Source organism: Pteronotus mesoamericanus, unplaced genomic scaffold (assembly GCF_021234165.1).
Source record: "Pteronotus mesoamericanus isolate MK-2021 breed Mesoamerican mustached bat unplaced genomic scaffold, CSHL_Meso_final contig_221, whole genome shotgun sequence".
Taxonomy (NCBI): domain Eukaryota; kingdom Metazoa; phylum Chordata; class Mammalia; order Chiroptera; family Mormoopidae; genus Pteronotus; species Pteronotus mesoamericanus.
This window is the reverse complement of record NW_026555092.1, coordinates 9,250,297-9,302,442: the sequence shown is the minus strand read 5'-3', so window position 1 is coordinate 9,302,442 and position 52,146 is coordinate 9,250,297. Positions and strand designations below refer to the sequence as shown.

The following is a 52,146-nucleotide window of genomic DNA, read 5'->3' as shown; positions in this document are numbered from 1 at the left end:
CAGGCCTGGCTCTGGACCTGGGCTGTCCACTCCAGATATGAGGGCCGCCGAGTTTGCAGCTGCAGCTTGGCCGTCAGTGCCTTCACAGAGTCCAGGCTCTCTTCTTCCTCATCCTCCTCGTCTTCTTCACCCACTGCCTGGAATTTCAGTGGCCCCAGGGACATGGTACAGGGACAGGTTTGGGGTGAGTGACAGAACAAGGCTGCAGCTCTGGGATTAGGGAAAGGCTGGCAATATTGCCCACGGAGAGGTGGCAGAAGCTGAGGGCGAAAGAAGTGTGCCAGGGAGTAGGCGACAGTGAATGTCCAAGGTGGGTTGGGGTGGCTGAGTACGTCAGGGTGAGCGAGTAGATGGGCGTGGGAGACAGAGTGTGCAAGGGCTGGGATTTTCCTGGACTGCTGACCTTGGAGCCACGTGATGCCATCCGTTTGGGACAGGAGAAGCCCTGCTCCTTTGGCCCCTCAGATGAATTTTATTGTCTTTGCTCAGAAGGAGACACCCAGTTTCCCAGAAAGGAAGTTGCTCCAGGATGAGAAAAGGCTCACCAACACCAGTATCTTGGCCCTCTTCCCAAGACCCAAGTAAGGGAGTGGAGAGGGGATTGGAAGCTGACAAGCTGCCCCTGTCCTCACTCATGGCACTGGCCCTTCAGCAAAGGAAGTGGGCAGAGCCCTGGCCCAGGAATCAGGAGACTTGGGTTCTGGCGCTGGCTGTGTGGAGCCTTGGATAAGTCACTGACTCTCTGTTGGGACAGATCTTTGATTTCAAGCTATGCTCTAAGGGACTTTAGGTTCCCTTGGGAATCTTTCAGGGACTGTGTGGAGGATAAGGGCACAGCTGTGGATGGGCTTTTAGGCTGGTCCCTCCCATGGCTTCAGCCAGAGCAGCTCCCTTTTGTAAACTTTGTGACGAAATATAACATACAAACAGAAAAAGTCACATATCATAAATACATGGCTTGATGAATTTTCCCAAACTAAACATGCTTGTAACCAGCACCCTGATCAAGCAACAGTGTACTGTACCACCACCATTCAGGCCGGTATATGCTTTGTGCTCCTGGCCCGTCACTACGTTTCAAAGGGTAATACCACCCTCATTTCTCACAGCACAGGTTAGTTTAGACTTTTTTAAAAATACTTTCTCTCCCTCTTTTTCTCCCTCTTTTCCCTTCTCTCTAAAAAACAAATAAAATCTTAAAAAAATAAAAATACTCTCTCGTGGTTCTCAAACTTTAGCATGTGTCACCAGGAAAACTTGTTTAAAAAAAGACTGCTGGGCTCTGACTAGCATGGCTCAGTTGGCCGAGTGTCGTCCTGCAAAGGGAAAGGTCTCTGCTTGATTACAGATCAGGGCACATGCCTGGGATGCGGGCCTGTTCCCCCACAACCGCCCTCCCCTTTGGGAGCCTGCATGTGAGAGAGGCAACCTATTGATGCCTCCCTTTCTCCCTCCATTCATCTCTAAAAATAAGTAAATAAAATCTTGGAAAAAAAAGAAATTATAAAAAAATTTCTTTGTAAAAAAAAGCTGCTAGGCCTCATGTGGGGTAGGGAAGGGGTGGCATAATTTGCATTTCTAATAAATTCACATCCCAGCAGTTGCTACTGGTCTGGAAGTTTATAATTTGCACTTTTATGTTTGGTTTCTTCCACATAGTATTTCCAATTTTATGTTTATATTATGGGGGTCCACCTATGAATTTTTTTAATTGATCACATTTTTGGAGAGAGAGAGGAAGGGAAAGGGAGAGAGAAACATTAATTTGTTGTTCCACTTTTTTATGCATTCATTGGTTGATTATTGTATGTGCCCTGACCTGGGATCAAACCCACAACCTTGGTGTATCAGGACAATGCTCTAACCAACTGAGCCACCCTGGCAGGGCCTGATTTTTTTTTTCTTTTTTTAATTTGAAGGGATTTGTGCTGAACACAGTGTAGGCATCAGTGTTTAAGGAATGCAAGAATAATTGGATGGATGGATTGATGAATCCTCTAGCAAACTGGTTCACTCTCATGTAAATTACCAGTTTAAGTGTGACTCTTGCCAGGCTGAAAACTCTATGATCAGAATTCAGTCCTTCTTTGGTTCCAACACTAAATGTAGAGTCCAGCTCAGTGTATGGGCAATTCATATTTGGTCAAAGGATGGAGTGATAGGGGATGGGGCCCCAGACTCTGGACTATACCAGGGGTAGCCACCAGAGAGGGAGCCCTCCTGCAGGGACTTCCAGCTGTGGTGGGGGAGGGGTGTCAGCTGCACAGCTGCTTGTATTTAAGGTGGACCAAGGGATTTCCCCCACCCAATCTCAAATGTAAAGGAGGAAGTAGACAGTTCCCAATTTTTTACACCCACACTTTCCACCTCTTCCACCAGGGTCCAGGGGAAGAGATGGTATTTTTTGTTTTTTGAGTCAACAGGGTGCCAGCACTCCAGTCTAAAAAATCAAAAATACCCTTTCTGTCAATCTGTGGCAGTTTACGGATTTGAATGAGAAGAGACAGTTCACAGAGCTAGCATGGTTTTGTCTCCGGTATTCAGAGGTATATTCTGCTGTTTTGTGAGACATTCTGGGGGTGGGGAGGTAAGAAGCAAAAAACAAACAAACAAACAAACAAACAAACAACAAACACATTTAATGCCTCCTGTGAATCAGGTACAAGGTTAAGGGCTTAAGCAAGATTATTCTCCCCGTTTCACAGATGGTGAAATTAAGGTTTCCTTAACAAGTTCTGCCTGAGGTTCTCGCTAAAAGGTGCTGGCAGTAAGAGGGGGAAATTCCTTTGCAACTGTGTGATCCCTTCGTCCAATGGGCCTCTTTAACAGCTGCCCTGACAGTTCCTGTCCCTTTCAGAGCCCGCGCGCCCTACCCCGCCGGACGGTCCCTGAGTCTGCCCTTTTGCTGGGCCGCAGGCCCACCGCTGGCGGAACAGAGTTCTCGGAGCTGATCCGCACTAAACGGGCCCAAGCTGAGCTCTTGCGGGGCCCAGAGGCGCCCCCACTGCGCGACACGCTTTGCGTCACCGGCCACCACCCGCTGCTCTCTCCAGAGCCCCAGGCGACTCCAGACCTGTGGTGGCTGCTGCTGTTGCGTAGCGTCGACTATTTCGAGAAACGGTGAGCTTGGAAGGGACGACCCAGGAGTTGCGGACCTCGCGCCTCCGCGGGGAGAGTGGAAGGGGCAAAGACAGTTGGAGCTGTTCCGTTAGATACACTTTTATAAAACTGTTTTCTCCTCTTCTGAGGGGTGGGGGTGGGGGGTATACTAAGCCTATTCTCGTCCATCCCTAGGGTCGCGGGTGACTCTGGTGCCATCACACTACGCTGTAAGGACCTGCACGAGCTACACCTGGACATAGAGGGTGCGAAAGGGACGCTGGACACAGCCCGCCCCATCGAGGTGCGCCGTGCACCCCAGGTCATTAAGCTACCCCTATCCTGTAACAAGGAGAGTAAACAAGGGCTACTGAGCAAGTGTATTCAGCAGCCAGTGTTATCCCCGGGCACAGCCGATGGCTAGGGGATGCAGAGTGCTCTGCAGTGCTTGGAGAGGCGGAAGCTGCGAAATCAAGGGGCTGGAAGGGCATGAGTGAGATGATTCCACCTTTCCCAGGTCCCCTGACTTCCTTTCCCCGGCGCTGTCCTCCCTGGAATCGGTCATCACCTCCGATCCCTTCTTCTACCGTCCCAAGGGCTTGAGATTGGGCGACGCCTGGCACCTCCACCCTCCCGAATGCTACTACAAGAGAGTAGTTCTCGGGGTGGGTGCGGTCATGGGGGCCTGGGGCTGTGGAAGGGCTGGGCTTGGGAGGAGAGCGGGGACGTGGCTCTCACTGGGTACTCTAGACCCGGCCTTCCCTCCTTCCTGCGCCGCAGACCAACGCGTGGCGGCTGAGTCAGGTGAACGAGGACTTCAGCTTGTGCCCTAGTTACCCCGGCGTGGTGATCGTGCCTCGTGCAGTGGACGAGGCCGCCCTGGCACGCAGCGCCCGCTTCCGCCAGGGAGGCCGCTTCCCTGGGCTCAGCTACCACCAAGCTCCCCGCGGAACCGTGAATCCCACCTCTCCCCGGACTCGCCGCTAGGACCAACCGCGTCCCTGCTGGGCCCTTTTCTGCACTGGCCGGGGCAATTCGCTGCCCCGCTGCTGCCTCGGCTGCAGGCTTGCAGCCCTTTCTGGCAGTGCCAGGTGCTGCCTCCAACAGGCCCCGCCCATCCTGCTCATTTCAAGGTTCCCCATTCTGGCCCCGCCCCTCTCCCGGGTTTCGGAGTCTCAATTCCCGGGCCCCGCCCCTGGCCGCTGAAGTCTAATCCCTTCGCTGTCAACCCAGGACCTGCTCACAGTCTACTCCTCGGGTACCTTCCCGATCTGCTACCAGCAACTCAGACCCGGGTCCGAGACTTGAGAGTTCTGTTCGTAAGGCCCTGGTGCCCCAGCCCGCTACTGCCAGCTCTGCCCCGCTCCAGTGTGTAGACCGGGCACGGGGGTTCTTTGAGCGAAGTTCCTGAACCAGGGCTGGTGGGTATAGCTTCCGGAGCTGAGTCCCCGTCTGCAGGCACTGCTACGTCCTAGCCAGCCTCTGATGGGGCCGCAGAAGCGGCGCTGCGCTGAGGATGAGGAACTGCTGTGAGCTGTGCAGGCGGGGGCTCGCCCTGGGACCCCGGGCTTCATCGTGGATACTCGCTCGGCCCAGACCGCCAAACAGGCCTCCTTGACCGGCGGCGGCACGGAATCCAGGGCCGCCTACCCTGGCTGGAAACAGCAGCACCGGCCCCTGGAGAGGTAACGGGGCTTCCCACCCTCCCCCAGGCTCTTCTGCAGGACTCTTCATGGATTGGGGAGGAGGAATGCAGGGGGAAGGGCCTGCTTACAGGACCCTTGAGGGCTGTTAGGCGTTTCCTGGTAGCCACCCGCCAGGTGGGCATCCCCCCTTGCACAACCCCACTCCGACTCTGCTGGAAAGGAAAAGCACCTCTTTACATTAAACTGAAACTTGTCTTCCAGGAACAACCTCACCACAGACACACACACAAGCACACTCATACACACTTCTCCTCTGCATTGGCCCCAGCCCCCTGCCCTGAGGACTGTACCTGCCCAGCTTTATCTATACCTTGGTCTCCAGATGATGGTCGTACCAAGAGGAGGTCCTGAGGGGGGTTTTGTGCTTTGAAGAGGGTGCACTGGTGCACTGCTCCCCTGTCCAGAACACAAAGCCCTGTTTATTCATTCATTCAATCAACATTGAGCACAAAGCCTGAGATGGTGGCTGGTGCAGACATGGCTGAGAGATCAGCAATAAATGGGCAGTGGGCAGTGAGAGTTCAGTATGATAAGCGGCAGCACAGAGGAGCCCCTCTCTCTTAGTATAGGTGGTCTGAAAAAAGATTCTCTGAGAATAGGATGTTTTAGCTGAGACTGGAGCAAGGAGGAGGAGTTACAGAGGGTGGGAGAACGACATTCCATGTGGACAGCACTGCAGGTGTTTAGGCGCTGGGAGCCTGATCATTGGCCCTGTTTGGGGAACTGCAAATAACATTCAGTATAGTGGGAGAGTAGCATGTGAAGTGGAGGTAGACAGAGTGGGGCTAAAGAGGTGACAGGGGCCAGAGCTGAGATCTTGAATGCCATGATTATGAGCTTAGACGTTGTCCTAAAGGCAGTGGGGAGCTACTGAAGGGTTTTAAACTGGGAATGCAAGCCCCAGCTGAATAGCTCAGTTGCTTAGGGCATCATCCTGATACACCAAGGTTGTGGGTTCAATCCCTGATCAGAGCATCCTATGAGACTCAACCAAAGAATGCATGAATAAGTAGAACACCAAACTGATGTTCCTCTCTGTATAGATCTCTCTTCTTTCCTCTCTCCCTCTGAAAATCAATAAATATAAAATAAAATAAAGATGGGATGTAAAATGCAACATAGGGAATGCAGTCAATAATACTGTGATAACTGTATTTCAAGTGTCAGATGGGTCCTAAACTTATGGGGTGATCACTTTGTAAGTTACATAAAAGTCTAATCACTACATTATACACTTGACATTAATATAATATTGTGTCAACTGTAATTAAAAATTTAAAAAAAACCCATTTTCTGGCAGGAGGTTACTGGTGATCTCCAGCAGGGCTGTTTTGGGGAAGTGGGAGCAGACACCAGAATCCCAGGAGTGTCATGTTTCTTTTGTCAGAATGGTGCTCCCCAGGGAGCACTGTTCCCCTCCTATCGCACTGGGGTACTTCAAGGCTACCGTGATACTTCCATCAGATTGGTGGTTTCCCAGGGCATTCTGTGTTTCCTCAGAGTACTGTGAGACCCCTCCTCAGGTAATGCTGTGTACCCCCCAACAGAATAGGTCTCCCCAAAGGGGAATGGGTCTCCTCCATCAGATTAGGGAACCTTCAAGGATACTGAATCATTTCCAATAGATTAGGTGGGCTTCCCAAAGGGTCCTGGGTCCCTCTTGTCAGGTGGGCTCCTCTGAAGGTGCTCCTCTTTGGTCTGGAGCACTTGTTCCCAGGCTGTGCTCACCAGAGCCTGGCCTGTGGGGGGGTGTTAACAGACTCCTACTTATGCAGGGGGGTGGCCCCTGCAGGAAAGCTTTGTGTGCTTGGGAGAGGCCTGTGGGGACCTGGAGCAGAGCATGGACCGCGGGCTTAGTCGACTCGCAGGCTGCTGCTGGCTGGGTGGGACATGTCAAGGAGGCACTGAGCACTGCCTGCCTAGCAGCCCAGGGAATGGTAAGGTAAGACCCTCCACCCTACAAGGCAGAGAACAGGGCAGGATGGGCAGGGCTCTCAATCTTTGGGCACGAAACCATATCTCAGTAAGCAAATACTGCCTAGAACTCTACCATTCTATTCCTTGCCTGGCCTTCCAAGGCAGGGAAGGACTAGCCAATGTTGACAAGCCCTGAGCCCACAGGGAAGGGGCCTGCATTCTGGTACATGGAGATGAAGGCAGGGCGCTGTCTTCCAAACTCATCCTGGACCCGTGAGCAGAACCGTGGCTGGATTCCGGGAACTGGTGGAGCAGGAGGGGATCCAGGTAAGTGGCCACGCTGCCCAGCCCTCCCCCTCCACCCAGAAACCCCGCTTCCTGGTGTCCATTGCTCTAGGCTTCCTCAGGCCGGCCACCCCTTCCAGCTGTGCTGTGCCCACTTGGACTTCTCCCACGCCTGCCCTAAGCACGAGGCACCCACCCTTCTCTTCCGGGACTGTGTGTGGCAGCTGAACCACCAATTCCCGCTGTCGCTGGAGTTTGGGGAGGGGCTGCTGTTGGCACTGTTTGAGCACTTCTGTGCCTCCCCTTGTGGCACCTTCCTCTGCAAAGTGAAAAGGAGAGGTGAGCTAAAGGGGTGTTAAGGCGGGTCAGGGGGCAGGCCCATGACAGGGTGATACCTGCTGCATTAGCACCTTACTTCCTTAGAAGATACCTTTCCCTTTCAGATGAGTTTCTCTCTTAGGAAAACTCCCTGTGTCCTCTCCTTTCCTACCTGCAAATCTCACTCATTCCCCTAACTTAACCCGGAGGTGGATGGGTCCAAGGCCAGTCCATAGCCAAGAGCAGTTGCACCCCTTGCTTAAAAACAAGGACTGAAAGGTAAAGTTGCTCCAAAAAAAAAAAAAAAAATCATTTCTGGGGCTCTTTACCACACTGCAGGGTTGATTCTAGTATAGGAATAGAGGTTGAAAGCTGAATCCAATTGTCTGGCCATTACCCACCTGCTGGATACTCAAAAGCAAACCTGAGTCTCAGTTTGCTCATTAGCAGCAAAGAGATCGTAATCCCAGCCATAATCTATTGGGGGGCGGGGGACAGGGAGAGGGTTAGTGGAGTTAAAGCACAGAAAGTGCTTAGCACAGTGCCTGGCATGTAGTGGGCACAAAAGTGGGTTCTTTTTGTTATTTGGTTGGCCTTTTGCCTATGCTCCCAATGAACCCAAAAAAGCCATCTTTCTCTCTTAAGACTCACACGTGGGGAGGACTCACTCCTCTCCAGGAAGATGATGGTTATCTTTTGTTGCCTAGCCCCCATTCCCTTTGTTCTTACTAACGCCACTCGCCACTCATGGCTCCTCCAGGTTAGAAACTGTTGTCTTGTTTACCTCCCTCCCCCCATCCTTTATGTTTAGCCTTTCTCCTAAAAGCTTCCTAGCTCTGTCCTCTCCTGTCAAATGCCCCTTCTACCAACCCCAATCCAAATTCACATTCCTTCCCATGCAACAGCCACTGTTGCATGGGAAGGAACAGCCTTTGCACTGCTCTCATTAGGTCCATTTATCAGTTTTTTAAAAAAACTCATCAGTCCTGACGTATCAACAGTCACATTGGCCTCTTTTCCACTTTCTCCATTTTGCCCCTGCAGTTCCCTCTCCTAAGTGAACACCTGGTAAACTTCTGATAGAATCAGCTCAAACAGCATGTTCCTCATTAACCTTCCCTGACACTTTCAGGGAAAGCTAAGCAGAACTCCTTAAAAACTAGGCCTTTGTTTTGTTCCACTTTATTCTAGCGCCCAGTGGAGGCTCTGACTGGCAGTAACATTTGCAGGAAAAAGGAGAGGCTGTCACTGCCCCAGGGCTCCCAAGCACATGGCTCTCTGGAAGCTCACTCACTCCTTCCACATGCCTGTGTGAAGAAAGAACTGAAACGCACTCCTTGTGGTCTGAGTTCAACCAGTCAAAAGAGCAGCAAAAACTCAGGAACCTGCTCTGTCCTCAGTCCTTGGCTATCTGGCCCTCTGTGGGCCCCAGAGCCTGCCACTGTGGCAAGGTGACCCTCCCCCAGGGAGTTGTCCTCTCTGCTTTTACCTGTCCTCCTCCTCTTCCTCAGGCCTGTTTTTTGCACTGGACCCGTCCACCTGAGCGTTCAAAGGTAGTACGGGAGGTGTCGCAAATAGTGACAGAAAAGAAGACAGAAGACTCTTAGCCAACGGTTTCAGCTTCTGAGCCCCAGTCCTAAGTGCTGGTATCTCACAGAGTGGCCGAGGTGTTCCTGAGACCTCTCCAGGCCCCCCAGCACCTTTGGACCTTGGATGAGGTGCCTGCAACCAGCCCTAGTCCACAATACTGAAGTTCCAGGTTTGAAGGGTCCGAACTGTAGGGAGGTCCAAATAATAAAGGTATCAGCTCAATGGGGTGTCACACCGAGCAGGGAAAATGGTTAAACAGACCTCACCACATAGCTGACCAGAAATCATGTATTTCCAAACTAGTTTATTATTTTTCAGAGTCCAAAAATTTCTATGAGCCCTGTTATCCCGGCCAGGATGGAGATCCAGCTTCTTAAGCCTCGAACTCGAATTCAAAGTACTGTGGGTCGAAGTAGTGGATGCGGACGTAACCATCTTCTCCACCACTGCTGTAGCTGCAAAGAGATGGCCAGGGACCAGTCAGATGTCTGCTCTGGGGGAGGCGGGCCTGTGGGGCAGGGCCTGGGAAAGGGGTAGGGGTGTGCCTGTGGGGCAGGGACCAGACCCAGGCTGAACTCAGCTCCCGTCACCCAGCCCGACCTCTTGCCATCAGGATGGAAGGCAACACTGTTGATGGGTCCAAAGTGACCCTTGACTCTTCCAAACTCTTCTTCAAAGGCCAAATGGAAGAACCTGGAGAAAAAAGGGTGGTGAGAGGGGCAGTTAACTCACCTTCCATCTCCTTCCAAAATACTTGGAGGTAGCACTTCCCAATACAAACTATGAAATGGGGAAACTGGGATATGGGGAAATGAATGTGAACATTGTTAGGGGAAGATTAGGCCGAAACGTCTGCCTGCATACAGAGATAACACTTCCTTATGATGTACTGGGCAGTGCTCTAAGAGTTTAATAAGTATTGACTGGTTTATTTAATCTGCACAATTTTTTAAAAAGACTTTATTTATTTTCAGACAGAGAGGATGGAAGGGAGAAAGAGAGGGAGAGAAACATCAATGTGTGGTTGCCTCTCACATGCCCCCAACTAGGGACCTGGCCCGCAAACCAGGCATGTGCCCTGAGTGGGAATCGAACCAGCGACCCTTTGGTTTGCAGGCAGGCGCTTAATCCACTGAGCCACACCAGCCAGGGCAAATATGCCCAATTTATATGAGATAAGTATATTATCACTACCCCTACTATATAACCAAGGATAACTAGGCACAGAGAAATATAACGATGTGAGTGAGCCCGAGAGTTCAAGCTCTTAACCGTTTGCTATATTACACACTTGTCACAGGAGGGCCACAAATCTGGCTCCTTAGTTACATGGTTTGTGTCTATTATGAAAGATACTCCATGAGGTTTTAGTGCAGAAGAGCTTCCTTCCCCTTTACCTGGCCTCGAACTTGCCAATCCTGGTGGAGGTGGTGGTTACATCCATGGCTTCCTGACCACCGCCCAGCACCACCTGAAGGGAAGAAGAAACTCTAGACAGGCCGAAAGAACAAGCAAGCCCATTTTCTGGTTTTCCCCTCACCCCATAAACTTTTAGTATCTCCCACATCAGACTGGGAGGATATTAAGGGCAGGGGACAAAGAGGTACTTTAGCCAACCCCTACCCTATCCCCTGGGGCTTCTCAATTTTTCAGCCTTGTTGACACTCTAGGAATCTCTGCTAGACACATTTCCCCCCCGAGTTCTATCTTAACTGGTAGGCAAACATGTAGATCCTGGAAGAACTGTGATGCTTGAGCAGGCAGCCTGGGTGGGATTCGCTTACATGGTCATAGTTGGGAGAGAGGGCAGCTGAGTTGACAGGACGTTCGGTGCGGAAAGTTTTCTGATGTTCAAGGGTTGTGGAGTCAAAAAGCTGGAGAGAGAGCACAGAGGGGAAATCTGTAAAAGGAACCTCCTTGGGGGAAGTCAGACGAATTGAGAGTTGTGCCGGAGTGTGGAAACAGCCCTGCCAGACCCTGTGCCCAAGCTCACCTTGGCTGTGTTGTCCTTGGATGCTGTGACAAACATGGTCATATCCCTGGATAACTGGATGTCATTGATCTGCCGGGAGTGCTCCTTAACATTCACCAACACCTCTCCAGACTTGGGAAAGAAGAAGGGTGAGACTCTAACCAGCCTCCTAAATAACATTTATTTCATTTATTCCTACCATTCTGAGGGAAGAATGTATTTTTGTCTCCATCAATTTGGACACATGGTAGGGGTATATCTGGCTCCTACATTTTGGGGAACATGCACCAGCTTTGCAGTCTGGCCTACTTGGGGGAACAGATCAGTCCCACTATTTGTGAACATCAAACATCATTTATGCCTTTGACCTTGGTTCCTGTTCCCTTCCTGCAGGCAGGCCTGGTGCCTAGTGGACCAGTCAGTGCTTGCTGAGTGATCGACTAACCTTCATGGTATTACATTCCAGCATTCCCGAGGAATGCAAGTACCCCAGTCAGAAATCTCAGACAGCCTGGACTTCTCATCCTTTCTTCCCCGCATCCATCTCATCCTCATCGGTCACCCTTAAATACCTCTTGACTGTTAGGCAGTCCCTAGCCCCATAGCTATTGCCTAGTTTATGTCCATTCTCCAAACTGTAGCCTGCAAAAGCTTTCTAAGGAGGAAATCTGATCATCAATAACCATTTAAAGATTCATTACCGCCTAAAGGAAAATCACTCCTAAACTCCTGATGCTCAAAAAAAAACCCAGGCCCTGTCCACCTTTCCCAATACTATATACCAGTGATACCAGATTTCCTGAAGAACCCACACCCTCCCTTAACTGTGCCTATGGAATCTTCCTGTTTGAAGCGCCACTTATTCTCCATGGCTTAATGTATGTGCCACCTCCTCTGTGACAGAGAACACTTTCTGCACTTGACCGAGACCCCTACGGTGGCACAACTTACAATCTGACTCGTGTGCTAGCTGTTTGCCAGACTGTCTTCTCCTGGGGCAGGGACCTGGAACTCAGTGACAGCAGGAAAATACTTAATTGTGATCATTATTAACAGATCCTGAGAACTCCGTGACAAGTTTTTCAAACACCTAATTATTAGATCCTTGTAACATTTTACAGATAAACAGGCTCAGGGAAGATAAGTAACTTGCCCAAGATCACACAGCTCCCACGCGGTAAAATCTATGTTTAAGTCCAGCCCTCGCTCTTAACCGCTGCGCAATCCTGCCTCTTGTAGGGGGCATCATTCTGGGGAGCTCAGCCCTGCCCGGCCCCTTACCTTGGCGCTATACTGATTGAGCTCTCCACTCTCATGGCCGGCGATGATGCACTCCCCTAGCGGCCCCCAAACGGCACTGGTGATCTTGGAGTCATTGCAAGGGATCTTCATGTAGGGCTCGTTGTTGTCTGTGGGGCAGCAGATATGAGGCCTGGGGCTTTGGAGACGCAACCTTTACCTCAATCCCAGTCCCAGACCCAGCCTTTACCGATCTGGCTCGGATCCCGCAGGTCAAAGAAGCTCACAAAACACTGGTAGCCCATCTGCTTGTCCGTGGAGAACATGATGATATTGCCCCCAAAGTCAAAACCACAGGTACGGACAGCTGAATTAGTCTTGAGTAGGGCCAGCTGCTTCCCTGGGGACAGAGAGAGTCTGGGCTATTCCTTGCCCACTGCCATAACAGGGAGGAGACTACACCTGCCTATCATCACGTCTTGCTGTTTCTCCTGCTCTAGGACTCCAACCCACCAACCTCCTCGTCCTTCCTGCTGTGCTTTGGCTCAAGTCTCTGAACTTCTTCCCCACTGTCTCTCCTCAGACATCCTGCTAATGTGGCACTGCTCATAGTGGAGTGCAAGACAACTGTCTCCTTCTCAGAATGTGCTCTGCTACAGCAAAGACTGTTCTAATTTCTCTGCATGTCCCCAGTGCCCAGCATAGACCTGGCACAGAATCCGGTGCCCAGTAAATATTTACTAAACTGAGCAGCTAAATAGGATCCCATCTTCAGTCTCAGTTCTTCTAATGCTCCCTCCTCCTACCTGATCTTCAGAAAACTTAACACAGACCACCACTCTCCCCTGCTCACGGACCCCCACAGCATGCGAAGTATTATAGAACAAAGCCAAGCTCCTGAGTTTGGCATTCAAGGCGTGTTCTGTTTCTAGCCTGCCTCATCTGCTTCACTATCTATTTCACTCCCTTAGAAGCAGGAGCTCCCGCCAGATCAGATGACTTAACCATGACACTTGCCATGCTTTCATTCCTGCATGTGCCTAAGTGATAATCTCTTTCTTATTCTTTAAGCCTCTGCTCTGTGACATTTACCTTGGGAAATCTTTCTGGTCTGCTCCCATCCCATTCCAGGCAATCAATTTATGTGGAAGTCTCTGGCCTTCCACAGTGCTCTATACTTCCTTTGACATGGCTTGCCTCCTTTCTAATCTGTGTTCCTTATTATTCTTTTCTGTCTCTTTTTCCCTAGACTAGGAACCATCCCAGGATTTATCTCTATTTCCTCAGAACCTAGTTGCTTAAGCAGTACACTGAAGGCCCTCACTGTTTGCTGAAAAAGCATGATCCAGGCTTACCTGTTTCACAGTCCCAGAGACGACAGCTGTTGTCAGCTGAGCCGGTGAGGACATGTTTGGTGTCCCCTGCAGAGGGTGTTAAGAAACATGACCAAGTTCACCTGAGCCCAACTGAATCACCTCTTCAAAGACTCTTGTATCTCAGAGCACTCTAATCTCATCAACCAAAAACAAACTTGTCCTAAATGTTTTCCCAACCGGTCAACAGATCGAGGAGTAGGAGATAGGTATCTAGCCCCAGAGTAGCACCCCAAATTCCCAGCTCCAAGTCAAAAATAGCCTCTCCGTTGCTGGCAGACCCTGGGAACATAAACTCAGAGCAAAGACAAGGATACAGTCAGCGTCTACACACCACACAGCTCCAGTATGGCCCATGTAGGTTCCCAGCCTCTCACCATTCACAGAGTACCAAACATTGACAATCTGGAAGAGTCAAAGACAATGTGACAGGATGGTACACACCCAGGCAGAGAAATGGCTTCATATTTTGCCTTAGAAACCCTCAGCAGCCTCTAGCCAGGTCAGATTCTGCCTTGTCCTGCTCATCTCTTGGGAAACAGCAGATTGCTGGTAAAAAGATTAACTCCTGAATTCTCCCCCTTCCTGCACGTAAGGGGAGTAAGGCAGGGGAGTAAGACAGCCTAAAAAAATGTCTCCATTTGCCACTGTCCCAGTCCTTCCCCAGACTCCTAAACCCACAGAAGAAGAAAAGGTCAAGTTGAGTATAAGTCCAGAAAAACTTTGGTGTTCTGTTCAAGTGGGACCTGTTGGTAGTAGGGAAGCCTGGGTTTCAGCCACTGTTCTGCCACTATCGCACTGTATTAGCTCAAATACAGTGCTTCTCCCCTCTAAACTTCAGTTTTCCTCTCTGTAAAAAGGCTGTGACAATAATGCCTTCTTCAAAGGATAGTTGTGAGGCTGTTCCAATAAAATTATGTCTAAGGAATTTAAAATATAAGTGACTAACATTAATTAGGTGCTCAGATGCAGGTTCTGTGTTACGCTCTTTACTTGAATGATCTCATTTAATCCTAAAGACAACCCTATGAGGGAGGTACTATTAGTACCTATATTTTATAAAACAGGAAACTTGAAGTTTAGAAAGGTTAAATGACATGCTCAAAGTCACATTGCTGGTGGATACAGGAGTAAGGATTCAAATTAGGTCTGGCTTCAGAGCCTCCGTTGTAAGCCACTAGAGTTCACTTTCTCCATATGGAAGTACTTCAAAAGGCAGTAGCGTGAGGGACTGTTTGCATTCAGTGAGTGGCAGGCTGGAGCCCAGAAGGGCCGACTGAAACAAGTCCAGGGGCACCTTCGTTAAGTCCTCTGTGTCCCTCGCTGCCCAAAGATCAGCTTTCCCCTCTAGAAATAGTCAAATGAAATAAATCTTGGTAGAATAGTTCTGATATTCCCCAGCATAGTCTCCTTCTGGCCCCCTGAGGCCCCCTAAACGGACTGACCCTCGTCCCGCCCCAATTCCACAATGGTCTCTTGCTTTTCTTCTTCCCAGCTACTTCTTTCTACGAACAACTGAGTTCTTTGCCACCATTCCCGGTAGAATGCTGTCGCCCATCTACCCCCGGGATGGTCATTCCCTTCTTCTTAGAATGGGGCGTTCCTTGGTTTTCCGCTCGCGGCAAAACTAGCTTGTCCCCCCATCAACCTGGCAGAAGGAACTCGCTCCCTCCCGGGTGCCCTCAACAGAGTCCCGCCGCCCCGCCCTCCGGGCGACGCTCACAGGGTCCTTGGCCACCGTGAAGAGGAGGTCTCCCTCGCGGTTGTATTTGATCTGCGTGATGGACCGCTCATGGCCCTGCAGCAGGATCGGCTTCTAGGGGAACAGGACGGGAGTGTCAGCGCCCAGAATCAGCCCTTGCCCCAGACCCGAACCCTCACGATAACACCTCCAACTCGGTGAAACTCACCATCCCTGCGGTGACGCCAGGAAAGAAGCAACGTGAGTAGGACCGGAAGGGGCTTAGGGCCACTTCCGGATTGCTGGTCTCCGCCCTTTCGTTCCCGGAAGTGGAAGGGAGCGGCGTTGCCATGGCGGCGTCTCTTGGTGTGTAGGCGACCCACCCCCTCCGTGCGCTTCTCACTCCCCTAAATCCCCTTATCCCAGAGTACATTTCCTACTCCGTTTCCATCACCTAACTCAGACCTCTATTACAACCCCAAACTCCGGGCTCTTGGATCCATCCCCCAGGCCTTCCGGGGTCTGTTCAACCGGCCAGTTTCATCCGAGAGCGAAGGAGGGCCGCGGGGGCGACTTGCTGGGGATGGGAAGCTGGAGGCTGGCGGGGCCTGGCAAACGGCCGTTTGGTGGCGGGGAGAGGGTCATTCACATCTTCATCCAGGGCAGGTGCTGGCGCTGGTGCTCGTGGCCGCTCTGTGGGGCGGCACCCAGCCGCTGCTCAAGCGGGCCTCCTCCCGCCTGCAGCCGGTTCACGAGCGGACCTGGGTCAGGCAGTTGCTGCAGGAGATGAAGACCCTCTTCCTGAATGTTGAGGTGCGTCTGCGAATGACCTCTCAGGGGTAGCCGCTAAGAGTTTGGTCTCTGGAGTCAAGCAGGTCTGGGTCAGAATCTGCGCCCAACCACTGACTCCCTGAAAGCTCTTGGAGAAGTCACTTGTCTTCCTTGAGCCTCAGTTTCATCATTTGTAAGATGGGAATAATAGTGGTGAACATCTCAAAGGGCAGTTGTGAAGATGGAGGTGAAGCCCATAAATAACAGCATTTGGGCCTACTACACAATTAGTGCTCAATCTATGGTTGCTATTTAATATTTTATCATGGTGATTCAACAGACCTTTGTGGAGGGAGGGCTTGGGGCTCAAATTTCCCTGGGGAGGGAGCATAAGGAAGGATATGGAGAATTACCTCCGATCCCAAGGCTGCCAGACTAGGTTTGTGGGAAAGACAAGAGAGACAAGGCCACCTCTCAGGGCTAAGGGCTCAGGGAGGTACGGATAAGGTCCTGCTCGAGTTCAGAGGAGGAAGGCTGGAGCTGGGGCCGCCGAGGGCCTCTTGGAGGGTGATTGACAGACCAGGGACTTGCAGGATGGGGAGGATGGGAACTAGCAGCGCTGAGGGAGAGGGCTTTCAGGGCGAAGACAGAGTTCAGTCAGGAACTTTCCCTCTGCCCTGGAAGGGCCCTTTTCAAAGGGCTTCATGTTCTCTGGGCCCTTATAGCTATTCCTCTGTCCAAGGAAAGACGTTTCTAGAAGCTCAAAAATGGCAGCGCTACTCAGTCAAGCAGTCACACTGACTTCAGATTTCTTCTGTTTCCAGTACCTGATGCCTTTTTTCCTCAACCAGTGTGGCTCCCTTCTCTACTACCTCATCTTGGCATCCACAGGTGGGTCTCTGGCTTAGAACTGTTGTGCTTGGTGGTGGAGGCCACTCATGAGTCGCTTTGGGGAGGGTGCTCGTAACATCTTGTTTCCACGAGTGAAGGAGAGCCCACTGTCTCTGGTTCTCCCTTTGCATGCTGTTCTCCGAGCTGTGGTGCACAGCGGGCTGGTTAATGAGTCCACTGCCAGACACTAGAGTTGGTTTGAAGTCTGGCAGTCTTGTGCTGCAGCAGAGGAAAAAGAAAGGTTCATCTATCTTAACTCCTACCTAGTATGTCCGTGTAGAAGTTTTTGAAGCCATATATTATCTAAAGTTTATGCTTTTGAAATTGCCATGAGAAGTCCCCTTGTTGTAGTTTCACCTCCCCTGGAGTCCCACCCAGGTCCCCCAGGGACTTGAAGGGAGTTCGGGGAACCCCTCAGAATCCATGGGAAGAAGGATGAGGGGACAGGCTAAACTTCAGACCTGCCGCCTTGGCTTCAGCTAGAGCCACTCTACTTTCATCTGTTTTATATTTTGGGCTCCTCATAATGCTTCATTTAAAGGAAAGTTTGAAAGCCTCTGGCACTCGCTGCTGCCCAGCAATACCAAACCCTCTGGCCAGCTGACTGCACTAAGCTGTTTACCAGGTTTCGAGCAAATTGTATCTTTAGGATCCGGTTCTCATCGCCTACTCTGCCTCTGTCCTTTAACATCCACCCATTCTAATAATCAGAACAGTGGTTACTATTAAGCATTTACTTCAGCTTCAACCAGGGACTGTATATGCGTTATCGTATTTCATCTTACAACAACCTTATTGTAAGGAGATATTATCTTGCTATCACTGTTTTACATGTAGGGAACAAGCTCAGATTGTGAGTGACTTAACCAAGATTACATAAGGAAACCGATGTCTGCCTCACTCTGGTGCCCTTGCTCTTCCATTGACCATATTGCTTCCCTCCCCCATCTACTTTTGCAGACCAGTCTTTAGCAGCCACAGCATTCAGTGGAAGGTGTGTAAGCTTAAGGAAGCATTTCTGAGTAAATAGGAGATGTGTCACTTTATTGGATGGGTAAGGCCAGCTATGGTGGGGCCTTGGAGGGCATGAGCAGCTAGACAGTTCTTTCCTCCTCTACCTGAAGCAGGTGAGACCTGGCTGTGCTGGGAAAGCATGTGCTGAGGAGCCTACATGAGCATCCCAGTCTTCCTGGCAATTGTGAGTCTTGATGTAAATAAGTAGCTTCTGATCTGTCCATTAGTGTTTTGTTTGTTTTGTTTTGGTATGTGTGTAGTAAGAACACTTAACATGAAATCTACCCTCTTAGAAAGTTTTAAGAGTGCAAAATTTAAATGTAATACGTTTTAAGTTAACCGTGTTGTTAACTCCATTAGTCTTCAAGTTTGTTTGTTGGGGTCGGTTCCTTGGAGTTTCAAAACTAAGGAGCAGATCCTGGGCTTTGGTCACCTCTACCTAAGGTCCAGCCCTGTGAGGCCTGTTTTGTACAGATACCTGGCCTCCTATCTCTGATACCTTTTTCTCTTTTTTAACTCCGTAATGCCCAAGCCTGAGCTGAAACAGACAAAATGTGCTTCAAAATGTTCTTTTGAGTTGTTCATACCCATTAGTTCAGTAAGAGCACAGCTTTGGAGTCAGGCAGACATTGGTTTAGTGTTTAGCTTGGTTTAAGTCTTCAGTTTGCCTCAATTTATGTGACTTATTTAGGCCTTTGTTTCCTTATCTATGCAAAACAGTGATAATGCTTTTCTTGCTGTGTTGTTATAAGGATTAAATGCAACATGTACACAAAGCACCTAGCATAATAAATGGTGGCTGTGGTTGGCATTATTGCAGTCATTCTGCTTCATCCTTTGGGCTTTGGGTGCCTGTCTGTCCAAGATGTCCTTGTGATCTGGGAGCTCTCTTTGAGTCCAAATATCTCATCCTTATATCAGCAAACCAGGGTGGTCTGAAGCCTGTAGTTCAGATCTTCATGCCGGAATCCTGCAGGAGCACTGAACTTGGGAGTCAGGAGACCTGCCTCCACCTGGGAAATGAGGTCATTGGACACCTTTTTTAAAAGGCCCTCTTGATGATGAAATGAAAGTGTTTTGTGCTTAGACAGGCATTTTTTGCACCTAAGTAATTCTTTTCAATCTGATCACTCAGATCTGACCCTAGCTGTGCCCATCAGTAATTCTCTGTCCATCGTCTTCACACTGATTGTCGGGAAGGTCCTTGGAGAAGACATTGGTGGAAAACGTAAGTCAGGCCGCCATAGATGTGGGAAAGCAGCTACTGGGGGAGTTCCTTCCTGGAGCCATCTCCCATGGGCGGGTGAGGAGAGGACCTTCCCCCAGCCCTGCACCAGCTCTGCTGGCATGGCTGGGCTCAGAGCCACTCGAATTCTACCCATTACCGCAGGAACATTCGCAGGCATGGTGCTCACCACAGCCGGAATTACACTCTGCATCACAAGCTCAATGAACAAGACCCAGGGACAACCGTCTACCCTTTAAGTGGGCCAACACCACCCTCCAGCTCTGCTGTCTCCAGGAAGTCCGTTGGGCCATGAGGTGCAGCCAGTGAGCAGCTGGACGTAGCACTTCCCCACTCTGAGCCTCAGCTTCCTCATCTCTTATGGGGATAATAGCTACCTCGTGGATCACAATAAGAGGACAAGAGTGAAAGGGTTTTGTAACTTTCAAGAGCTGCTCAATGGCTAGGATTTAGCACAGCAGACTTCACACTCACTCTTAGCAACCTTTCTGCCACAGCGGCTCTCTTCCTGCTGTCACATCAGGCCCCCAGCCCAGCCACTGTTACTGTGACCTGATCTTGACTATCCCAGCAGCAGGGTCGATGGACTACAGAACCCCAGCTGAATGGACAGGGTCAGCTCCAGTCTTTGGGCCAGAAATGGAAATAGCAGGCCTCCAGGACTCAGTCAGAAAGCCTTCGCTGGCTGTGGGGAAACCGAGGGGAGGAAGGTGCATCAGAATAGCAGATGCAGGGAAGATGAGCTGTCTGTTAGCCTTGCATTGCCCACCCATGAGGTGGGTAGAAATCCTCCATGGTCTGCCCCTCTCAAACAGATAGACACCTGTGAGCCCTGGCACTGCCTAACTCCAGCATTTTGCATAATGCTTGGTGAGTAGTAGCTGTAATAAATCTGTAGTAAACAGACGGAGGTTAGTAAGTATTCTTTTATTGTGACAGACATGCTCCCTAGTTTGTGGTCTCTCCCCCAAGCTCAGGTGGCTACTTCTTTCTCTGGCCAGAGAATCCCATAAGGAAATGACCTCCGTCAGTTGGGCTGCTCTGCTCAGAGGGAAGGAAGACTGGGCTGTGGGTTTAGGAGCAGAAGACTGGGGAGGGTCTGAGGGGGCTGAAGCCTACCCTGCAAGCCCAGGGGAGACACTGGTTCCTATACAGGCTGCTGGGGGCTGAGGATAAAATGTGGCTGCAGAGTGGCAGTCCCCGGTTTCTGGCTGGGACTGCTGGCCCTCAAGATGGCAGAGCAGGTGTGGAGGTTGAGAGAGCTGCCCCAGCCCCAGGCTGGTTTTCCAGGGCCTCTTCCACTATCTGTGCTGCCCTCTAGAGGAGGAGGAAGGCCGTACAGAGTGGGGCCATTAGCATCCCATGTCCCTCTGCCAGCCCTCAGCCAAGCTTTCCAACCCCAGGAAAGGAAGAGACTTTAGAATTAGGATCTGCCCAAGCTGGTGTGGCTCAGCAGATTGAGTGCAGTCCTGTGAACCAAAGGGTCGCTGGTTCAATCCCCAGTCAGGGCACATGCCTGGGTTGCGGGCCAGGTCCCCAGTGCGGGGTATGGGAGAGGCAACCATAGAGTGATGTTTTTCACCCTCTCTCTCCCCGTCCCTTCCCCTCTCTAAAAATAAATAAATGAAATTATTTTTAGAAAAAGAAATTAGAATCTGCTCTCTATTGAACAAGGTAAGAAGTGCGGCTTTGAGATGTTAGGAGATCTGCTCACAGTCACAGGGGAAGAACTGGGGGGTGGAACTGTTCCTGGGACCCAGGGCTGACAGCTTCTCTCCAGCTCAGAATACTTCCTGCCCCAACATAATGTGTCCAGCCCCAGCCCACCTGATCCAAGGGTTCCTCTGTCTGGGTGTCTTCATCATCTGCTACTTCCTGGGCCCCCTCTGTCTCCTTTCTTGGGCGGGGAGCCCCGTACACTCCCTTGACTCCTGAGGGAGGGGGCAGCATTAGCCAAGGCCCAGGCTGAGCAGCCCTCTGCACTCTTTCCCTTGGCCCCCTCTGTCAGCCTCTTCCCCTGAGTTTTGCTCCACATTCCTCGTTACCTTGGAGCATGGCAGGGTAGTTCAAAAACAGGCCTTTGGCCCCCATCCCCGTCCCTTCCAAATCCTACCCCTGCAGTCTCATTTCTTTGAGTTTCCATGTGCTTGTTTTCATATGCCACATCCCTGTAAAAAGGCAAGGAACTGGACTTCGCACATGGGAGACAGCTGAGGTCAGGGCTAGCTCTGTACCTGGGACTTCTGCCCCCATGGACCATCCCCGCAACAGCAGGGACCATCCTGAGTCCCAGTGAGAAGGTAGCTGAAAAGAGCCAGGGTCCCGAGGTCCCCTCACCTGATGGAAATGAGAAAGAGGGGACCACGCTTCTTAGCTGAGTAGCCTGCTGGGGTTTGGCATAGAAAGCAGATGGCTCAATTTGGCTTAGTTCCTTTGGAGAGGGCTGGGTTGCCTGTGCCCTAGAGCCATGGGCCTGTGGACGGGACACTGAGCTTGGGCCATGGACACTGGCTCTTCTTACTTTCTCTACTCCCAGTCCAGGTTTGCATGCCCCTGGTGCCTGTGGGAGGAGAAGCGGTCCATCTTCCCAGGCTGCCTCCTCCCTCCCTGCTCCCTCCCCCCATCAGGCTGCCTTGTCCAGGACAGAGCAGCTGGTGTGTGGCACTCAAGAAGTCCAGGGTAATCACGCCATGTCGCCCTGCCCTCCGTCCGATGCTCACTGGCTCATCTCATGGGAGAGCTCAGGCCTGCGATAAGATGCGGGTGCAGATAAGCTCCTTGGGACCCTGCTATACCAGATAGGCCACTTGTCTCTGCCAGTCTCAAACCTGGCAAGAAGGCATTGGGTTCAGGAAGTCAGCCCTGAAGGTCCTCGCAGAGCCTGGATGAGCTGACTTTCCGACCAGATTCTGGTCTGGCCCCTACCACTCACTCAATATCTGTGCCACCCTGAGCAAATTACTTCACTCCCTTGAACTTCAGTCTCTGGTCTGGAAAACGGGAATAATAATCTCTCTTTCCGTGCCCTCTCCCTCTCGGGAGCACACCTGTGCCCTTCCCTTCCACCTCGTCTTCCCCCAAGGCGTATTACCTCTGCCTTTCTCCTAAGCTCCAGGAAGGGCCCTTCTATTACCTTTGTAACTTTCTAAATAAACTTTCTCTTATAATCTAAAAAAACTCTCTTTCATGAGATTATTGAGAGGATGCAGTCAGATAAGGACAGAGCCTGAGCTGGAGGAGGAGTCGGCCAGTCACTGTCCTCCTTTCCCCCACCCTCTTTGGCCTCTCACATCACCTACCTCCTGCCTGTGGTGCCTAGGCTTTGGGTCTCGGGCGTGCCTGCAATGAAAAAGGAAAGGCTTGTCGTGGGCAGAAGGAGCACACAGAGCCAGGGTGGCTTCCTCTGCTCTACCCAGCTACCCTTTGCACCTACACATACATACCAGCAGCCCCTGGGCAGTGAGGGACTAGGCGCCAGCAGCTCCAGATAGGGGAGGGCCTTGAACTCCTCTGCCCCAACAGCCACATAGTACTGGCCGCTCACCAGAGCCTCCCTTGCTGACACTGGGAGCCCCTCCGGGGTGCAGAGCCTGGGAGAGAGGCAAGTGGAAAAGGACTGGTGGACAAGATGCTCTTCGTGTTCGGCAGACTGCGAGGGGTGGACCCAGCTATTCCAAGGCGCCCTTTGGCCACTGGCCCTCTGGGCACCGGGGCCAGTCACCTAGGTTCTGCCCTGGCCCCCAGAACCGGGCTGGAGGAGCCTCTCCCCATGGCACGGAAGGAGATCCCGTTTGGGGAAATGTGCTTTCTTTTTGCCTTTTCATCCGTAAAGATGGCCAAAACCAGTAAGGAGTCTCCCTTTGGAGACTTTTGGGGCTCCTCAGTCCCTGTACTCACTTGCACACAGCCCCACTCTGCAATTTGGCCTTCTCGGTCAGGAGCTTCAACACTGTTTCCCAGTCCTCGCTGGCAGCCTGGGTCAGCTTCAGGTCAAATGGGGGACTTAATAGGTCCCCATTCCTGAACACACTGGGACAAAGAGCAGCCTGGTAAAGGAAAGGGTCCCCAGAACTTCTACGTGTGAAAGAAAGAAGGATGGCACAGGGGCCAGAAGATGGTTCAAGAACCAGTGCATTGGCCCATTTTCACCCATCAGGCATGTTGGACTTTTTATATCCAGGGACCAGGGGTTCCTGGAACAAACCACTCACATTTTCTTGGTCTCACTGAAATGAAAATCTATGTTCCTGCTCCCAGCACCAGCACTTACTGGATATAGCAGGGGGACCCTGCAGGTAGCCTCCGTCCAAGGCCCCCATCGCCTGGGTGCTGAGTGACAGGTCGGCCCTGAAACCCAAGTCAGGTGAGAGTTGAGGCCTTTGGTTAGGGTGGGGCAGTCCAAGGCGGGTAGATACCGGGAAAGAACCAGATTGCAGCAGGAGAGGAGGCAAGGAGGAATAAGCCTACCATACCTTCACCAAATGGTGCTTCGAACTCCCTAAGTCACATTCTACCACCCCTTGCCCCATGTGTTTCACAGCTTCCTCTTTCTTTGGGGACTACAGCCTGGAGATAAAGTGAAAGGCTGGGAAAAGAGCAAGCGGGTAGTGCCTTGAAATCTTACACCCAGGAAGCATAGCAGCTATTTCAGAGTAGCTGTGGAGACTGCGCCCCACCCATGGGACTGGCAGGTTCTGCCCTTTCTAGGGCCGCTGGCTGCCCAGACCAAATTGGGGGCAATCCCAGGAAGGGTGGGAAGACTTACTGGTAGTCTGCTGCTTTTCCGACCTCGAGCCTTCCCTCCAGGGGGTAAATAGCTGAAAGGACAGGTAGTCACAGGTCATCTTGGGGAGCCTCGTAGCTGCCAGAGTTTGGGGCTGGATCCAGCTCACCAGCCATCCCTCCCCATTGGAACAGTTCCAGTCATCTCAGTCCAGAAACAGATGCTGGCGCTTGAACCTGCCTTAGTGTCCTGAGTTAGGCTGACACAAACCATAAGATTAAAGGTCGAGAGAAACTAGTTCATTAAGCATCCTACTGATCACAGAAATTTTCTCATTCATGAGGTAGGTGGTTTTATCTCATGTATGAAATTCAAAGTGAATCACCTAAAGAAATGACAAAACCCAGATTCTAAGTCTGTCTAGCACCCAACCCCTTGCTCCTTATATCACAGCAAGTAACCTCAGCGGAGAGCTGAGTAGGACCTGGAAGCCAGATCTGAGTTGGGAGCTCAGATACCCAAATGATACCCAAATTCTTCTCCCATCTTGGAAGGCACAGCTCCATCCTAGAAAGGGGAAATCACACTTTCTCTTTCCTCTCTAGACAGGGCAGAGTAGAGTGATGGATGAGTTTAGTGTTTGGTGGTGTTAGAAGATCCAGTTAGGAAGAGCCTTCAGTTAAAAGGGGCTCAGCCTGCAGAATGTTTTCCTTCCCACGGGCAGGTCCTTGCTGGGCTGAGTATAAACGCCAGTGTCAGACTTCAACTTGAACTCTGGCTCCACTATTTGTTCCTTAATTTTACTGATTTCGCCTTCTAAAGGATGGGGACAAGACCAGCCCCTTCACAAGGATGCTGCCTTCCAAGATAAAGTATAAAGTCCCTGCACACAATAAGTACTGAACATTTGCTGTTGCTGTTACCTCCCTCCCTAGGCTCTTTGACCAACCTCATCCCACTCACTGGAGCTTGCAGAATCTTTCGAAGCCAGCAGCCACATACTGTCCTCCGTTCTGCAGGTTGGCCATGTCAGTGACAGGGTGGCCATGAGAAGGCGTGTAGAGGGCACGCACAGCCAATGAGGCCTGCACAACTGACGTTACCTCACTGAGGAAGATCTCCATGGTGGGGAAGCGGCGCTGAGAGACCACCATTTGGCGACCTGGGCAGAAAGGGTCCCCATTCCGGTATACCACTACCCTCTTGGCTGCCATAGTGTGTTCTCAGCTAGAGACGCAGAGCTGTTGCCAGGCAACTAAGGCAGGCCTGGGAGCAGTGCCAATCAAAGGTGGAGGCCTGCCCTCTCAGGAATGCAGGGAGAGCCTCAGCAGGAACACCCATCTACAGTCAGGGTCTCATTCAACCTGCCCTTCGTGGGCCCCACAGGAGTATAGAGGGTGTGATCACTATATACAAAGGAAGATGCGGGGGCTCAGTGAGAGAGGCACTGGCAGAGATCACACTGAAATACAGATGGTCCAATACTGGACAGAGGGAGGCTTCTTAGAACCTCCCTGCCACCATATAGCCCAGAGGCTGAGCTCAATGGAGGATCAGCTTTGAAGGCTGTTGCCCCAAGAATGCTTAGTCTGCTCCCAGCCAGCTCTGGGGCAGATACCCCAGGCCACTAAGAAGTGACAGGAAAGAGCCGAGCCCAGCTGGTCAGGATTATAGTCGTGCAGCTCACCATTTTCGCCAACATGCTGGGCATGTTGCTCTTCCTGCTTGTCGTTCTCTATCACTTTGTGGCCATGGCCAAGAAGCAGGAATGAAAGTGGCGCTTTCTTCGCCCCAGGGCTCCAGGAAATAGTCTGAGGCAAGATGCAGGTGTGAGGGGCCTTCACACTTCACTGCATCCCTTCTACTCATCAAATGTAAGCAACTACACCTGGATCTTCCCAAACAACTTTTATTTCCTCAAAGTCCTCAACCCTATGGAAGAAGCTTCCAGAGTAGGGCCCAGTGTAGGGGCTGCTTTCTTTTATACTCCCTCCCCCCACAGATTTTTTTGTGTGTGGTCCCAAAAAACAAAACAAAAAAGAAGTGACAGGGAGGCCCCGCGTCTGTCCTTACCATAGGCACAAGACGAATGCAACTAGGCTCAGAATCCAAGAAAAACCTTTATTCTCCATTAGGTCTCCCACTTAACCAGCTAACTCCCCTGTCCTGAAATTTGGATTAAGCCACAGGCAGAGGATGAAAGCATGTCCTTCTCCCCCCTCTCCCTGTACTGGTGCCAGCTTTTTGCTCCAGCTTCTCCTGGCTCCACTGGCCACCAAGGGGGGGCAGGGCAGGGCAAGAGGTAGAGGTGGTACCAGAGATCGAGGAGGAGGACCTGTCTGTCTCCTTGCCCTTTCATAGCATCCCCCTTTGGAACCTGAGCCTCCCCAAGGACTAGCCTGGTGGTCCTGTTTTCCACAGCCTGCCCCTCCAGTGGTCCTCTCCCATGCTGTCTGACCGTGTGGAAGACGGTTTTTCAGGTGGCCTTGATCTCCATGATCCAGTCCTCTGGCTTTTCCATCCTTCAGAGCCAGGCTCCTTGGAAGCTCTGTCTCTGGAGCTCTTACTACTGGGGGTCTGGCCCTTGGGTGGTTTAGTCTTCCAGAGATCCAGGCTACCGTGTTCTGTCAGAGTTCCATCCTGGATGACACGGTCTTCTGAGCAGTGGTCCGGCTCTTGTGGCCTCACTCTCTGGCACTCAGGCTTTTTGTGGTCTGGCCCTCGGGGAGACCTATCTCCAATGTTTGGGTCCACACAGAGTGTAGGCAGCTGTGTTCTGGCCTTTCCAGAACAGTGGCCCTTAGGATTGAGGCATTTAGGGGTCTCGTCCTCCAGGAGTTTCGTCAGCTGCAGGCACGTCCCTGCAAAGGTGTGGTCCCCATGGTGTGGCTCTTTGGTGAGCCTCTTCTCTATGGCCCAGTTATCTGATGGTATGGGCAGCTGTGGTCGAGCCCTCCTGTGGCATGGGTTCCTGTACTTCTTCCCAACAGTAGTCTCATCTGTAGTTGCCAGTCTCTCTGGGGACTTGTGGGGTTGTGATTGGAGCCTCCAGCAAGAGTCGTCTGCAGGACCTGGTTCTCTAGTGGTCCTGTCTCTGTAGCACTGGTCTTCCACTGGTGGGCCTGGTTGTGACCCAGCTCCCTCACAGGCCTGTCCACTGTGGTCTGGGCTTGCCTCTGGGGATCCCAGTGTTTGTCTGAGAAGTAGGTACTGTTGGGGAAGAGAAAAGACACTGTACCAGGCAGGCCTGTGTGGGCATGGCGGGAGGCGTTTCTCTAACTGCCCCCCTTGACCCTATATGTGCACAAAGGACTCCAAGTCAGTGCTCACCTCCTTACGGCTATTGATGGCCTGCTGTAGCCAGAGCAGTTCCATGGCCAAGTGGCTGCGGCGGTACTGGAGCTCTTGGAGCTCAGTTGGGCTGCGGGGCAGTCCTGGGCCTGCAGCTTCTGTGAAGGAGGGAGGAAAGAAAGAGAAAGCCATGAGGGGCAGACACTGGGCACTGGCTTAGCAGTGAACCCTGGGACCCTCACCCTGACCACTCATGAGCTGCCCTCTACCAGACAGAAGGAAGGAGGAAAGGGATGCAGCTTATCCAGAAAAAGCCTTTCACTTTTCAGGTGGGAAAGCTGAAGCCCCAAGAGATTCAGGGGCTTGCCCTGATCTAGCAGAGATGAACCTGGGTTCTCCATCCTTGACTTATCTCTGGTCTCCTCTTGGCTGGATTTCCTGGTTTTCCTGCTTTGCTCGTCCTGAAGCCAGGGGCTGTCATCTATGCAGGGAAGACTATCTGAGTTTGCTGAGCTCTCTCCTGACTTCTTCAGCATCCTCTCCTCCTGGATGACCTCTCTCTCAGGACTCTTATGTGAGAAGCAGCTCCATAGTTCCTGTTCTGGCTTTTGTACCCTCCCTCCGGCTTTCCAGGTCCGATGGGATTTGGCCTTCTGAAAAATCAGTCAGAGAGGTATGAGAACCCCAGCGCTAAATCCTCTAAGTGTCTGAGTGCCATGATTTAGCTTACAAGTTTGTGGGGATTCAGGCTTGAGGCATGAGGAGGTAAGTCTGCTGCCTCTTCCATTGAGAAAAGCTTGTCAGCAGGAAGGATGGATTCTATCATTCCCTGGAGTCCCCTACCCAGGTCCCTTCTCCCCCTAGGATGTGTACTACCTGCGGGAGAAATTGAGGTCTGGGAATCCAGCCCTCAGTCCACTGTAGCGTGCCCAGATCATCCTCGAGCTCTTGTACAATAGCTTCATACTCAGCGCGTAGACGCTGGAACTGACGTCGGACCAGGAAACCCCGGACGCAGGCCTGGTGTGGAAAAGGAGGGGAAAGAAAACACTCATGATTGCGAAGGTGGAGGCGTCTTTAGGGATTCTCCTGGGGAGGTCATCCCAGTGGTTGCAAGAGGGGAACCAGCCCCGGGAAAAGGATAGGTGATGCTCTGCGCTGGTGCTCCGGGCTTCAAGGGAGCATGTTGGACTGGATCCCTCTCTTCGATTTAAAGCCCTTCCTACCATTTCCATGCTGCTGCTTGAGCGTGTGGTGGGAGCGGTGGGTGGTGGGGGCGTTCAGGGCCCTTGAGTCCCAACATTGTTCAGCTTGGTGGGGGGTGGGTCGGTATCTCCAGAGGTGGGCACGCGGATAGGTAACTAAACGTGGTAGCCTCATCTCGTTCGAAGGTCCCAGTCCGAGGTCCCATGGGGGTAAGCATGGGCACACTCCGCCCACCCCGCACCTGCAGTACGACCACCTTCCGCACCAACTGCTCCCGCTCCATCGGGCCCCAACTGCTCGGCCAGGCAGTCGGCGCCTACACAGTGCGTCATTAGTCCGAGCCGCGCGCGGGCGAGGGCGGGCCCCGCCCCGCCGTTTCCACGGCAATCATCTCAGATCGCCTAGGCTGGAGGCGTCCCGGCGCCTGCCCCCACCCCCGGAGCTGCAAGCGACGTTCCAGACTCCCCGAGCCTGACCTCCCAAACCGAAAGTCTGTTGCGCAGGGGTATATTCGCCGGGGTCGGGGCGCCCCAGGCGAGTAAAGACGCAGGAGAGAGAGGACACGAAGCCGCATTCTTTCTTTCTGGTTTAATTCCATCTAATGCCCCCCTCCCCATAGCACCTGGGGGGCTGTGGAATATGCAGTCGAGTTCGTAAACAGTCACAGTTTGAAGGAAATGAGAAGGGGCAGCCTGGGCTTGGGTCCAACACCTACACAGCTGCCTGTTCCTCAGGCTCCGCATTCTCGGCCAGGTGCAGCTTCTGTCTGTGGCAGTCAAGGATAGGATACATTGGACCTGCCTTTCCAGCCCTATCTTCCCATCCTGCACAGGCTGTTTCCCAGACTGCGAAAAGGGGCTGCGCAAGGGACTCTGGGGTGGTCCGTGGTCTGAGGTTACAGTTCTCACGTGCCATTCTTGCTAGTTGGCTTCTCTTTCGGTCTAAACCACACAGGTGTTTGCACCAGCACTGCTTCTGACTAGGACTAGTAATCTAAATCGGTGAAAATAATTGTTGAGTGCTGAAAGAATAGGAAGACATTAGACAAACTTTGCTATGGATTAGTGTCAGCTTAAGTACCTCCAAAGACTTTGATAAGTAGGTAAAACATATTCCCTGCAACCACCTTTCTCCTAATATTTGGGAAATTCTTCCTGCACTCCTTTTCTTGGGTGGGGGCAGTTGGTGGTTAATTCTGACTCAGTAGGACAGATGGGTGTGGAGATGTTGGTGGTATGTAAATACTCCCCGCTGGTGGTGGGGAAGAGGAAACTGGTGTCCCTGGGAGGCACATACACGCACACACACTATCAGGTCCCCTGGAAAGGATACATAGAATTACTAAGATCTTCCAGCTGCGGAGAGAGAGAAAGAGGAGTTCCTGTCAGGAGAGGCACCAAGCTGAACCCCAGATGCTCTGGGTGCTATCTTCTAGTGGGGGTTGAGGTGCCCAGGGCTTTTAACCTCATGCACCCCCAGCTTTTCACCCAGGCGCCAGGAATGGCCTTAGGAGCATGTACCTCCCCCACCCCTTCATGCCCCCGAGGAACTGAAGCGCCCATCCTTGACCCACATTGCTAAGCAGCTGGTCCAGGTTTCGGTCAGCCATGGTCTTCTTCTGCTCCTCAGGCAGTCCCTCAGTGACCCCATCCTCTTCCTCCTCTTCTTCCTCCTCCTCCCCACACACATCTAGGCTGAAGTGCAGCCGGGCCAGCTTCTCCTGCATCTCCCGCACGTGCTCCAACTGCTCGAAGGAGCATTCCTTCCCTGGATGGCACTTGACTGAGCCCTGGGAGTGACTTTGGGACCTTGGTCCCAGCCACGCCCCAGAGACCAGGTCCTCCAGCCCCGCCCATACACCCTCTAAGCCCAGCTCCCAGGACTCACCAAAGGCCTGCAGCCTGCCTGAGTGGAAATCATTGAGCAGATTCAGCAGTCCCCCCTCCATCTCATAAACATCGGTCACCTCAGTCAGGAACGAGTGCTGCAGGGGGGTGCCAGCAGAGCCACCCCCACCTCCAGCCAGCACTGGGCGGCACTTCTCCTTGCCTACCCTGGGGAGGGTGGACATGACCAAGGTCACAGGGTGGGGGCAGCCAGGTACCCCCAGGTCTTTTGTGCCATCTGTGTACTAATTCATCTTCCTATGCACTCATCAACATACATGGATGTTTGTTCTTGTGGCCCCACCCTGGGCGCCAGAACTGGTAAGGGCAACGTAGCAGGTGAGGAAGGGGTGAGGGTAAGAAGTCAAAATGTCTTTTTATGCCGATGACACAGCCAGAGCTACGCCTGGAAGGGACCTGCTTATTCCTCCTGTGACGATCACTTGTTTTCACTGGTCCACAGTGAATTTGGGGACAGTTACTCCCTTAGTGCTGTACAGCCATCTTATCTCTCCCCAAAATATCTTTCTGCCCCTCTTCTATTTAAAAACTGTATTGAATTTTCCATTGCCCTCAGGATAACACTTAAGGACCTCCCCAGCCTGGCCCCCACCCTCCACCCCATTCTCCTATTGCATTTCTTCCCCAGCCCTGAGCTTCAGCTATACCCACTGTGGCTGTCCCCAAATATGCGCGTGAGGCAGGGGGTGTCAAAGCCATAGAGAAACAGCAGTTGGAGAAAGAACACAAATGGATATGGGCACGTAATAGGGTAGGATGTAGATTCCCAATCATTAAAAAAATTAAGCCATGGATCGATGTTGAGAATATTATACTAAGTGAAATAAGTCAGTCAAAAAAAGCCGAGCCCTGGCTGGTGTAGCTCAGTGGATTGAGCACTGGCCTGCGAATCAAAGGGTTGCTGGTTGGATTCCCATGAGGGCACATGCCTGGGTTGTAGGCCGGGTCCCCGATAGGGGGCGCGGGAGAGGCAACCACACAGTGATGTTTCCCTCTCTTCCTCCTTTCCCCGCTCTCTAAAAACGAATACATAAAATCTTTTTTAAAGTGTTTTTTAAAAAAGCCGAGAACTGTATGATTTCATTCATATGTGGGATATAAAACTCATAGACATAACAGCATGGTGGCGACCAGAGGGAAGCGGGGGTGGTAACAGGTAATGGGGCCCAAATATATGTCGATGGAAGATGACTTGACTTTGGGTGGTGGGCACACAATGCAACATACAGATCACGGGTCATAGGAGTGTATACTCAAAACCTATATGATCTTATTAACCAATGTCACCCCAATAAATTTAATTTAAAAAATTAAGCAAAGAATTTGAGTTGTGCACCTGAGTATCGCCTCACCACTTCCTGCCCCATGACACTCCAGGGCCACCAAGCCACCTGTGGTTCCCTGAACCTTCCAGGCAGTATTTTTCTTCCATGCTTATGCCAGGCAAGCCCCTTAGAACATTCTCCCTGTCCAGGGTGCCCACTAGCCTTCTCTGGCTGTGACTTCCTGGCAGGCAGCTGCTCGCTCCCTGCTGTGAGGTGTGTAATCACACTGGCCTTTCCCCCACACACTGAAGGGTAGGCAGAGGGTCTGAGCATTTGTGTGCTCAGGGGCAACTCCAAGGAAAGCATCCATTACTGCTTAGTACCTCCCGGCCTTAGGGCTCAGCCCAGAGTTAGGGTCCCTCCTTCCCTGTCCTGCTTTCCTTCTGTACCCACCTCTTGAATTTGGCCCTCTGTTTGGGGGATGGCAGATGCGGGAGGCCCAAGGCCAAGGAGCCACTGTGACTGGTGGGCACAGGGACCCTGCGGAGTGTTCCTGGGGCTGCAGCCGGCTGGGTCAGGCAGGGCTTGGGACTCCTTTTCTTTTTCTTGTCCTCCATTGATTCTGGCTGGGACTCAGGCCCTGAGTGGGAGGCAGCCCCTTTGAGACGTGAGGGGCAAAGTCATCTCTTTGCCCGCCAACGCCTGAGAGCTGCAAAGGAAGGGCCCTGGGACTTTCCAAGTACCCCTCAACACCTGTCAGGATCTCTGTCCCCTCAGCTGTCTAGCATGGGCGGGGCCCGATGCCAGTGCCTACTGCTGGGGACTTGGATCTGCATTTGAAGGACCTTCCGAGGCCCACTCAGGTTCTCCCCCCACCCCGCCCTGCCCCCGCTCCATCTTCCAGCGCTGCCCGAGAGGACTGCACCGGGTATGATTCTCCTGAGGCTGCTGGAGTTTACTGCCCCTGTAGTTGAGGGGGCGGAGCTGGTTGAGGAACTGTGGAGGGAGGGAGAGTGGGTGGATGTGAGCTGGCAGGAGCTCAAAAGGATTAGGGGTGTCTTAGCCAGGCACTGTTCTATTTATCAACTGCTAAAAAACCTGGGGCATCTACATGGGAGGTGACTAAGGTGTGGGTACACCAAGCGCCAACCACCAGTGGATGGGTAACAGCGGGAGAAGCCATAGCGTGTAGGGTGGGGCTCAGAGTGGGTTTTCCCCCATTTGGACGCTGACACTCCTATGCCTCCGTCCATCCCCAACCGCAAACACCAGGCGACTCCCAGAAGTTCCCTGGGACACACTTCCAGCTGCTTCACCCTCCCCAATCAGAAAGTCCCTGCTTGGCTTCAGCTGGGGTGGGTGGCGGGCAGAAGCTGGCTGCCTTGGCCTGGACAATGGCTGGCCTGTGACTGGCACTGCCCAGCCTCCAGTCCGACCCTGCCTGCAAGCCCAGGTCTGCTGAGGCCTTCTCGAGGGAAGTCTGGGGGCCCTTTCTGGGGGTTTTCCGGAGCTGCTCCTTCCAAGCTGTCTCCACCAAGCCTGGTTCTGCACTCTAGGCCGGTGGTAGTGCTGGGGACATAAGCATTTAAATTGGCACAAGGGTGGCTGGCACTGAGGGGTGTGGTGGAGGGGAGACCTGCGGCAGCTTGGCCCAATTAGGGACTCGATAGCAGAATTGGAGCGGGAGCCTTTGCTCCCCAGGAACCGCTGGGGGCAACCTGGGATCTATTTCTCACACTCTACTCCCAAAGCTGTGTGCTAAAGGGATCGTTCAGCTCGGGAGACAGGATCCTAAACGGAGAGTCAGACCCGAGTCATTCCGCCCCTCTCCCCTCCTGTTCCACCCTCCCCACCCCGGGGCAACTGACCTGGAGGTTTGGGGTCTGGAGTGAGGCTTCGGTGCGGGTTCCTCCGCCCTTAGCACTCTCCTACTGGGGAACAGAAGGGGTGGAAGCCTAGCTGGCAGGAGGTAATTTGCATTTAAAGAGAAAGTGACCTTTAGCGCTGGGGATGGAGTGAGATGGGAGAGCATCCCCACATTTATTATGCTGTCCCTTTCATGACTTCACCTCCCTACTTGAACGAGGTGACTTCGATGGCTGTGTGATGGCAATCTCAAAACCCTTTCACTTTTCCCATCAGTTTTGGAGAAAAACTACAGTCTCACAAAATGGTGGTGGCTTTGTCAGAAAGAAGAATGGAAAGAAGGAGCAGAGAGAGAAAAAGATTAAAAGCACGTAAGTACAGAATTAGCAGCGGCAGCAGCAGGAAGAAACTTCAAGACAATCATCTATCAAGTGAGTCCAGGTCTCCTGTTAAGCACTTTATGGTCATTTAACTCTCATAACAACCCTGACAGAAGATACTGTCATCGCCTCGTTTTACCGAAAGTCAACAATAGTCTTTTAGGGCAGTACAACTCCTTCCACAACACCCAAGGCAACTTCTCGCTGGTAAGTGTTGGGGGCTGAACTCGGTCACTGATGAAGTGAAGGGACCAGACCTGGCCCCCTGCCCACCCCCAGGCCTAGGACACCCATGTGGGGAGCCTCAGGTGAGTGGAAACCTGTGTGATTACCAGGTGCTTGACTGCAACCCGCACCCCCCCCCCCAGTCCCCCCCTGGGGAAACCTGAGCAGGCGACGAAGGCTGACCCTGTGCTGCTGGTGCAGCCCTAGGTGGGAGGAGGGGGGCAGATCAATGGGGCAGCTATTTAAAGACCTGGCCTAGGCTTCCAGCTCAGGTCCTCAGGGAAGCATCTGCTGCAACAGGAGACAGGCATTTTCTCAGCCAGGCTGCCCTGCTGTCTCAAATAACTGCCTCAGGGCAAAGCGCACAGCTGCCCCTCCCGTTGGGCGGGGGTGCTTCCCTGGGCCTGGGCCTGGCGCTGAGTTAGGGAGGGATAGACACTGCTTCTGCCGGCTCCAGGCAAGCAGGACTCTTTTCCTGGTGATTTCAGCGCCCTAACTGTTCCGGAAGGAGGGACGTTAACTAAGGACTTTTTCAATAAGCAGGGACCTGAGGGAGGGGTCTGCGTAGGCAGAAAGGACAGACAGCTCAAGTCCCTCTCCTCCCCCTACCAGAGCTACTAGTGGCACCAGGGCTCCTCTAGGAAAGTGGTAGAGGATCCAGGAGCACCTCTGAGGTTAAAGATAGTCTCAGAGCTTCTTTGCTTGGAGCTCCAAGCCTTGTGGAGGCCTCCTCTGACCTCCTCCAATGGCTCTTTGGAAACAATGTGGCCAGCACAGAAAAATACCAATTGTTCAGGATCCTGACTAGAAGAGGCAGAGGTTCTGTGGAGACTCACAGCCAAGTGTGGACACATCTGCCTGTGGAGGCCTGGAGGGAAGGACACTTTTCTCTGTCATTTGTTGGCCATTCACATATGGTCCTTTGTGCCAGACCAGCCCAGGCCCCAGAAAGAACAGGGTGCTGAGTGAGGAGTCCAGGATGTCTCCCATACAGGAGCCTCAACTTTCACACCTAGGCTTGGAGTGGGTGAACAGGAGTGTGTGAGAAACCAATTCATTTAAAAAAAAATTGATTAGAGAAAGAGATAGAAATAGATTTGTTGTTCCACTTATTTATGCATTCATTGTTTGCGCCTTCTGTGTGCCCTGACCAGGGATCCAGACAACGCTATAACCAACTGAGATACCTGACTGGGGCAAGAAACTGGTTTATTCTTAAGAACTGCATGCAGAATGTGGTCTTGCCAAGGAGTGCACAAAATCAACAGAACCTGGAGGTTCCCAGTGGGCCAGTGCCAAAAGATGCTGCCACGCAGACAGCTCCAGATAAAAGTGATGTCCACTCATGTTAATTTGGACTTCACTTGGTGTATGCCTAGATTTCTGATGTCTTTGATTTTTGCCTTCCTCGGAGACCTTCCTGTCTCCTACCTAAACACCTTCAATGGGGCCCCCTGCCCTCTGGATCTAGCCCAGATTTCTTCACCTGGCACTTAGGCTCTTGGTGAATTATTTGGGCCCTGCCTCACCTCCACCACCCGCCAGTGCACCTACATTACTGGGTGGACCAGTTACTAAAGGGAGTTGTTCAACTTCCACCTGCCCTGTGGGCTATAAGCCCTTCCAGGTACCCACCTGTAGTCCGTTGCTGAAAGGGACAGGGCCTCCCTCCTCTTTACTCCCCTAGCACCACTATCCTTTCTATGTCTCAAAGTTCCTTTTCCCCTCACCAGCCTGTGAACCCTCAGAAGGCAGGGACAATTTTTGAATGAGTGAAAATCACCTCTGGTGCTCCTGTATATATATGAGCATCATGCCAACTTTGCCAAGGGCTCCACTCAGGCAGCTCCAGTGAACCCTGAGCTGGAGGGAAGGAGGGCACTTTGGAAGATGCAGGTATCAGGGAACAGCCAGAGACTTGGCAGCAGATCTGGACAAATCAATGATGCCTGGATGGATCCAGGAGCACCAAAGGACAAGTCAGGAGAGAAACAGTAAGGCAACAGACTTTTTATTTAATGTGGTTTAAAATACATCAAAATCAAATCCCTGGCTGTTGTGAATACCAAAATGACACCAACGGAAAAAAAAAAAAAAAGAAAAAAAAAAAAAGAAAAGAAAAAAAACCCCCAAAGCTGTCAGCACAGCTTCAAATAAATCTGGGAGGTAAGGTAAGGTTGGGCCCAAAGGGAAGCAGTTATAGGGACAGATGGCAGCACCCCTCCCCCAGGCAGGTGCCTGGCTGTCCCTGGGGTGACCCTCTGTACTGTGCACGGTGGAAGGGCTGGAGCAGCAGCTGGAGAATCAGCTCAGCAGGCCCCAGCCCTCCCCCAGATACCAGGGCAGCTCCACTGGCCTCTTGGTTAGCCCTCAACAAGGCCACCATGATGGGTGGAGGAGGGAAAATAACCATCTTTACAGACGTAACATTCTCTTACAGAAAAGTGCCTGAGCTCAGCCCATGGTCCAAAAACCTCATGGAAAAACAAATTAAAAAAAAAAAAAAAAGTGCTGCAACACCTCTCACAATCTGGCGCACATGAGGCTCTCAGCCGGGCATGGTGCTGAACACAAATTACTCTCAGCAGCGCCAAGGGCTCTGGGCTGTGAGTCTCACCTGCAGTGGTCCCCTGGAGGAAAAGCTAGCAGTCTAAGAAACCAGCACAGCTCTTGGTCCTAGAACTGAGGTCATGTGCATGGGACCTGCCCCAGTGAGGAAGGCACGGGCCTTCAGATAGGCTTCCTCCCCTGCACCTGGCCCAGGATCCTGGCGGCTGTGCATAGCACCCAGGCACCTGGGCTGACTTTGGAAAGCAGAGCAAGCAGAGCAGCTGTAGTGATTAAGATTTGGTCAATGGCGTTAGAGCAATGGGATTCCCACCTATAGCCGGGCCTGGATGCCCAGAGCTGAGAGCAAAGGTTCTATCTACCCTGCTCAGGGCCTATTATTTCTGACCAACTGGGGCCACGTTGCTCCCTGTAACTCCACAAAGCTCGACTTGGTTTCAGAGGCCTGCTGAGTTCCCACCCCACCACCCTGGGCTCCAACAGCCCCCTCCCCCCTAACCCCATGGGCTTTAAGAGGTAGCTGAAATAGGCAGGCAATCATGTGGGCCACTGCAGGCCTACCTGATCTTTAAAGGGGGCGGGCAGGAGCTTCTGCCTCTTCCCTGTGTTCCACAGTCCAGCAAACCCTGTATGGGGCTGCAGCTCTTGTGTATCTCCACCCGGCACAGGGCCTGGGGGAGGGAACCTTCCTGGAACAGGAAGAGGCATATTCAGGGACCATTCTAGACACAGGCATCTCAGAGGGGAGAAGACCTTAGGAAACACTTCTCTCTCCACAGGAGAGCAGTATCTTAGCCAGGGATGGTAAACAGCTCTCAGCACTTATACTGGCTGCTGAGTGAACCTTGAGAAATGAGGAAATACCAGGAATGAGCAGGAAATACTCCAAAGCAGATTAGTGGTACCTACTATGGGGGCAGAGAAGAAATAGTGTACCTTGCATTTGCCATCTCTGGTCTAAGTCAGAACATGGTTTAGGAGTACTTAACACTTTTCATGAACCTATTTTATGAGAGATTTAAGGGCTGAAAGAGTGGACTGGTTGTGGAAGATGAAAAAGGACCTGTAGGAAAATGGAGCTGGGGTGCAGTACGCCAAGCCCAGCAGAGCCCTGTTTTCTGATCCAAGACTATGCTGTTCCAGAAAACTGCTCTGTTCAGACTGGCTAACACCCTAGGCAACTTTGCGATCAGCAAACTTTCAGAATATAGAGTAACATGTAAGGGGTGGAGGGTGTGGGGTATATGATGGAGACTGACACAAATATCTGCAGCCATTTTGTGGATTTCTCGGGTTCAGTCAATTGTTGAGTCTCATTCTTATCCATCAGTTGTGAGATGAGAGCTGAGGCTCCCATACAGGAAGAGGGCTGTCAAGGACATACCTCAGCTTATTCCTTGGACAATGGACCCAGAGCAAATCTCAAGGACTGCATATTGGGGGTAGGGCAGGAAGCAGAAAAGACTCATAGAGCCACTGGGAACAGCTGGTCCCATGGGGCTCAGCAACTGCTGCATGGAAACCGCAGTGATGGGAATTGGCGGTGGCCTTCCAGGACTGAAACCCATAAGTAAGCTCATGGTAAGACCATCAGAAGTCCTTTCCTTTCTCTTGCTACAGTTTGATTTCATCAAACAGGAAACCTAAGCACCAACATGACAGAGGTGCCATGTGGGATGGGGCGGGTGGTGCGGCCCCAGAGGCCAGGAACCCAGGCACCACTGATAGAGCACCCCTCCCTCACACAATCCTCAACACACTGTCACGTGCAACAGAAGCGAAAACCAAAAACTTTCAGAAGGAATCCTTTGGGTGATCTCTTGTCAATCGTTTGTGCAGGCTAGAGAGGCACCTGTGAATGATAAGGCTACTGAGAAGCATCATTGGCCTGGTCCTGACACTAACAGAGGGCAGAGGTGGTGCCCAGGGGGCTCCCTACCAGCGCATCACCCCACAGAGAAACGTTCTCCAGGTCCCTGTCCTAGGCAGGACGTGGTCTGATCACCATCTCTGAGTGTCCCACCAAGGCTCTGCCTGGAGACCCCTCTCTAGGTTAAGAACAGCAAAGGAGCTTCCAGGGGAGCTGGGAGGGCCAGAGCTGCCCAAGGCCTGCTAACAAGAGAAACACGGTCAAGGCCTGGGCGTGTCACTTGTTATGATCCCTGAAAGGCAGGGAGGGAGGGGTCTGAGCCTCATATCAGGCAGGGAAATGTTCAAGTCACTTGTCCTGCCAGGTCACTGTGAAGGCGGCTACAGATGACAGCTCCTCTTTAAGTCTCTTCAGCTCACAGAAGAGCCACTGACTTCATCTGTACACACCCCACCTCCGACGCAAGCCTATTTTACTCTTAAGAGATATAAATGTATGAGGCCTTGCACATGTCCTACATACGTAAAACTGACCCACAAAATCCAAACTGCAAAGTGTCAGATGCTAGCGAGGTCAGAGCACCCTGGGCCTCAGCACTGAACTGCTTAGCAGTGGGAGCCTTGCCCGGGACAGGCCCGGCTGGGTTGCTGACTCCCTTCCCAGCATGCCCCCAGGGCCAGGCTCCCTAGGCGGTGGCGGAGGTGGGCTCCTGGGGCCCTGTTTGGCCAGATGCTTCTGTGCTTGGTGCTCCAGGGCAGCAAGGGGCTTCTGTGGCTCCTGGGGAGCTAGGTGCCTGGGCCCCGGACCCCTCACCACCCTGCTCCTTGGAGGCAGTGGCAGCCTCTGGCCTTTGTTCAGGGCTGCTGTCAGTGAGGGGGCCCTGGCCGCCAGCACTCAGGTCCTGTACCCTCTTGTTCAGGTCATTGCGCTCTGTCTGCAGTGCCCGGCACAGCTTCTCCAGCCGCTGGATTTTCACCTGCAGGCCCTCCAGCTCTTTGTCCCGGAGTGTTTTCTAGGGAGAAAAAGGGGGCCCTTCAGTGTCCTGCCATCAACCCTCCACCTGACACTGCCACTTGGTAGAAAATGTTCACACTTTAACAACGTTGGGAGCAGGCAGGAGTTCAAAGCTGGCTCCTTTCAAGTAAACAGCCCTGGTTTATGCTAAGATCTGGCTGCCAGTTGAGGACAATGTGGTTTAGCATAACCACATTCACTTTCCAAGAAAAGAGAGGGGCATGGTGTGGAAATGGCATGGCTTATAGACTACATATTCCTCCATTTATCCACCAGATGATCTTGCCAAAGCATTTGGCTTTTGAGCCTATCTCCTTATCTGTTCAACTTGTCTACTAACACCAACCTCAGAGATCTTGAGGGAAGGTTCAATGAAAGGGCTTACCGAAGATGTTCAGCAGGCCTGGCTGCAGTAGCTGCTTTAGCACTGAGTTATTTCCCTCTCCATCTTCAGCCACAAAACCAAACAATCAGGGCCACTGCATACAAACTACATGCATCACTGGCACCCCTTGTTTTTCCTGCTCTTTTTTTCCTTCCTTCCATTTTTTCTTTGCTTCCACCATAGGCCTATGACTGGGCTCCCCACTTCCCCTGGGGAGAGAGCTGGCTGTGCCTTGGACCTGGCCAAATGCACCCAGCTCCACCTCATGCTAGGTGCATCACTCACTGCTAGAGCTACAGAAAATAGCCCAATGCTTGGTAACTGCACACCCCACCCCCGCCTGCAGAGTGCACTCAGCCCACCTCTTCCGCCATCTCCAGTAGGGCCTTGTTGCTGCTCTCCCATCGGGACCGGTACATGGTGGTTTCTTTCTCCAGCTTCTTGATCTTCTTAGTCATCTGGGTTATGTGACAGGCAGGAAATGGTCAGGCTATCGCAGGACACAATCAGTGCCTTTTGTGCCTCCTTAAGAGCTCTCAAGTTAAACACCAACCGCCAATAACAGGAAATGACAGGACAGCCCCTTCTCTGGGAAAGCCTGGAAGGTGCACCTAACACTGGCACTTCCTTGACAGGGAGGAAAGGCTGTGATCCCTCCTTACAGCCCCACCCTTGGTCTCAATCACACTGTCACTGTAAATAGCTCCCAGTGAGGCACCCATTCTGAATGAAGCTGCCTGTGCCCCTGCAGCCACACCCAGACTGGACCAGTGTTACCTTTTCCATCTCCTGTTTGAATGTCGTGAACACCTCACTGCTTTTGGAAAGAGTGTTCTGGAACTCCTCAAACTTCTCCGTGTACAGGGCAAGCTGGGTAAGAAAGAAGCCCACAGGTAAGACCACACTTCCCTCGTGGGCACTTCTCATCAACAGACTCAGGCCCATCCTTAGCCCTCTGACCCAACAATTCTTAGATACCATTTTTTTTTTTTATGTAAGCCTAGAAAGGAGGATTTGGGGTGACATATTTTGCCTTTGTTTTCTTTCTTTCCTTTTTAGAAAGTTTTTATTCACTTTCCAAGAAAAGAGAGGGGCATGGTGTGGAAAGATATGCCAACCTATGTTTGTTTTCAAATGTTTTTTCTGGAATTAAGTATAATGTATAGAATTAAATATCATCATCTGTCTCCACCTCTTCAAAAGTAGCACAACACTTTCCACTAGGAATGAAGTCCTTCAAGCTCACATAGCCACCTGATCACCACCACACAGGTGTTGGGTGGGTCCAGGGGGAACAAAGACTCAGCAAGGTCACAGAGCAGTCAAAGCAGTCCTAGAATGAGGGTCCCATTTTGCTCCCCCAGGATGGGGCCCGGTGAGGGGGTACTGGAAACAAAGGGTCAGGATACACACTGTCTCACCTGCTGCTTCAGGTGGGTCTCCTGCTGCTTCATCAGCTCACACATCCTCTGGGACTCCACTGCCTCTTTGAGGAGCTATTTTCAAGACAGGACACCAGACCCTGTCAGAAGCCCCAAGGGAGTGGGAGTGTGGGAGTGTGTGGGTGTGGGTGGGGGTGCGTGTGTGTGTGTGTTTGTATTTTGCCATATACATCAGAACCCACTGAGGCTTTCTGCTCTCTGACTGGTGTCTGTGGAAGCAGTGCCCTGGTCTCGCCAGGGAGCAACCTCTCCCATACACACTTGACTATGAGCTAAGTTAGAAATGACCCATCTCTTCCAAGACCCCCCACCCCCAGGGCTTGAGCCTCACAAAATCCTTCTCCCGCTGGTGCCTTTCCTCTGCCTCCTTCAGCATCTCCTGGGCGTGCTGGAGCTTGGTGTCCACCAGCTGCTGCTGTAGGTCCTTGTGTTTGAAGACTTTGTCGATATGCTGCAGGAAAGCATGGTGGGAGGGTTCACCTGTCAGGAGCTCCCTTTCTCAGGGAAGCCCAGTGGCTATAGACACCCTGCCTAGCCTTCCATCTCAATCTGATGTGCTGGACTCCCATATGCACCACAGGATGTGGGCCCCAAGTCCCTGGAAAGTCTATTTCCCAACCTCACCTTATTTCTCTTCCACTGAGTCAGTCCTGGGTGAGAACAGAGGTTTATGGATGAAATCAGCTACCAGGAAGCCAAGTAAAAAATACTGAAATCACCAGTCCCAAGAGAGATCAATCCATTGGGCTGACAACCCTCACTTTTGTAGCCTGACTCCCTTGTAAGTGGGGCTAAAAGGGCCAAAATGACACCTCTGTTAACGCAACAGCTTAGCCCTAACAGCAGAGCTCTACTCTACCTATGGGTGAAGATCTGCTGTCCCAAGGACTGGCTGTCCTAACTGCGGTAGGAGCCCTGGGAACTGGGACAGGGCGAGAGAACAGAGATAGAGCAAAGGTGATGGACTCAAGTGCTACCTCAGAGGTAAAAGCAACTGCAAAATGGGATGTAAGGCATTGTTATGCTTTTTTTAATCTGAAAGGGAAGGTGGCTTGGGATGTGTCCCGTTAGGGACATGATGAATTTCAGTTGCCTGTGATCTGAAGTCCAGAGGCTCAGAGGGGGCAGGACGGCAAGGCCTGATTCTGACTGGGGGTGGGGTGTAAATGAGCAGCACAGGGCCGGGGGCTCCATACCTCTACCTCCACAGACAGTGCCAAAAGTCTTACTTTTTGCCTTGGGTGAAGCAGGGTGGCGGGGGGCGGGGCATGAGAGGAAGGGAGCCCACAGATTCCTGAAGTAGGTGCTTCACTCTATGGTGGCTCAGGAAGCCTCCAGGTCTCTGAGTGTTAAGGGACAAGAACCAAACTAACTCCTCTCAAACCGATTTTATCACAAGTAGCCTTGTGCAAGGCAAGGTGATTCAGGGGACGCCCGTCTAGGCCCTGCCCACAGTGACTGCCACACTGGACTGTGAGCCCAAGAGGGCAGGGTCTTGCCTATCCCAGCCACCCCCTAGCTATCACCACAGCCCCAGGGCCTAGGAACTGGCCTGGTCTGCAGCTGTAAGGTAGCTGCTAGTCTCCCTTTTCATGACAAGGAAACAGGAGCCCAGAACAGCCAAGTGACTGGCATGTGGAGACCCAAAGAATGCAATTCAAGTGCCTTGGGAAGCGGCCAACATCAGCCAAGGCAGTGACAGCCTGCCCTTTCTGGGGGCAGGGGCAGCAGAGCAGCAAGGAATTGGAGGATGTAGCCTTTGGAGCTGGTCACTGACCACATGTCCAGCTCCTCCCCTGTGATTTCAAATTCTAAAAAATTCTGAAAACTGAAATTGTCAAAAGTTGGCAGATGAACCTGACTTGAACCTCTGTGTGGCTAATTACGATCTAGGTGCGTAAACTCTGAAATTGCATAAATATTAGTGTGTCTGATTTGGGGGTGCTGCCACAAGCAAGGCCAGGCTGGGGCTGTGCTATGTAATACACAGTATGTGAACCTATCTCCATTCTAACACTTGAACAGTTTTAATTCCACAAGATGCCTGGCCCTGGTATTTAGAACAGATACTATGAACCTGTGGTCATGTGGCTGTAGTCCATTCTCAATTCCTTATCTACCTCAGAATGTACATCATTGGTCCCCTCTCAAGGAAGGAGGAGGAAGAATGGGAGAATGGAAGGAAACCTGGAAAGTGCTGTCGCTGGTGTGGTTCAGTGGACTGGGCACCAGCCTGCGAACTGAAAGGTCTCCAGTTCAATTCCCAGTCAGGGCACGTGCCTAAGTTGTGAGCCAGAGGCAACCAATCAATGTATCTCTCATACACTGATGTTTTTGTTCCTCTCATTCTCCCTCCCTTCCCCGCTCTAAGTAAAAATCTTAAAAGAATAAAATAAAATAAAATAAAGTGCTGTCCTGGCGCCTGCCACACACCCAGAACCTCCTACTTCCCTGGCTATGGTGGCTGTCTGCACCACCTCACCTCCTCTCGCAGCTCATACTGCTCAATCAGCTTCTTGAGCCTCTCAGCCAGCTCCATGTTCTCCTGACGCAGCTTGGAATTACGCTCGTTGTGCTGTTCCATCTGTAGCTGAATGTCATTCAGCGTCACCTGGAAGTGCGAGGTCACCTCCTTGCGTTTCTCCTCCTCCTCCCGGGCCCGCTGCACGCCTTCTTCCTGAGAAGAGAAGTCAGCCCTTATTCCATCATCTATTGTTCCCCAGCCAGCCTTCCAAGGCTCCCCCACCTAGCCCAGGATGATCCCTATCAATAGCCCTCCCTGCTCTCAGAAGTGAGGAGTGACCAGGCTCCAAGATGTCAAGCAATGGGACTCCTAATGGACCCTTCTGTATCTCAGGTGACATCAAGTGAGAGAGTCTCTCCTGGGAAAATGCAGGCAGACATGTAAGTGCCATTCTAAAGAACTTTGGATCTCCTAAAGCCTGTTCTTCCAGACCTGTTAAGTAGTCTCATTATAATGTGCTTTCATCTTTGATCCCCTCCACCCCCAACCAAGTAATTAAGATTCAGTAATACCCAGGGTTGGCAAGGTTGTGCAGAATAGGCACTCAGACACGGTTAATGGGAGTTTTTTTTTGTTGGGAGGGAGGGGGGGGGGGGGTTTTTTGGGGGGGGGGCCCTTTTTCTTTTTCAAGGCAATCTGGCAAAATCTATTAAAATTTAAAATTTGCATACTCTTTGACCCAGACATTTCACTGCTGAGGTTTATCATACAGATAAATTCTATGTAATTAACCAGGCATATATATAACAAGAATTTTCACTGTAGCTCTCCTTATGGAATAGGGGAATATTAAAAACACTTATAAAATACAATATGTCCATACAACAACATTGTTAAAAAGACTGAGATAGCCCTATATAAACTGACAGGGAAAGATAAGGCATTGTGTCAAGTGAGGATATGGCATATATGAGACAACACATGTATAATACTTACATTTTAAAAATTGTATGTAAGATTTTATATGTCGACCGGAACGTTAAAAGGTTGTACTTAAACTTACGTATTAGTAGGTTTACTTCCCAGTGGCTTCTGCTGGGCACTGGGGTTCAGGATGGTGGGTGACTATTTCCTTTAACTTATTATGCTTTTGTCACCTTTGAATCCTTTGTATCAAATTTATATTAAAATTGTAATATTTTAAAAGGCAAACTAAAAACAAGCAAAACAAGTTGAAAAATACGATATATTTACTGATCCAAATTGTATGAAGAGTATATAAACGATATACGTACAAAAATGACCTGGACGTCAGAGCAGTGACCAGGCTTTAACCAGAGTGACCCTGATCTAGGAGAGGCAGGACAGGATAAAGGCCCCACATTCCTGCGTGACCAACTTTGGGAGAAGGGCTGCAGGTTGGCGCTGGACCCCAGCTTACCTGGGGACTGTGATGGAACTAAGAACTCCCGGAGGCCTGCACTTGGGGTTCTCTTTGCTCCTTAGCCTTTATCTTACCTAATACAAGTACATGCCAAATGGTCACAGGTAGTTCTTGCTAAAGCAGGGCATTACCGGGGAAATCTATTTCTATTCTGAAAGCCTGTGCTAGTTTTTAAGGGAAAGCCACCAAAGGTAAGTGGAAGTCAAGGTAATCAGTTGCCTCAGGGGGCACAGCCAGTCTACCTTGAGGGAACGGTTGTGGCGCTGCAGCTCCCGGCACAGGCTCTCGAGCTTGCTGCGGGCCAGGATGGCCTTGCTATGCTCACCGCGCAGGTGGTCCTTCTCCTGCACCAGCTGGCTCTGCTTCTTTTGCAAGAGCTTCATCTGCTTCTGGGAGTTCCGGTGCTCCTCCAGCTGGGGACAGGAGGGCAGGTTAAGTGCCCTGTGAGGTTCTGCCCATGCGGATCCAGCGTCTCCTGAGTTGACCTGGCCCTTTCCCCTGACTCCAGCTATAATAGTTCAGGCCGGACACTGCAGGTGCTCCATTTGCTCCTCACAATAACCCAGTGGCCCCTTACCTCAAGGATACACAAATGGACACTCAGACAAGACAAGCAGAGGTATGTAGCCAGCAGATCCCAGTTTCTCTCCCTGCTCTGACCCCAGAGACAAAGCTCGCAAAACTCTCAGACCATTACATTCCCCCAACTCTGTGGACACTCAGGCCCTCAGATGAGACCACCTGCTACCCCTCTTTGTACTCATCAACAGACCCCATCACTCCCTCCTCCAAGACTTTTAGCACCGGTGCACCATTTCTTTCTCCAACATGACTCCTCTTATCATCTTGGCATTTTCATTCATTATCGATAGACAGTCTTTCTGACTGACTCCCTGGCCTCATAGTCCTTAACCTCCCCTCGGACCTTATCCTCTCCTAGCTTAGCTCCAACTCCCATGAGCCTACTCATGCTGTATGTAGACAAAACATGACTCAAGTATGTAATTAAAATTTTCTAGTGGCCACATTAAAAAAGAAAAAAATAAAAGGTGAAATTAACTTTTTTATCTGAATATTATAATTTCAACCTGGCATCAATGTAAAAAAATTTGAGATATTTTACAGTCTTCCTTTCCCTTAGGTCTGTTAAATCCAATGGGTATCTTATACTTAAAGCGAACCCAGATTCAGATGAGCCAGATTTCAATCAGCCACTCTGTCATCACCTGGAACTGCACTCACCTCCAGGATCTCTCCCCAGGCCAGCAGCACCACCTATCTTCCTAGCTCATCTCCTCTAAGCAATATCTGTGGCCCCAGAAGATCTACTACCCTACTGGACCTTTAATCTACTGACCCAACCATCCTTTTACTTTCATTTATTTTTTTAAAAAGATTTTTATTTATTTATTTTTGAGAGAGGGGAGGGAGAAAGGCAGGGAGAGAAGCATCGATGGGTTGCTTCTCACCAACCCTGACTGGGAACCTGGTCCACAACCCAGGCATGTGCCCTGACTGGAAATCGAACTGGTGACCTTTCGCTCTGTGGGACGATGCCCAACCCACTGAGCCACGCTGGTCAGGGCTTTTCACTTTCCTTTAAAGAATCACTTACCTTCTCACCCAGCTTAGATTCCTTAAGCCCTCAACGTTTTTGTCCCTCTTTTCCAGAAAAATCCCAATCCTAGTATATCAACTTCCTGCTTACCCTACACTGGTCCTGAAGCAGCCCTTGCTTAAAGAATCTCACTTTAGCCCTGGCTGGCGTGGCTCAGTGGATTGAGTGCCAGACTGCAAAGCAAAGGGTCGCTGGTTTGATTCCCAGTCAGGGCATATGCCTAGGTTGTGGGTCAGGTCTCCAGGAGGGGGCGCTCAAGAGGCAACCACACATTGATGTTTCCCTCTCTCCCTCCCTCCCTTCCCCTATCTCTAAAAATAAATAAAATCTTAAAAAAAAAAAAAACAGACAAAAAAAATCTCATTTTAAAATTCACGACCACCACCGCCCCCTGGTTTGCCTAGCAGCTCTACTATAACTCTCATATTATTCATATTAATATAGACAACTATTTCATCCTTCTCTTCAAATCTCCCCTGCCCCAGATAAAATTATCATTTCCATTTCCCTGAGGGCACAGAAGTAACCAGAGGAGCAGGGGCACAAGCTTCATACCTGCCAGTCCACCTACCCTTGTCCTCTTGTCACGAGGACCTGGCCCTGCTTTTCACCATGGCAAACCCCTCTCCTGGTGTAACAGACCCCATCTCTTCTCATCTACTCAAGAACATCATTCTAGCAACTCACTCTCTCCTCTTCTGCCACCATCTATCTCTCCATGGCTGGATCATTCTGAAAGGGTAATATCTTTTTACATCCTTTGCTTTATTTGATCATTATAATAACCCCATTAGGCAAGTATGATTTCCCCCATTTTATAGATGAGAAAAGTTCCCTACAGGAGAATTCCAGGTAATACATGTGAATAGAATGAAAAAAATTAAAATTAAGTAATTAGGCAATAACCTTCAGTGGATGAATCTGTTAATTCAAATTCTGACGGGGGAACCTTACAAAGGAGGGACCAGCTTGGTGCCATCTGAACCCACTGAACAATCTTTCATCTCTTAACAATGGGATGATCACACTTTGTTTCTCCAGTGATCCATCCACAAAGAATTCAACATCCACAAGCTGAATTGGATCAAACTTCTAGAGCTGAACTAAGGAGGTAAAGGAATAAGTTAAATGCCACCACAAAGCGAAAAAGTGGAGTTCTCTACAGGACAACTGACCTGCCATAAGTCAATGTTACGGGAAAAAGAGCAGGGCATAGGGATGAAAACTGCCTTGGAGTAAAGTGGGAAAAAAATGTCGTAACAACCTAATGTAAAAAATGGACCTCCTTTGGACCCTGGTTCGATCAAACTTGACATTTTTAAACAACTGGGGAAATAGAACTAGGGACTGGGTGTTAAGAAAATGTTATGTGACTAATTTCATTAAGTGTGATGATGGCAACAGGCATTTCCACATTTGGGGGAGATGCATATTGAAGAACACAGGGGAGAGGTGACATAGCACATTTGGGACTCAGGCAAGGAGCTAGGTCTCTACCACTGGAATGTGAAATTTCTCCTCTTAGCATCAGCCTGGAAGAGGCTGGCTGGGACCTGACCCTTAAGTTAGATAAGGAAAAGGCTTAGAGAGGTTGAACAGGAATTAAGCCACCTATCTGTCCTTGTACCCTCAACCCCATGCTGGGTGGTGTGCTGACTTCCCAAGGCACAGATGGTGCAAGGAGAAGGGGGAGAACTGACCAGTTCAGCATACTTCTTGCACAGAGCTGCCAGCTTCTCCTCTGGGGTACTCAGCGTGTTCAATGTCTGCATCAGTAACGTAATCTCCTTTCCTGCAAAGTACAGGGAACAAAGGCATGCACTCACTTCTCTGGGAGTCCCTTCCAGGCTTGGGCCCATACTCTTCTGCCTTGAGGCAGACCTTCCCATCATATTTTATATTTGTTGAACTGGCTGCCTTCCCTGCTAGTCTGTGTGCTCCATGAGGGCTGGGATCACCTCCATTCTATCACCGCAGCCCAGTGCTGCCCCTAGTGCCCATCACAGAGGACATGCTCAACAAATACTAAATGAATGACAATCTCTGTGGAATCTCCTTGCTGAGCACCAGAAATGGGAGAAAAATCCCCCAAAACTGCCTGCTCTACCAACAGGTTTAAGAACTGTCCCACCTGTGAATTCACTACTACTGCTCAATGCAAGGAAGGCCCTTCTGAAAGAGGAAGGATGCAAAAAGGAATAGGTCTCCTTTAGAACTATTTTATCAACAGAGGCAGCCAAACAGGGAACCTTCAATTGAATATACCTTCCAATATTTAATCCTAAAATTAAAAACAAACAAAAAAACTTTCTTTAAATTAGGATGACAGCTGGTGGGTGTGCAGGGACTAAGACATGGGTACAATACTACTAGGCTTTAATCTTTTAAGACACACTAGCCCCCTACCTCTACCCTCACCCAAATGACTTTACCCCACTGCCTCTTCCTGAGTCAGATTCTTCCCTGTCTCCCTGGAGGGCCACCATACATAGCACAGCACCAGGCTTCTGAAGTGGAGACTCTGGGAGGCTCAAAGAGATCAGTGTGGAGACTGCAAATCACTGGCACATAGGCCAAATCCAACCCACAGATAGGTTTTGCATGGCTCCTAGCATATCAGTTGCCAACTGTTAAAAATCTAGAAATTGCACATAACTGGCCAAAAAAAAAAAAAAAAAAAAAGAAGGAGGCAGCGGCGGCTGCTGTCTAGACTAAGCCTGTAGTTTGCATGCTATCAACTTGCTGGGACCAAGTGGCAGTCAACCCTTTGGATGACTCTTGGCTAGCTTCACTCATCTGAGTTTTCAACCCTGGTCTAATCCAATTCTCTCATTGTAGAGAAGTGACAACTAAGAACCAGGGAGGAGAAAGGCCTCGCCCAAGGTTGCACAGGCTAGAAATGGTGCTGTGCTGGCTGGCACAGGAGTTGGCCTGGCCTCCTGCTTTCCATTTTCTCAGACGGCAGGCTGGATTTTGGTTCTCATTTGCTCTTGTGCAGTAAACATCACATCTCTGTCCTACGGCCCCACGGCCCTGGCTATGATTGAACTAGTGGGATACATCGCTCTGGGAAGTAGGGTTTCCTCTTAATCCTAGCAGAGCAGGCTAGCCCAAGGGATGTCAGATCCAAACTCCCTCCCCTCACCAGCCTCATAAGAGGTGGCCTTCTGCTCACCCAGACCCTTGGCTTTCTTCTTCTCCTGTGGCCTTCGGTGGTCTCGGTCTCCCACCTCATCACTTGCTCGGATCTCATTTGTGCCTGGCTCTCCCTTGGAGGTCTCCTTCTCACCATTGACTACTGGAGTCTCTGGCTCAGGCTCCCCATTCCTTGTGGCATAGGTCCGGGACTTCTCTGCATCTTCGAGTTCAGCAGGCTCACCCTGTGCACCATCTTCACCTGGGCCACCCTGATTGTTGTCCACACAGTACGTACTTAGGATATCTTCCAACTGGCGGCTCAGCTCCTCAGAGACATCACGGAGGGCCCCAGACTGAGCAGTTTTGGCTTGTGCTCCTAGGGCAGGAGAGGATGAGGGGCAGAGTGTGAAATAAGATGGTTATTCCACTGGTAGGTAGGGATTTTTCAGGCCCAGACTTACTGGTTTGAGTTAAATGTTGCCTAACTGTTTAAAGCCTCAGTTTATTTACCTATTAAATGACATGACTATTCCTCGCTACCACTCAACTATGTTTGTTGTGAGTATAAAAGAAACCAAATAAGTAAAGCATTTAGCACATATGGATTGCATGTAGCAGGACCTCAATATCTAGTCAATACCCTTCTCCTCCCCAGGAAAATCATTTCTTGATATTAAAAAAGTTCCAGAAATGCCTCAAGTATAAAGAGTAGTTGCCCACTGTTGCATGAGGTGTTTCTAATCTGGACTTGCAGGTTAGGTGTCTCATTTGACTGCCGCCCGATTTAATCCTGTCATCCCCAGGACAAGGTGGGGATCTCACACTCAGCACTGCCATCCCCTCATTCCACATTTTTTCTTCCTGGGTAAAAAGGGCCCTCTAACTCCAGAGGCTAGACTGGCGCACCACAAACGCCTCCCCTGGCCCGCTGAAAAAGCAGAGCTGGCACACACCCTCGGTATTCCCTGGAGCCTGGCTGGTGGAACCTTCAGTTTCTGTCGCAGAGGCCGACTGGCTGGGCAGCCCCTGAGCTCCCTCTGGTCCTGCTTCCGCTTGCCCCGGGTTGCTTTTTGGGTTGGAAGTACTGCCTGATTGTTTGGCAGCCCCATTCTTTTTGTCTTGGTTCTTCATTGTGGTTTGCAATGCCAGGTGAGGAGCAGATCCTATAGAAACAAGCACTCTTGCTATTTTCCAGACTTCGAAATTCTCCTCAGCCTGGATAAGAAATCCCGATACCGGACGCACGAAGCTTCTTAAAACAAACGGGCCGGCCTTCTCCGGCGGGAACCAACGGTTCTCCCGGTCTCTTGCAGGTCAGGGGAGCCTGGTGTGCTATGTCAAGTTTTCGGGTAGCTGCTCCAGGAGCCGGGGAGGTAAGGCCTCCTTTTTCCTGAAGCCTCTTCCCGGCACAATGCGGTCCCCTCAAGATCCGCTGAGCGTGGGATTGGCTCACGGCCGGTGACTGACGTGGCGGAACGCTCGATTCCCGGTCCCTCCCCCGCCTCCCGGGTTCCACGTGGGCCCCCCCGCCCCGCCCGCACAACCCGCGCGCGCACCGCCACCTACGCTCCGCGCGCCCTCCCACCGCGCGCGCCGCCCGCCCTCCGGCGCATGCGCACAAGCCTCAGCCCTGCCCCCCGGCCTGAGCCCTCGCGCGGAATCTGCGTGATTCTCCCTCCTGGCCAAAAGTGCTCAGGTCTACAGACCCTCTGATAGCCTCGTCCCTCTAGGCTTCGCGGTACGGACCCCACAACCGACGTCCTGATGGCTTCGCCCGCTCTGGTCTCTCACCGGAAACCCTGGGTAACTGCTGCCGGCAGAGCCGCCTGCTCCCCGCAGCCAATCAATAGTCGGCGCCCGCGCGGGGCTTGCTGGGAAAGATGAAGCGAAGCGGCCTGAGGCGGGCCAGTTGGAAAGGAGGAGAGGGGAAAGGACTACATGTCCCGCCATGCACCAGGGATGAGTCCCAATTCCCAAAATGCAATAGAAAGGGCTTTAGTTCCAGGAGCTGGATACTCAGGAGGTCTGAATGGAGCGAATCATTCTGCACAAAGATTCATGTCAACCTCGTTTCTATCGTTCGGAAGCTATGCTTCAGCTCCGAAAGACTTACGCTTGGCTGTTCTTCCTTACACACTTCCACAAACCCTTCCCCTCTGCTGTGAACATATATGACCATCTGAGAATTGAGGGCGAGGGGCAGAATACTGGGCTGGGAAGCAGGAGACCTGTATTGCA

At 51.4% G+C, this 52,146-nt stretch overlaps 8 protein-coding genes across 12 annotated transcripts in view; 2 read left to right on the top strand and 6 right to left on the bottom strand.

Annotated features, from left to right (window-relative positions):
• The window catches only part of FAM167B (family with sequence similarity 167 member B), a 1,543-nt gene extending 1,192 nt beyond the window's left edge, over nucleotides 1-351 (bottom strand). The window contains exon 1 of the mRNA XM_054571525.1: nucleotides 1-351. This exon is cut by the window's left edge and continues 97 nt beyond it. Within this exon, the coding sequence (XP_054427500.1) occupies nucleotides 1-164 (164 nt within the window). The 5' untranslated portion in view covers nucleotides 165-351.
• Nucleotides 352-2,521: 2,170 nt separating this feature from the next.
• On the top strand, nucleotides 2,522-8,965 carry LOC129069457 (myotubularin-related protein 9-like). Its single transcript, XM_054572201.1, is given in 13 exon segments — nucleotides 2,522-2,536; nucleotides 2,858-3,120; nucleotides 3,295-3,402; nucleotides 3,638-3,764; nucleotides 3,880-4,053; nucleotides 4,558-4,792; nucleotides 6,581-6,690; nucleotides 6,692-6,747; nucleotides 6,927-6,994; nucleotides 6,997-7,049; nucleotides 7,130-7,342; nucleotides 8,624-8,776; nucleotides 8,837-8,965. Coding segments are annotated over 13 exon segments (1,704 nt in total).
• Nucleotides 8,966-9,188: 223 nt separating this feature from the next.
• EIF3I (eukaryotic translation initiation factor 3 subunit I) lies at nucleotides 9,189-15,465 on the bottom strand. The gene is made up of 11 exons (XM_054571900.1): nucleotides 15,410-15,465; nucleotides 15,223-15,315; nucleotides 13,817-13,904; nucleotides 13,482-13,547; nucleotides 12,377-12,526; nucleotides 12,169-12,296; nucleotides 10,909-11,019; nucleotides 10,700-10,789; nucleotides 10,313-10,386; nucleotides 9,516-9,608; nucleotides 9,189-9,370 (listed from the first exon to the last, which is right to left on the bottom strand). Exons 1-11 carry the CDS (start codon nucleotides 15,410-15,412, stop codon nucleotides 9,289-9,291), a joined length of 978 nt encoding a protein of 325 aa, XP_054427875.1. The 5' UTR covers nucleotides 15,413-15,465; the 3' UTR covers nucleotides 9,189-9,288.
• A 45-nt stretch (nucleotides 15,466-15,510) lies between these two features.
• On the top strand, nucleotides 15,511-20,965 carry TMEM234 (transmembrane protein 234). The gene is made up of 5 exons (XM_054571902.1): nucleotides 15,511-15,546; nucleotides 15,842-15,993; nucleotides 16,776-16,842; nucleotides 18,992-19,084; nucleotides 19,247-20,965. Exons 1-5 carry the CDS (start codon nucleotides 15,531-15,533, stop codon nucleotides 19,339-19,341), a joined length of 423 nt encoding a protein of 140 aa, XP_054427877.1. The 5' UTR covers nucleotides 15,511-15,530; the 3' UTR covers nucleotides 19,342-20,965.
• DCDC2B (doublecortin domain containing 2B) lies at nucleotides 20,330-25,039 on the bottom strand. The gene is made up of 9 exons (XM_054571901.1): nucleotides 24,789-25,039; nucleotides 23,868-23,919; nucleotides 23,373-23,449; nucleotides 23,000-23,131; nucleotides 22,546-22,692; nucleotides 22,402-22,441; nucleotides 21,440-21,575; nucleotides 20,930-21,033; nucleotides 20,330-20,419 (listed from the first exon to the last, which is right to left on the bottom strand). The coding sequence occupies exons 1-9, from the start codon at nucleotides 25,037-25,039 to the stop codon at nucleotides 20,330-20,332; spliced, it is 1,029 nt and encodes a 342-aa protein (XP_054427876.1).
• Nucleotides 25,040-26,099: 1,060 nt separating this feature from the next.
• Nucleotides 26,100-28,654, bottom strand: IQCC (IQ motif containing C). Its single transcript, XM_054571897.1, is given in 6 exon segments — nucleotides 26,100-27,035; nucleotides 27,156-27,274; nucleotides 27,505-27,769; nucleotides 27,993-28,136; nucleotides 28,564-28,632; nucleotides 28,634-28,654. Coding segments are annotated over 6 exon segments (1,434 nt in total). The 3' UTR covers nucleotides 26,100-26,219.
• A 168-nt stretch (nucleotides 28,655-28,822) lies between these two features.
• Nucleotides 28,823-32,148, bottom strand: CCDC28B (coiled-coil domain containing 28B). Of its 2 annotated transcripts, XM_054571898.1 has the most exons (5): nucleotides 31,948-32,148; nucleotides 30,210-30,376; nucleotides 29,896-30,089; nucleotides 29,655-29,677; nucleotides 28,823-29,088 (listed from the first exon to the last, which is right to left on the bottom strand). In XM_054571898.1, exons 1-5 carry the CDS (start codon nucleotides 32,109-32,111, stop codon nucleotides 29,034-29,036), a joined length of 603 nt encoding a protein of 200 aa, XP_054427873.1. In that variant the 5' UTR covers nucleotides 32,112-32,148; the 3' UTR covers nucleotides 28,823-29,033. The 2 variants fall into 2 exon arrangements, with proteins under 2 accessions (XP_054427873.1, XP_054427874.1); XM_054571899.1 differs by lacking the exon at nucleotides 29,655-29,677 and having other exon boundaries at nucleotides 28,823-29,343.
• A 4,894-nt stretch (nucleotides 32,149-37,042) lies between these two features.
• TXLNA (taxilin alpha) lies at nucleotides 37,043-51,745 on the bottom strand. Of its 4 annotated transcripts, none has more exons than XM_054571893.1 (11): nucleotides 51,615-51,745; nucleotides 50,862-51,071; nucleotides 49,946-50,284; nucleotides 48,471-48,562; nucleotides 45,395-45,565; nucleotides 43,727-43,921; nucleotides 41,576-41,695; nucleotides 41,224-41,298; nucleotides 40,580-40,672; nucleotides 40,165-40,260; nucleotides 37,043-39,415 (listed from the first exon to the last, which is right to left on the bottom strand). In XM_054571893.1, the coding sequence occupies exons 2-11, from the start codon at nucleotides 51,037-51,039 to the stop codon at nucleotides 39,089-39,091; spliced, it is 1,686 nt and encodes a 561-aa protein (XP_054427868.1). In that variant the 5' UTR covers nucleotides 51,040-51,071; nucleotides 51,615-51,745; the 3' UTR covers nucleotides 37,043-39,088. The 4 variants fall into 4 exon arrangements, with proteins under 4 accessions (XP_054427868.1, XP_054427869.1, XP_054427871.1 ...); XM_054571894.1 differs by having other exon boundaries at nucleotides 51,655-51,745; XM_054571896.1 differs by having other exon boundaries at nucleotides 51,700-51,739.
• Nucleotides 51,746-52,146: the final 401 nt, after the last annotated feature.

Excerpts from the sequence above, each read along its gene's own strand:
- EIF3I (XM_054571900.1), bottom strand. Across the intron at positions 11,020-12,168 it reads TCAATCAGTATAGCGCCAAG|TCTGGAGAGGTGTTGGTGAA; the intron begins GTAAGGGGCCGG and ends TTCTTTCCCAAG. Across the intron at positions 9,371-9,515 it reads TTCCATCCTGATGGCAAGAG|CTACAGCAGTGGTGGAGAAG; the intron begins GTCGGGCTGGGT and ends ATCTCTTTGCAG.
- TMEM234 (XM_054571902.1), top strand. Across the intron at positions 15,994-16,775 it reads CCCTCTTCCTGAATGTTGAG|TACCTGATGCCTTTTTTCCT; the intron begins GTGCGTCTGCGA and ends TTCTGTTTCCAG. Across the intron at positions 16,843-18,991 it reads CCTCATCTTGGCATCCACAG|ATCTGACCCTAGCTGTGCCC; the intron begins GTGGGTCTCTGG and ends CTGATCACTCAG.
- DCDC2B (XM_054571901.1), bottom strand. The coding sequence starts at position 25,039 with ATGGCAGCCAAGAGGGTAGTGGTATACCGGAATGGGGACCCTTTCTGC. Across the intron at positions 23,920-24,788 it reads GAAAGATTCTGCAAGCTCCA|CTATTTACCCCCTGGAGGGA; the intron begins GTGAGTGGGATG and ends CTGTCCTTTCAG. Across the intron at positions 22,693-22,999 it reads CAGAGTGGGGCTGTGTGCAA|GCTCTGCACCCCGGAGGGGC; the intron begins GTGAGTACAGGG and ends CCTCTCTCCCAG.
- CCDC28B (XM_054571898.1), bottom strand. The coding sequence starts at position 32,111 with ATGGAGGACAAGAAAAAGAAAAGGAGTCCCAAGCCCTGCCTGACCCAG. Across the intron at positions 30,377-31,947 it reads CAGAGGGCCAAATTCAAGAG|GGTAGGCAAGGAGAAGTGCC; the intron begins GTGGGTACAGAA and ends CACCCTCCCCAG. Across the intron at positions 29,678-29,895 it reads TGGACCAGCTGCTTAGCAAT|CTGGAAGATCTTAGTAATTC; the intron begins GTGGGTCAAGGA and ends CTCTCTCCGCAG.
- TXLNA (XM_054571893.1), bottom strand. The coding sequence starts at position 51,039 with ATGAAGAACCAAGACAAAAAGAATGGGGCTGCCAAACAATCAGGCAGT. Across the intron at positions 50,285-50,861 it reads GGCTCCAGGGAATACCGAGG|GAGCACAAGCCAAAACTGCT; the intron begins GTGTGTGCCAGC and ends CTCCTGCCCTAG. Across the intron at positions 45,566-48,470 it reads GCAAGAAGTATGCTGAACTG|CTGGAGGAGCACCGGAACTC; the intron begins GTCAGTTCTCCC and ends TCCTGTCCCCAG.